Source organism: Diceros bicornis, chromosome 12 (assembly GCF_020826845.1).
Source record: "Diceros bicornis minor isolate mBicDic1 chromosome 12, mDicBic1.mat.cur, whole genome shotgun sequence".
NCBI classification, from domain to species: domain Eukaryota; kingdom Metazoa; phylum Chordata; class Mammalia; order Perissodactyla; family Rhinocerotidae; genus Diceros; species Diceros bicornis.
Genome location: NC_080751.1, coordinates 39,989,867 through 40,061,955, shown reverse-complemented (window position 1 = coordinate 40,061,955; position 72,089 = coordinate 39,989,867).

Below are 72,089 nucleotides of genomic sequence, written 5' to 3'. Positions count from 1 at the left end.
CCATCAAACAGCGTGGAGGAGTGTCAGGATTTGGAGTCATAAGCCCTGGGTGCAAGTCTTGGCTCTGCCACTGCTTGTATTGTCCTGGGCAATTCACTTAACTAAACCTCAGTCCTTACAGGTAAAATGGAAATAATATTTTCTACCTGAGAAGGTTTTCAAGATGACCAAATGCCAACGTAGGCAAAGTGTTTGGTAATCTCTGAGTGTTGCATAGGCGGTAGCTCCAACCTGGGGAGGCAAGGTGTAGATGACATTACTTGTAGCACAATCCCTCTCTTAAAATCCCAAGGGAAACAAGTCTCAGGCCAATAAAACCACCTGCTGGTATTCTTCATCCCCCACCCTTTGACCAACAGTTGTCATAGCTGCTGACCAAGTCCTCTCTTATTGAAGAACCCAGACATTAGACTTCTCCAGACTACAATGCTGGCAGGCTTTAGATTCTTATTGGCCAGGAGTCCCTTCTCCCTTGTAACATCTCCTCCCCTCTCCTCCCTCTTCTGTAGGAGTAATGTATATCCTTTGTTTATTTGATGGTTTTATACATTAACTCATCTTTCTTGAGTGCATTGTAGGTACTCATTGTGTCCTGAGGCAACATATTTCTTTTTTTTAGGTTCTAAGTTTCTAGAATGTTTTGGGGTCTTAAGGAAGAAACAGCTAGGCACAGAAAAGAACTGTAGTTGAGAACTATGTAACTTACTATATCCTAATTCCTATTGGACACAGCTCTATGTATTTAAAGAAATAGTCAAATGATGAAAGAAAGAAAGCAAGCAAGAAAGAAAAATTTCATATGGTTGTACATCTTAACATATACTGTAATTTTCTCACCTATGAAATGAGGAGATTTCACCAAATGTCTCTGGCAGTCACACCCAGTTAATAATATCCTGTAGATCTATAGTTTATGCCATCATTGGCAAATACATTACATAGGGTTCAACACTCATAGCAGACATCATTAATTAATCACAGCACTATTCTTCTGTGCTTCAAACAATCCCTTCCCAAATCATGTTACTATATGACATGAAGCCCATTTGATTCCTGGGTTTACTTATTCAATCATCAAACTACTGTCAAATAACCTTTTTTTTTTTAATTAAAAAATTTTCACACCATCTCTATTCCTTTAGTTCCCTCAGTGACCATTACCATGAAGGAAGAAAAATAAGAATAAGAAGAAAAATACAAAATGCAATGGGTAAAATGATTTTCGGATGAAGCAATGAGGAGCAGCATCATGTAAGAAGTGGCATTTGAAATATTATGAAAATAACGCTAATAATCACTACCATTTAGCAGAGGACCTGCTGTATGACAGGGATTGAGTCTGCCCTTGATCTTACCAGTCCTAACAATGATACTTTGAGATGCAATCATGAGCTGCATAACAATGTGTAGGTCAATGACAGACCACATATATGACAGTGGTCCCATTAGATTAGTACCATATAGCCTAGGTGTGTAGTAGGCTATACCATCTAGGTTTGCATAAGTACACTCTATGATGTTTGCACAATGATGACATCATCTAGAGACACATTTCTCAGAACATATCCCCATTGTTAAGCGACACATGACTGTATTTATTATTTTTCTCATCTTACAGATAAGGAAACTGAGGCTTGGAGGAGTTAAATTACTTACTTAAGGTCACACTGCATACAAGTGGCAGAGCTGGGATTCACCTTGGAAGCCCGTGTGGATAGGATTTTCATAGATAGAAATAGAGGGGAGGAGATAGAAGAGGCCCCTATTATCACCCCAAAAATGAAATATTTAGATATAAATCTAACAAAATTGTATAAGACCTATATAAGGAAAACTACAAAACTCTGATGAAAGATAGCTCCCTCAAATAAATGGAGAGATAGTCTATGTTCATGGATAAGAAGACACAATATTGTCAAGATATCAGTTCTTCTCAACTTCATCTATAGATTCAGTGCAATCCCAATCAAAATCCCAGTAAGTTATTTTGTGGATATTGACAAAATTATTCTAAAGTTTATATGGCGAGGCAAAAGACCCAGAACATCCAACACAATATTGAAGAAGAACAAAGTTGGAGGACTGACACTACCCCATGTCAAGACTTACAATAAAGCTACAGTAACCAAGACAGTGTGGTATTGGCAAAAGAATAGACAAAAAAATCAATGGAACAGAATGGAGAGCCTAGAAATATACCCCCATAAATATAGTCAACTGATCTTTGACAAAGGAGCAAAGGCAATACAATGGAGCAAAGACAGTCTTTTCAACAGATGATGCTGGAACAATTGGACATTTACATGCAAAAAAAGTGAATTTAGACACACCATACACCCTTTATAGGTAGAGGGGAGGGGGCAGAAGAGGCCTCGGGAAAAGGAAATTGGATAACTGTTTAAAATGAATTGCAATTAGTATGCAGATGGTCTGTGCATAATGAGGTCTGTGTAAGAAGAGCACATTGAGAAAAACTGGCCTATTTGAAAGCAGGCCTGTGCATCCCAGAGCAGAGAGAGCCACCTAAGGTCATGAGTGCTCACCTGGGCCAAGAGGAAGAAGCAATGAATCCACCAGGAAACTTCAGCAGACTGGGGAGCCCTGTGCCTCAATTTCTGCAATCTTGCTACAGAAGGGGGCAGGCCTCAATGCTGGGCTTGTGTGCTATCTCCTTGGGAGAGCCTGGAGGACGGGCAATGACTGGATGGACAGGTTCCAGAATGGGAACATAGAAATAAAGTGCTCGTATTATGCAAAATAATTTCCTGAGGCAGCTACAAACATCTGGTGGGGTTGAGGGACAAATGGCAGTGTGGGATTCTGAGTGGGAAATGACTGAGCAGGACTACCTTCTAATCCCCTCTTCCAATAGCCTGAGTAGGTAGGGGAATACCATGAGGAGAGAGCAGAGAAATTGGAGGCCAATTCCAAAGCCAGTGTTAACAGAATTTCAGAGCCTTGTGGGTGATGGGGCAGAGTGAGGGAAAGGCTCATGAATGGCTCACCAGTTTCAGAACAGCTGTTTGAAGTGATGGCAGGTACGCTTTTGGGGAAGGTGAGGGTAAATAGGCTTACTTCCCAGTGAGAGAGACTTGAGAAGCTGCTCAGTGAACGAGGGCTCTCATAGCCAGTGTATCCTTTCAATTGCTTCCCTTCCCTGGGTCTCAGTTTCCTCATTTTTAAATGAGACACTTGGAATAGATGACTCTGCAGTGGGCCTTCCAACTGTAAATTCTGTCCTTCTATGAGAAGACACAGAAAGCCCTTGTCTTCGAGGCACTTAGAGTCTAAATAAGGAGGCTCAGAGAGAGCGCACCGGTGTGGAAATGCGTTGCATAGACAGTGAGTGTGGAGAGAAGGGTGTGAGCTGGGGAGGTCGGCTAATGCTTTGGGAAGCTCAGAGCTGAGGGCTTGGGGCCAGGGCTGAGCTGAACTGAGGCTGGCTGATTGGGACCCAGGTCAGAGACTGGCTGTGGCTCTGAAGCTCTTTCCCAGACCCACAGCTGCTGGGGCCTCTCCCCATCCTCACAGTGGAGTAAGGGGCCTAGGCTGGGAGCTGCAGTCTCAGAGACCCTGCTCTTTGTAAGCTCAGTGGCTCCCCCGCCTCTTTGGGCCACTGACAAGCCAACCTGCCGGCCCTGAGAGGCGGCTCAGCTCACATCTTGAACTCATTTTCCAGCACGAGGGGGTCTGGTTTTATGTCACAGTCCAAGGCACGTGTTTACTCAGCTTCTCTGCTCCCCAGTCCAAGGAAAGATAACTGAACTTGATGGATAACCACTAATTGGATCATTACCTTCATTTCGAAATGATTGCCCCCAGCCACCGGGGGTATTAGTTCCGGGTTGGGGCCCCCCAATCTGGCCCAAGGCAGGCTGTGGAGCAGAAGACGGCTCCATCAGCTCAGACTCCAGCAGGACCGTGACCCCGCAAGGGCTCACAGCTGTGCTCCTGCCAAACTACATCCTCCAACCAGCCCCCTCCCACCCAGTCAGGGTGCACCTTGCTCCCACAGATTCCTCCCTGGTGTGCCCTCTCATCCTTGTTCCCAGTGCTCCCGGAGAACACCAGTTCCCACCAACCCCTCCTCTCTGCCTTTCTGAGCACCACCTCCCTCAGCGTGCCATCTCCCCAGTTCTTATTGCCTGTAGCTTACCTCCCCAGACAGAGAACAGGGTCCTTGAAGGCAGGTCAACCCCTCTTCTCTCAGTCGCCCCTTGTGTTGCTGGCACCGGGCTTGGGCACCCAGCAGTGGCTTATTGGTTGATTGATGTGATGGGGCAGGAGGGAAGGGCCAGAAGGGAGGGCAATTGATTCCAGCTGAGGAAGGAGGGAGGCAGGCGCAGGCCAAGGGCAATGGAGGCTGGGAGGGTGGGGGCAGAAGGGTCAGTAGCTCTGTAGGAGCCCCCACCCTCTGCCCTTGTGGCTCCGACCTGGGAGCCTGCGTTAAAAAAAATAGTTTACAGAAGTAATCCCTCTGAGAGTGATTAAATAAATTACCATAACTCCCGAGATGAAATATGACAGCCACTAAAAATGCTTTGAAGAATGTTTAATGATATAGGAAAATGTTCATACTAAACAAGTGAAAAAAATCCAAGTTATAAAAGATGATGTACGATATGATTCCATTAAAAAATGTTGTTACGACATACGTGTAGGATAATGGTAGCTGACGTGCATTGGGCCCTTACAGCATGCCCGGTATTGTGCTAGGGGCTTCCTGCGTGTCATCTCATGTAATCTTCACGTCAGTCCTAGGAGCCAGCTTCTGTTCTTAGGCCCATTTTACATATGTAGAAACTGAGGCACAGAAATGAAATAACATTCCCAACTTTCTCTCTCGAAGCCTTCAGATCTCTGAATTTCTTATGCTGCTTGGAGGGCCCTCACACAGGGGTATCCGGTCAAAACCGTCTGAAACCACGTTCTAGGGAGAGATGTTGGAGGTCTGTTATGTGGAAGATGGACCAGCTGTGCTTAGCGTGTCCCCAGGCGGGGGCCAGGGAGGCAGACTACGGCTGACTAGGAGGAAGAACAACTTCCCAATCACTGCTGGGCAGGGAGGAAGCCTGCGCCCCTGGAATGATCGAGAATGAGCTGGAGACCAGCTTCCTTGGACGCTGGAGAGAGGATTTCACGCCAGGATGACCTCGGAGGAGTTCTAATCCTCACAGCCTATGAGGAGTGCCCACTTGGCAGTGAAATTTAGGGCTTTCCCTAGCCAAGTACCTGGGCAGAGAATCCAGGGGATCAAAGGCTGCTGTTTCACCGCTGTTATGGACTAAATGTTTCTGTTCTGCCCACATTCTTACGTTGAAACCCTACCTTCCAGTATGATGGTGTTAGGAGATGGGGTCTTTGGGGGGTAATTAGGATTAGATGGGATCATCATGGTAGAGCCCCAGGAATGGGATTAGTGCCCTTAAAAGAAAGGGCCGTGGGAGAGCTTGCTTCTTGTCTTGCCCTCCCTGCCCTGTAAGGACGTGAGACAACAGCCATCTGCATTCCGGAAGAGGGCCCTCACCAGGAACCCCACCGTGCTAGCACTCTGATGATGTTGGACTTCCAGCCCCAGAACATCGAGAAATAAATTTCTGTTGTTTAAGCCTCCCAGTCTCTGGTACTTTGTGATAGCAGCCAGAGTGGACTAAGAGCCCCTCTGGGAGATGAGTGCCTTTTCCTGTCACTTCTCCGGACTTCCTTAAGAGAGTACAGACCCTGGCCACTCCCCCTAGCCCTCTCAAACGCATATGTGCTCCGTGTGCTGAAGGCCCTTGAGCCCAAGATCAAGTTTTTTAACGTTTCCTACGTAGGGGTACCAGAGCAAGCTCGGGCAGTGAAACTGAACATTCTGGAGAAACGTCATGCTAACCCAATAACACTGTTGTCATGCAGAGAAAGGCTTGGGGTAGGGAGGCTGAGTCTCTTCTTGTTCTCTACGGCCTCCTGAGATGTTGTGTAAATCTGGCCAACCCTGGCCGGGGAGGTCTGAGGGGTATGTGTGTGGTGGGGTGGGGGATGGGGACGCATCACCTGACTGCAATCTTCAGAGTCCACCTATAGGTTGCTAGGCAACGTCTTGATCTTTGAAAAAGGACACTGGGCTAAGAAATTCAGGCTGACATCATCCTGTTATCTCACAGTGCCCATTGGTGTTGGTGGTGGTGTTTGGTAATAAAACAATCGACCTCTCTTTATTGCCTGATAATCGTATTTCCAGTCTTGCATGTGTGTGTGCATGAGTGTGTGTGGGGGCACACGAGTCAGCACATGTGTACATGTTTGTGTGTGAGCTTGAGGTATGAAGAGAAGGCCTGGCCCTGCTCTGGGAGTAAGACGGACCCAGGAGGAAACCGTTCACAGGAAACCCAAGCGGCTGGATGCTGCTTTGTTATGAGTCGGAGGGAGACCAGAGTTGCTTGTCTGCTGGGAGGAGTCGAGCACGAAGCAGCGTGTCTGATTCTGCAAAAGCGCCAGGTAGACCTGTGACTTTTTTTGTGTGTGTGTGAGGAGGACTAGCCCTGAGCTAACATCCGATGCCAATCCTCCTCTTTTTGCTGAGGAAGATCGGCCCTAGGCTAACATCCGTGTCCATCCTCCTCTACTTTATATGCGACGCCGCCACAGCATGCTTAGCAAGCAGTGCGTCAGTGCGCGCCCGGGATCCGAACCTGCGAACCCTGGGCCGCCGCAGCGGAGCTCACGCACTTAACCGCTATGCCACCAGGCCAGCCCTGACCTGCGACTTTCACACTTAGTGAAATGCCCTTTTACTCTGTGTTTTAAAAGAGATCATTGAGTGATCTCAGATGTGGAAAGATTTGCTATGAAAACTCTGACGCAAGCTTGAACCCTGGGCAAATTGGCCCACTCCTCCAGCTGAGTCTCTCCTTCTCCAGCCCACCTCTCCTTCTCTCCACTCTTTTCTCCCCACCCCCCTCGATTTAAACTTGTGGGGAAAATACTCCTCTTGTTCTGCCCTGTACACGGCACTGTTTTTCTTTCTGGGGGGGAAGCGGGGGTGGCATTTACTGATACGGAACAGCTGGTATGAGAGGGCCTTGGTGCTAGGCACTGCCTGGGGGGACTTGGTCTTTATCCTCATGGAGCTCATGAGTGACACTACAGAACCACGAGAACAGGAGAAGTCAAGGATGGCACCGAGGCTCCAGGCCTGGGTGGCCATGGGTACTGTGAGAAGAGGTGGGGGTATAAGGGACAGGGGAGGAGGATGAGGGGTGATTTGGGGGAAAGCGGGTCAGTGTTTGCCCAGCCTGACCCTCGAGGGGGAGCAAGCACCACCCAGGCTAGATAGAACAAGGCGGCAATAAACACCACTGTTTGAGCCCGTGGAATGCTTGACCTTCCTCACTGACCCTGTCCCAGTGTAGTCAGGTGGGCGTGCAACCTGACGTCTGACTTATTCTCTGCTCTTCCTTGCCCCTTCCTTCCCAGAAATTTGACCTCTTCCCCTAGACTTCTCTGGTTATTTACTACTAGGCTCCATGGGAAGCATCCAGAATGCCAGTGTACTCAGGGATGTCTACCCAGACTGTGCTGAAAGCAGAGGGAGGTTCCATAGCCAGACCTGGCAGTGGTCCTTTCTTTTCCGGGTGAGAAGTTGCCCCCAGGTGTGAGGAGGACCCATCTGGAATGCCCCCGTCTGACCAGGGCTGATTCTGAAGGCTCCTTTCACCCATGTGATGTGCTCTGGTGCCAAGCAGCACCACTTCCTCGTCTCCCCTGACATGGCCTGTCCTTCTTGGGTCCCAGGTTCTCTCCCCTTGTCCTGACATTTGCCCTCCTTTCTCAGGAGCTTCGGGCCCAATAGGAGTTGTTAACTGCTTGGTGGGTCCCCTGGACTTGGCCAATGCCTCCTTTGAATTCACTGTCCTGTTTTAGCTGCAAGAAACCAGTCAGTTCCAGATTCCACACTCTCCTTCGGGCAGATCAGCCACTCTCTTTGGAATGGTCCCTCTTACGTCACTTTATGGGACTTGTTCTAATTCTTTGCCATGACTCTAATCTCGTGGACCAAGGCGGCAGCTACCATCTTGTGTCTTCCCCACTGCATGAAGTATCTTCAGCTCGTCTCCTCTCCCTACCCCAGCTCTTTCCTGTATGCATCTGGAAAAGGGAGGGAAAAACAATGAGCTGGGTGTTTTACATTTTTTTTTCTCATTTAAGCCTCTCAACATCTCTCCTACATGATGTCATGCTTCTTCACGTAGAGAAGGAATCTGTGACTCAGAGAGTTATCCCAGTTGCCCAAGGTCTTACTGGTGGTGAGGCTGAACTGGGTTAGAAACGTCTCCGTGGCTCCAGGGCCCCTGCTTGGTTTTTGTTAGGGGTTGAATTGTGTCTCTCAGAAAGAAATATTGAAGTCCTAAGCCCTGGTATCTGTTAATGTAACCTTGTTTGGAAATACAGTCTTTGCAGATGTAATCAGGTTAAGGTAGGGTCTGGATCAGGGTGAACCCTAATCCAATTGCTGACGTCCTTATAAGAGGAGAAAATTTAGATAGAGATGGAGACACAGGGAGAATGCCATGTGAAGATGGAGGCGGAGACTGGAGTGATACCTCTACAAGCCAAGGAACGCCAAGGATATTGGGGGAGAGGCATGGGACAGGTTCTCCCTCAGAACACCCACATGGAACCGACTCTGTTGACACCTTGATTCTGGACTTCTAGCTTTCTGAACTGTGAGAGAATACATTTCTGTTGTTTTATACCACCTGGTTGGTTTGTTACAGTAGCCCTAGGAAAATAATACCACTTCTTATACCTCACTGCATGCCAAGAATGCCTCTTTTTCCTGGGCTAAAACCAGTGGACCCTTTCAGAACCCCCTCTCAGAAGACTCCTTTCTGGGTTTGACCCAGATTTGGTTAAGAGGCTGCTGCACAAGTCCGTCTGAGAGCCACCCCAAGAGGCGATAGGAGCCAATGGGTGAGTGAACAGCTCGTTATTGCAGCCACCAGAGAAGGCTTTGTGGAGGCAGGAGCATGGTAGAGAACAGAAATTGGGGGTGCAGGACAAAGAGCTTATTTGAGTGGGAACGGAGAACAGTGCATGACAAGGCATGGTGTTTATTACATTGTAGGTGCTCAATTAATGTCAGTAAAAGAAGATTAAAGAATGCAAGATGTCTTGAAAGCAGTTGAAACCTGCTGTAAATGTGCTGGATACAGGTTTTAGGAAAGAGCATCGTTAACTAAATGGATTTGAATGAATTGTCAAAGGTTTACATCTAGTGCAATGGGAGAAACCCAGCCTCTGGCCTCCAAAGTTGTGGATTCTGGCTTCGACTCTACTGCTTCCTAGTTTTTGTGACCTGGAGCAAGTCATTTCACCTCTCTGAGCCTCAATTCCCTCAGCTGTAAAGTGGAGATAATAAACGTCTGTTACCTGACAGAGTTGTACAGATAGAACAGCAAAGAGTCTAAAAGTGTTTTGTAAACTACAAAGCACAATATGAACATAAAGTGGTATTAATGTTATTATTGACTGGTCAGTATCTTTACTGTCCTGTGAATGCCCCACACCCATTTGAGCCTCTTAGTCTTTGCTCATGGTCTCTTTACCCACTTGGAAGTCCGTCTGTGTTAGGATTAGATTTGGATACAAGTAACAGAAAACCCAAGACAACAGTGGTATGTTTCTCTCTCATGTAATAGTCTAGAGGTACTCTAGGGCTGGTATGGGCAACTTAGGATCCCTCCATATTGTTGCTCTGCTGTGCCTGGTTGCCATTTCCAAGGTCACCTTATGGCCCCAAATAGCTGCTGGAGCTCCAGCCATTACATTGGCATTTCAGCAAGGAGAAATAAAAGAGAGAGGGTATGCTTTCTGTCTTTAAAGACACTCTCTGATAGTTGGATATGCCACCTTTTAAAATATCCCATCCGCCAGAACTTAATCACATGGACACATTTATCTTCTCGAGAAACAGGCAAATGTGGTTTTCGTTCTGGGTGGTCATGTTCCCAGCTAAAACTCAGGGTTCTATCCTCATTGAAGAAGGAGAGAAGAATATTTGGGGAGAACTAGCATCTCTACCATTCTGTTCATTTCTTCTCCACAGATCCGTATTTCATTCTTGAAGATCAAGTCAAGTTTATCTGCAAAATAAGGAGTTTGTATTGTTAGGGAGATACATAGCTAGACCATAGGACATTTTATGCCAGGCAGTGAGCTAAATGCTTTACATGGATGATCCCCTTTAACCTGCACCACAGCCCTGTGGACTAGGCACTATCATTGCCTCAGTGTTATAGATGAGGAGAAGTGGCTCGGAGCTGTGAAATGCCATCGTTTAGGTTTCCTGGGAGACAAACTCTGAGATGGAGATTAGCAATGAGTGGGCAGGACATGTATCAAAGAGTACTTTGGGGGCTTAACGCTGTGGAGAGGGGAGGGAAGGAGGGGACGGAGGCAGGATTGGGCAGAAGGAAAAGCTGATCTGCGATGCAGTTCCAATAAAGGTCTCAGCTGACTCTCCAGGGAACTCGGGTGCTGGGATGGCCCTGCAGAGCTGTTCCAAGTTGGCGCTAGGGGGACAGGCCTTTAGACCCCTATGCTGGTCACGCACTGGACACAGGCTGCCCCGGGAAAGGGGCTGACCTTGGGCAAATCACTGTCTTCAACTGAGGCCATCCTGAGCAGGCTGGCAGCTGAGGGCTCTCTGCCCGCTGCGCTCCCAGTGGATGCGAGTGTAAGTCCTTCCTTCTTGAAGCAGGATCCTGGAGGAATTAGAGTCCCCCATGAAGTCACTTGGCTAAGCTTGCACTAAGTAGTGAGTGACAGAGACAGGACTAGTACTAGGACTCTGACTCCAGCAGCTGGGCTTTTGCGACAGGGCTTGGGGCAGTTAAATGGCTCCTTCACAGTCAGAGCTGGCAGGTAATGCCCACGATGCAGGCACCCTCCGCTATATTCTAAATCAATTTGCTGTACTGCCTTCCTAGCGCCTCTGCAGGGGCTTTCTCCTGGGAACTTGACCTCTGTGGTTTCTACGTACCACGTTCTTTCTTCTCTCCGAACAAACTCTAGCAGTTAATGCTACTTTGGCTGAACTATTTCAAGTCACTCAGTCAAAGCAGTGCTTGTTGATAAAGGCCTCCTAGGGGCTTAGGGCTCCGCCAGGTGGAGTCGGATTCTGAAGACAGAGTCCTGCCCCAGCAGAGCTGCAGGCTGCCTGGAGAGCCAAGGCTACCGGCCGGGAAGATGTTGGCAATTGTGGCAGGACAGAGTGGCACTGAGTGCTGCCTGTGAGTCCTGTCTGTTGTGCTGTGGGGTTCAGAGGAAGGAAAGGTGGACCCGGGCTGGATCAGGAGACCTGTGCTCACGCTTCCTCTACTCCACCTACCCATCACAGGCTCCCGGAGGCTGGGGCCAGACTGTCTCCTCTTTTGGAACCCATCAAGTGCTCAGTAAGTGGGGAGAGACTTTAGAACCAAAGAGCTGGAGGGAGACAGTCACATTCTCATCTCAGAGATGAGAAAACAGAGGCCCAGGAGGCAGCATGACCTGCCCGAGGTGACGCAGCCAGGTGGTGGGAGCATGGGTGGATTGAGAACCTGGGGTCCCAGACCTCTGGTCTCGTCCACCACCCCATCTGCCCCTGCTAAACGAGGGCAGAAGGACTGGATGAAGACTTCAGGCTGGTCCCTGCCTTCTGGCATTCTCAGCAGAGCACTCAGGACCGTCACTGTCACAACGAGGAAAGAAACAAAACTTTGGATTGGGTGGGAATAGCCGGCCCCTGGAAACACCCGCTGAACTCCATAGCTGATTCCAACCAGGCCGGGCTGTCTCCTTGCTAGCCCAAGGCGGTTGCTCCAAGAAAGGGGGTGGGAAGAAGAGAGTACAAAAGTTCTTTCTATTTTGGGCTTAACACCTGGGATTGCAGACAATGCTGAGTCGGCTGAGAAGATTTAGGAGTGATTCCGTAGGAAGCCAGTGTGTGATAAGCTTTAGATCAACTGTTCAATATGCAGAAAGCTTTTGCCTACCACCTGAGAGAGGCTCCTTAATACGCTGTAACCCACGTCTTCCTCCTGAAACATCTTAGCTCCACGAAGCCATAAAGCAGTCTGGCCTAAGTTACCGAACTTCTTTGAAGTCCTGGAGAAGCCCATAAATAAGGCCGGTACTTTGGAGGGGGTGTTCATTTTGAGGGATCCCTATACAACTCTTTCAGAGTCACATTGATTTGTGGCTGCCTCTAAGTCAATTTCCTGGGGCTCATAAATCTTGATTCAAGCAAAACTAAAGTGCCATCAATATTTATTCGATGCATTTCTTACCACTGCATAGGTAAGGAAGAAAAAAAAAAATGTCAGCATTCTCACCCGCCACCCCGGAGCAGGCATGGGACACGGCCGTCCCCGGCTCCTCGCAGACCATTTTGTCGTGAACTGTAAACCCTGGGTAACAAATGTACCGTTTCATGGTCCGCAAGAGTGGTAACTGTCACTGGAGAAATAAAACTGAGTTATTGTTTCCAGTTTCAAAAGAACAGCAACAAGTATAAAAAAAAACTGTATGTGATCCCTGTCCTCTCCCCTCAGACACCTGCAGCCATCTAATGTTTCACCGAATCCTGCCCCATAAATGCATAGCTTCACTCACTAATCCATATGGCTCCAGAGACCACTGTTACATGAGAACTGAAACTGATGGGGCCAGGCAGCCCAGGGCAGCTTAATCTTTTTTAATTCAAATCGACTGAGTCCCATGTGGCCCGGAGATGATACCCTATATGCTGCAATCAGACTGACCTAGACTTCTCGTGCTCTAAATGATTAATGAAACTGCCTCGAGTTTGTTTCTATGGTGATTGGAAACCCGACCCGGACAGAGGAATCTGCCATTCCCGGGGAACGGACGGAAAGGGGGGCACTGGGGACCCTGGCCGCTGGTTGGGAAGAGAAGATGCCCAAATGCTTCGAGTTCCTCTCCCAGGCCTGCCGCTGGGCTCGGAAAGTGGGGTGAGGGGACAGGAAGAAAATGGCCACCATACGGAGGTTTAACTCAACTAAACTGCACAATTATTTTTTTCCCTCAAAGAATCCAAAACCTCTTAAGTATTCCTAAAGCAAATGACCGAAGAATTGAGGGAAGACAGCGTTTAACTCACCTTCGGTTTCCTAAAATAAATATGTGAATAAATAAAATAAAACCATGAACTGTATGATTCCTTCTTTAGAATGAATGGTGTTGCCCATTATGAACATTGTGAAACCAGCTGAGAACCTCACATTACCTGCTTACTCTCTGGTCGTGTGTGGTCTTATTTGTCTTTCCTCCTCATTTGACACAGGTCATATTTGGGCTTCACACAGCAAAACTGTGCTGTCAGAACTGGCAGAGGCAGGCCGCGTGGGACTTAGGGGAATTAGATGCTGCTAGTAGAGAAGCAATGGGTGTGTGTGGTTAGCCAATGGCCACCTACTGTTGTCTTCCTGGCAGGACAGTTGGGTCTTGCCTCAGGATGGAGCCCATCTTAGCTTTCCCGTCAGAGACCCCAGACCCTGCCCAGGTGCCCCAGCTCCACAAAATCCTGACCCTTTAGTGAGGTCACATGGGAACACCAAAGGACATACCTTATTTTAAAATCCAAGGCTTTGTCCAACGTGGCTGTTGACGGAGGGATAATGACTATGAAATTCAGTGGGGGCATCGCTCCCTCTTTTCATTCTTCCCCTACTGCCCACCTACCCCTCTTCATGTGGCCCCTGACCTCCTCCTTAAACACACCGTCCCCTGCCTATGAACCTGTGTTGCCTACAGAAGGAATCCAAAACTTGAGTAAGATGTGCAGGGCCCTCCAAGGTTTCTCCCCACCTCCCATTCCAGGTCTATCTCCCACTCGTCTCCGCAGACTGTTCCCTGAATGTCCTCCATGGTTCTCCCATTCTCTGCCTTTGCTTTGCTGTTGCCTCTGTCTGAATGTCCTCTTCAACTCCATCTGTTGACACAATCCTCTTTGTTCCCCAAGACCCAGCTCAAATGCCATCTCAGCACATGGGCATCTCAGTTCCTCAGTCATAGGTTCTCCTGCCCCCGTCTCGGGCCTTTTATAATAGTGTGTCCCAGGATCTGCCTTGCTCCCAGTCGTAGAGCTTGGCAACATAGTGTGCACTCAACCCATGTTTGTTCAACCGAATTTCTTCTTCCAACTCTACTCCTTGGTCCCTGGCTCCACTGAATGCTAGCCAAGAAGTTCATCTGGCTGCCGTATCTGCTGTCCCACTGATGGTCACTGCTAGCTGTCCTCAAATGGACAAAGGCTTCAGGAACTCGTGGTTCAGCAAATACCCAGGAATGCTTCTGGGAAAGCACTGGGTAACTTCTCCAGCACGGCTCTATGCTGCTCTTCCAACCAAGCTGGAGCTCATCTGGCTCAAGTTTCTCCAAATTGAAACCTTCCCAGTTGAAGGCCTGAGCTGGTCCTAGCCAGAGCTGAGTGCTATTTAGAGGGTCTATCTGAGCCCGGCCTCTCTCCCCAGCCTGCTTATGGTGACTCGGCCATGCTGGGGCACACCTGTCAGGCAGTGCACTCCCTCTGCCCTCGGCAGGTGAAGGAGAACCCGAGTAAGAACGGGCCTCAGCCAGCCTCTCCCCATCCGGTTAAATGTTTTCACAAGCTGCCCTCTCGTGCGCAATCCCTTGGCCTCATCTGACTCTCCCACGGAGGAGGGTATCATGTGTGCCTGTTTTGTTTTCTGAAGACACAGGTGGCAAACTTGGGTGTGGGGCGCTGGCGGGGAGGGAGTGGTGTCCGGACACCTCGGCGCAGATAGTTGGGTGAGCAGAGACAGCCCGCCTCTCCTCGCAAGTGATAAGCCCGAATGAGTTGTGTGCCCAGCATAGTCTCCATTCCACCAAATTACAGACCCCACCCCACGTCTCTCATCCGGAATCCCCCGTGCCATAGCACAGAGCGCGTAGAATCCTCTCCCGCTGGTCCCAGCCTCGGCTTCCTCATTGGTTCAATGGACAAGTACGCAACCCCTGAGTCCGTATCACTTGATAAGAGGTAAAGAATACGTCTCTCCGCCTCCTCTTATCTCCGCTTGCCCATCTCCCTGCCCAACCAAAATGTTTCTTGTCATGGCTGCACGTTTTTAAAAATCACATTTTATTTTGGGGGGTTCGGAAAAGTCCCGTTGCCTCCATTCAGAAGGTTCTTCCCTGGATGCCGTGAACGCTCAGCCAGGGCCTGTCAGTTGGGGGTGGCTGCGAGAACTTGGGGATCAAGTCAGCGTCAGGTGAGGAATGTGAGATGTACAAGAGAGGTAGTGGGAGGGCAGTGAAGCCATGAATATTTAGACGAGGGGGAGAGTGGAATTCAATCTGACACCAATACAGAGGAGGATTGAATTGATAGCAATAATCTAAAATTAGAAGCAGGCTATCATGGGAGTTTGAAGCTCAGGCTCCAGAGACAGGCTGGGTTAAAAGCTGAATTTGCCACTATCAGCTGAGTGACCTTGGGCAAGTTACTTAACCTCTCTGTGCCCGAGCTTCTTCATCTGTAAAGTGGAGATGATAAAGTACTCCCTCTATGGGATTGTTGTGATAATTAAGCAAGTTCATGCAACAGTACTTGGTATGTAGTAAATACTAGCTGCAACTATAATTGAATAAAGGTCAACATCGGTCCTTCCCAGAGGCTGTCAGGGTCTTTCCTTCTCCTGGAGTTCTTTTCACTACTTTCCAAAGTCTGCCCACTCTCCGCCGCTCCCTTTTCTATTTGTTTTGGAGGAAAGGCGGGTCTAGGCCAGCGCTGTCCAATAGAAATATAATGCGAGACATATATGAAATTTAAAAATTTCTAGAAGCCACACTAAAAATAAAAAGAAACAGGTGAAATTAATTTTAATAATATTTCATTTAACTCGATACATCTAAAATATTATCCTTTCAACCTGTAATCAATACAAAAAATTAGGAAAGAGGTATTTTACCTTATTTTTGCATACCAATCTTTGAAATCTAGTGTATGTTTTACACTTGCGGCACACCTCAATTTAGGCGCTAGATTGTCATCTGAAATACTTGGTCGTGTTTAGATTTCATCAAACTGACAGTTACAAAAGTAGCTCCGAGTTGTTCCAGACAACTTGATTCAGCTTGCCAATAACTGAATCCAGTATCAATTCTTAAATTAAAATTAATTACAATGAAATGAATATTCAATTTTCAGAGGCAGTGGTTACATTTCAAGTGCTTAGTAGCCACTTGTGGCTACTGTATCGGACAGTGAAGATCTAGAAGTTGCTGTGGGGAGGAATTAAGCATGAAGAACCTGTGTCTGGCTGTAGGCATCCCAGGCACAAGGAATTTACCGGAACAGAGACTCTGACAACATGCTGGGCTTGCTCCTCGTGATGGTGGGAGGCCGGTAGGGTGGTGTGGGGATAGGGGTGTGCGGGGAATTCTCTGTATTAATTCGAGAACAAATACATACCAATGCCCACCGTCTAACGGGTGCCGCTCTTGGTGCTGGGAGAGCCGCGTGAGTTAGTGCTCTGGGCTGGATTGTGTCCCCCAAATTCATACGCTGAAGCCCTAACCCCCAATGTGATTGAATTTGGAGACAGGGCTTTTAGGAGGTCATTAAGGTCAAATGAGGTCGTCAGGCTGGGGTCCTAATCTGATAGAAGATTAGATAGAATCTTATAAGAAGAGGAAGAGATCTCTCTCTGTGCACACACACCGAGGACAGGTCATGGAAGCAGACAGCGGAGGGCGGCCGACTGCAATCCTGGCGGCTCTCACCAGCACCGACCACGCTGGTACTCTGATCTCCGACCTCCAGCCTCCAGAACTGTGAGAAAATAGATTTCTGTTCTTTAAGCCTCCTGGTCTGTAGGATTGTGTTATGGCAGCCTGAGCTGACAGAGACAGTTAGTAAGGAAGAAAGGATCTACACAAATCCGAGCGTTTACTGGGACTCTCTTCATCAAAATTAGCCCTTTAAGCCTAGCCGCTGAGATAGCAGCTAAAGGACACTATTCTCAGCCATTGGCATTTGTCTATTATGAGAGTCTTCCTGCCCACCGTCTCTGTTGGGTCTTCACAGCAGCTGAGATTTAGGAAGGTCTCAGGGACATTGAGTGACCTGCGCACAGCCACCAGCATGTGCAGGGCAGAGGTTCAAATCCCAAGGAAAAGCCCCCAAACCCAGCCCTGACTAGCTCACTCAGGCCTGTGGTACGCTAGAAGGAGCTAGGAAGTGACCCGAAGGAGAGGCTGAAAAGAAGGGAGAGGAGGAGAAAACCATCCAGGAGACCAGGTGGAGGGAAGCCCCTTTCTCTCAGGGTCCTGCGGGACACTCTGCCTCCTGAGAAAGGTGGGGACCCAGTCACATTTGATTCATAGTAATGGAGCATGTTTCAGGTAGGTGCCCAGAATTTCAGATGCCACCTCATGCTCGCCCCAAATTCAAAGTTACCCCCAGAGAGAAGTGAGTGCACAAGATCTTGAAGGAAGACCCACTCAGTGTGGCCCAACCACCTGTGGAGGGGGGGGAGGGAGCTCCATCCCTTTGTCTGTGAGACCCGAGTCCTGCCCTGGGGACATTCTGGGGTAGGAGGTCCCAGTCCACAGGAAGCAGCAAATACGGTGGGCTGGAGAAAAACGCCTTTGTCTTTTGGGAGTGAAGCATCTAGACTAAGAAGCCAGATTATCCAGGTCTCAATCCTGTTTTGCCACTTCAGTTACTTAACTTTGTTCCTCAGTTTCCCCATCTATAAAATGGGGTAATAATAGTACCGACCTCAAAGGGCTGTTCATGAGAATAAAGTAGGTGAGTCTTGCAGAGCACTTGGAGTAGTGCCTGTCATTTAATATGTCTGTAAAATAAATACAATTTTTAAGGGACTACCTATCATTTGATTTACTTCAGTATCCCCAGCCCCCAGCAGGTGTTCAATCACTATTTGCGGAATGAAGGAAGTGCTCTCAAGGAGAGCTTTGTAAACAGTTGGAAGGAAAAGTTTGATAAACCACAAAAGGCGTGTACTCCAGCCGCAACTGCTAACCCGTCCCCTGGGGGTCCGGGGGGAGGGGGGCGGCGGTCAGCGTGGAGACCACTGCAGAACTTTCGCTTCATGAACGGGGGGGCAAGGCCCGCTGTCTTTCTCTGCTCTTCACCCACTGCTCTCACTGTTTTCTCCAGACGTTTACTGAGTGTTAAAGGGCTACCAGTGTCAAGGGGTGCCCAATAATGGGCCTGCCCAGGACACCCCAAGTCTCTGTCGGACCCTGCCCGCTGCCTCTGTCCATCCCTTGGTGAGTTTTGAAAAGTAGCAAAGACTAGCTGGGCCACATCAGACAAAATTTCCTTCTAGATAGTTAGACTCCAAGGAGAACAATCCAGAAACACAGGCCATTCTACCAAGGACGTGGGAGTTGACACCACACTGAACATCCCCCTCATCCTCCCCACACCATGTTTGGAGAGGTCATGGGCCATGATGGAGGGTGGGGTTGAGTAGAGGGAATGAGGTTAAAGTCTACCTGCCATCTTCCTGTCCTTAGCCGCCTCTGACTTCAGGGGGCAGTGGACTGCATTTTGATAACAGGGCCAGTGAGCACCTGCTGTGAGCCACGTACGGTGCTCTGAGCTGGCATGCAGCTTCCTGGGGCTACCAGTACATTTTGGTCGATTGGACCTTCCAGCTTGCTCTTCCTCTGGCTGTGTTGGGAGCCTGTGGCTTTGCTCTGCCCACTTCGCCTTTGGCTTTCCCCTGTCCCCTACCCAACTCTCCCCCTGCCTTCTGCCACATCCACCTTTCCACTCTCTTCAGTATGAGCCTTGTGAAATATTTTGGCTCTGGGTCTTTGCTAATTTCATTTTCCCTTCCTGGAATGACCTTCCTATTCACATTCCTCAGTGCTACCCAAATCCCACCTGTCTGTCAAGATTCTCTTTCTCCAAGCAGCTTTCCAGCCATGGGATCTCTTTTTCCCTCCATTCACAGCTCTGACTGTCTATACTCCTGGATTGGTGGTTAGCGTGGAGCTGCATGCATGGCAGCCAGCATTATTTCATGTCTCATGTTCATGCCTGTCTCATGGTGGCCCTGAGAGCTGGACTGTCTGTCATTCATGCTTCCATGAGTCCTACATTAACTCCCATTCCACCCTTTTCCCCCGCCTCCCTCCAGCACCTGGACACTCAGGAGACGTTCAGGAAGTATCTGCTGATGGACTGCTGACCTAGCCGGGAGGTCAGCCTGGCTGAGGGAGCCCATTCTGCCCGGGGAATAATGTATCCACCAAGGGTCCGCTGTGTCCCCTGTTATGTCTTACACAACACAGGGCACTGCTGAAACATTTGTGGGAAAATTAATTGCCCTGGGTGCAGCTTTAATTGAGTTCTCTGATACTCGGCTGCTCTTTCTGCTGATCTGATTGGACAAAACAAATGTCTTTACTTTCTCAATTAAGTCTTTATTCACCTCTGGAACCATTTTGCTATCAAGCAAACTAATGATAACAGCAGTAATAGTAGTGTGTATCACTAACATTTATGGATCACTTACCATGTGCGGGACATTGCATGAGGTGCTTCACATGTATCATTTCACTTCATTCCCATGACAACCCACAAGGTAGATACCCCTGGGAAGCCTGGCGTGAGTGGAGGGGTCAAGCGCCTGCGCTGTGGTAACTGGCAGCCTGGCTCACCTCTGGCAACTGTGTGGTTTTTGGTGAGTGTGTTAACCTGGCTGTAAAATGGGGATGACAAATGTACCTGTGTCACAGGATTCTTGTGAGGATGGAGAGATGATATATGAAAGTGCTTAGAAATGCACGTTCCACATCTTCAAAATATTCTAGCTGTTATTATCATTAGTTTCCATTTTATAGACAGAGCAACTGAATTACATACAGAGTAATTAAATAGCTTGCTCCAAGTCACAGAGTTTGTAACTGATCTGTTAAGATTTGAGCCCCGTCTGACCTCATAATCCTTGCTTGTAATCACTACACTACAATGAATACAAATTTATTCATCTTCTTTGCCCCAGGCCCTGTGCTGGGCAGTTGGCAACCAATTATCTCATTTAATCTTCCAAATAATTCTGTGAAATGAATTTATCTCCTGGGCAGGGAGGACCTGGGAGGAGCTGCCAGCTGGGCCACTATGCTATGAGGATGGTCCATCCTGGGTATGAGAGGGCTGCCCCAGTAGATCCACCCATGGAATATTTAGCAGCAGGGGACGCTGCTGCCCTGGGCGGGGAAGGACAGCATCTCAAGGGTTGCATAGGAGGGCCATCAACACTGCTTGAGAGGTCAGGAATGTTTTCCTGAAATGGAAGTTCCACCTAAAACAGCTGTAAACTTGAGGAGAACAGGAATTTTTGTCTGTTTTTTCACCACTGTATGCCGGGTCTCACACCGTATCTGACAATTAGTAGGTGCTTAATAAATATTTATTGAATAAATGGAAAGAGAGCTCTAAATTATGTTCCAGGCAGAAAAAACAGTGCATGCAAAGGTCCAGAGGTGTGAGAAAGGGCAACCACTGGAGGACTAAATTGGTTGAGCTTCTTCTAAACCATGAAAACTGTGCTGCAATACATGTGAGGCTCCTTCTGCGATGGGGCAGGACCTAAAGGTTTACGGGAATCCAGTCCTGCTCAGCAGGGGAGTAATAAAGAGGACTGTCCCTGCTTCCCTGAGGCAGGATAGTGACAGGAGGCAGATGGACAGAGGAGAGCCATGAGTAGGTGGTAAACGAAAAACCCTTGACTTGCCTCCCGTCCATGACCTGAAACCTACCTCACTCCGCAGGGATGCAGGGAAGGAGAAATGCACAGCTGAGACAGCCAAAAAGTCCCAATGACACCCGAGGGTGAATCAGCCCTATGTCTCTGAGCTCACAAAAAGCCTGGAAACCAATTTGGGTAAATAGTACTAAACAATCAATCAATTAATCAAAAGCAACAAACATTCTCCAGCACCTTCTCTGTGCAAAGGCTTTTCACAGAATATTTGAGCTGGGAGGGACCTTAGGGGCAATCTCCAGTTCCTCCATTTTGCAAATAAAGGCAGAGTCCATTTGTGAAGGGGACCAAGAGCAGGGATGGGAAACTCCTATTTGCCGAGCATCTTCTATTTTTCAGGTCATTTCATCCAACCGTGAGGTTGATTTTTTTCATTTTAATTTTTGGATGAGGAAGCTGAGACTCAGAGTTTCAGGAACTTGTCCCAGGTTCCCCCGCTAATCAGTAGTGCCACGAGGACTTGAAAGAAATCAGCCTGCTCCTCTGCCTCTTAGAGATGCAGTCCATACAACAACGACAACCGGCAACAGAAGGAGGTGCTGTTCCAGAGTGCGGGACTCTGACACTAACTTGATGGGTGATCCTAGACAAACTTCCTATAACTCCCCAGGACTCTGTTTCTTTATTTGTGAAATGGAGAAAATGGAGATGGCCCCTAGGGTCCCTGCTAGCCCAAACTTTCTGTGGTGGGGACATAATTAAAGAAGGTATTACCTGTTGATTATCGCATGAGGGCAACATACGATACACTGTATGACCCACCAATGGTGGGACATTAGGATGTGTCTCTGAAGACTGGAAAGCCCACTAGGGCAGATGGCATAAGAGAATTACAGGGAGGCAGATTTTGAGGATGCTTGGGCTATGATAGTCAATCTGGGGTGTTCATTTGTTAGGCTAGTAAACTAATGACATCTAAAAGCATCGAATTCCTACCCCCTGGTTTCCTATCCACTGCCAACACTCTGATTTTCTTTCATATGGACCCCGTGGTCCAGCCCTTCACCATGGTTCCTGCACCAGCCCCGGCCCAGCCTCTGGTGTGCACATGGGCTGCAGTTTGCTCCCCCAGACTGTAGACACTTTTGGTTCCTGTAAGTAGCTTTGACAGAGCTCAGCGGTATTCTCAGGATGAAAGCTGTTTTCTTTTAAAAAACAGATGTTGATGACAATAAAGTCTGAAGAGAAGACTGCGATATAAGTGGATTTTTAAATCACTTCTACTTAGAGGAATTCACAGGACATGTTTTAAAAAATATAGCCCTCTACATGATTCCTATTACTAGTCCCATTGATGAAAAGGTTCAACCACATTTGGTTTAACATCGTTAATACAAAGGGGCACCTCAAAACACATTTCCAGATGAAAAACGGTGTAGATTTTTTTCCTTTTCAATTAGACCTACTTTCTGTCAATGGGGCTCCCCTGTTACCTCATTTTCCTTTTTAAAAATTAAAAAAAAAATGATACAAGTAGTCTCTTTCATTTATGAGACAATAAAAAAAGAGGAGCAAAAAAGTAAATGATGATCTTATTGATATATTTAACTCTTTTTAAAAATAGAAAACACATTAATATGATGAAGCATTTAAAAAGAACAAAAAGATAATTAGCAAAAATCTCCCCTCCCACCCCACTCCAGCCACCCTGTTCCCCTCCCTAAAGACAACCAGCATTATCAGTTTTTTGTGTACCCTTCTAGAGAGGTATGATGCTCGTAAACAAATACACACCTGCCTATTATCTTTTTCTTTTTACGTATTATACTCACACGTTGTTCTGTTTATTGTCTTGTCATTTAGCAATATATCCTGGAGATCATGCCTTTCCATTCTATAAAGACTTTTCTCATTCTTTTTTCAGCTGTATAGTATTTCATCACAATTTATTTAGTAAGCCCCCTACAGATAGATATTTGGATTATTTCCAATCTGTTGCTATTACAAAAAGGCTACAAAGAAATGCCTTAGATAAGCATAATTTCTCACATATGCTCATATATCCATAGGATAAATTCCTAGAAATGGAAGTTCAAGGTCAGAAGATATAGGCATTTGTAACTTTGACGGATTAAACTTTCATTTTAAAATCACCTATAATCCCTCCTCCAGTGTTAGTCACGCTACCATTTTTATGTATAATTTTCCAGAGTTGCTCATTTAACAAGCATTTACTGAGCCCCTAGGGGCTAAATATTTTGTTAGGCACGGACATACAACACTGAATAAAACGGACTTAGAGACCAGAGGGGGAGGCACACGGTGGGCCCACCAGAGCGACTGGTGTGAATTGCTCCATGCCACTTGAGTGTGAAAGAACTATTCCCCTCAAATCGCATCAAATCTGGCTCTCAGCTCCACCCGTGCCAAGGTCTGCACTAAGTTTGACATTAGTTGTTGGGGTCATTTCCTTTCCCATGGATTGCACCAAAATCCTGGGGTTTTTGTGGCCAGAAAATCGGAGGCGGCTCTCGCATGCTCAGCCCACCATCATAGTCCTTGTGGTTACCCTGTTCGGCTTGCTCGCAGCCCTCTGCTGTTCCCATCAGCCCCCATGTGGGTTCTCACCAGCCTGGGTTGCTTCAGAGCTGGAGGCACCGGCTTTTCAACCTCAGAGGAAATCTTCGCCCCCACTGCATTCTGCCCCTGGGAATTTACTCTGTTTCCTGATACAACCCCCTCTGCCTTCTTTTCAAAACACCAGCTACCATTTCTTTCTTCCCTTGCCCAATGCTAGCTGCCTCCTCAGAAACCCACCAATACCTGGGAGATGCGACCCTCCCAAAAGAGCCTAGACATTGGAACACAAAGGTTAGACTGCTTTGAGAATTGGGGGAGAGGAATCACATTTTCCTTCCTGGGGTTTCTGTATTCATGGCAATAAAGAAAAAATTCATGTGTAAATGAATTATCCCACTGCACAAATAAACTGCAAGCCCTCTTTAGTTCACTGCTGTATTCCCTCCAACTGGAATAGTGCCTGACATATAGTAGGTGCTTGGTAAATATTTGTTGACTGAAAGAATGAAGCATTATGAAGAAAAAGAAAGGGGGAAGGCCCGAGAGAGAACGTTGGAATTAGCGGTGATTGCTCTGGCCTAGGTGGTCAGAGCCAGTTTCTCCGAGATGACATTTCTATGGATCTTTGAGGATCAGAAGAAATCAGCCCTGTGAACTGTATGGGGAGGAGCCGTCCAGACAGATGTGAGTTGGGGGGTCCTGGAGTTGGGAGAGAGTTTGCAGTGAAGTGAGCACAGAAAGAAGCCTTCGGCAGAGGCGGCACAAGGAGGTGACAAAGGAGAGCAGAAGCCGGTTGTGGGAGACCTTGTAGGATTGTGTTAAGAATTTATGCAAGCTGTTGGGCCAGCCTGGTGGCACAGTGGTTAAGTGCACATGCTCAGCTTTGGCGGCCTGGGGTTCCCCAGTTCGGATCCCTGGCGTGCACGGATGGCACCGCTTGTCGAGCCATGCTGTGGCGGCGGCCCATATAAAGTAGAGGAAGATGGGCACGGATGTTAGCCCAGGGCCAGTCTTCCTCAGCAAAGAGAGAAGGATTGGCAACAGATGTTAGTTCAGGGCTAACCTTCCTAAAAAAAAAAAAAAAAGAATTTATGCAAGTTGTAATGCAAAAACTTTCAGTGATTTTAAGCAGAGGAATAAAATGATTTTTTAGAATCTCTTTACATTTTGAAAGGATCTCCCTGGCAGGTGGATAAGAGTGGACTGGAGCAGAGAAGTGGGTAAAGAAGAAGATCCATAGAGAGGTTCGGCAATCGTCATTGCAAGAAGAGGTGAGCAGTGTGGGCAGGATAGAAAAGTGTGGGCAGATTTAAAATATAGTTTAGAGGTATACTTATATAAGACTCGATTATGGACCCAATGTGGGAGATAAAAGAAAGAGGAAAATTTGAAAAATGATTCCGAGGTTTTTACCTGGGAATTATGGTGGGCTGGGCATACTTGTGAGCTGAGGGAAGATGTCACGTAAGAGATGGCTGAGGGAGGCTGGATGAGGAGTGGGTGTGTACACATCTCTGCTGCAGTGTCAAGAGGAGAGGTAAGACTCAAACGGCCTGGGTTCCAGGCCTGTCTCTGCCAGGTCAGCTCTGGAGGACTGGGTGTCTCCTACACTCTGTGCCTCCATTTCCTTACCTGGGAGGGAATAATAGTAGTTCCTTCCCAATTTTTGTGAGGATTAATTGACATAATCTATATAATATGCTAAAATAGTGTCTTTCACATAGGAAAATATCCAATAAAATTTAGCTATTTTTGTTATCCACTTCTACATTGGCATTTAAAACAGGTGGACAGTATTCCATTTTATGAGTAAATTATTTATCCAAATCCTTAGCTGGATTGTTTCCAATGCTGCAGCTTAGTGATAATAGCATAGTGGTTAACACACAGACTCAGGAGTTGAACTGCCTGGGTTCAAATCCTGGCCCCAGCTTTTACTAAATACACAACCTTGGTAAGTTACCCAGCTTCTCTGTGCCTCAGTTTCCTCATCTCTAAAATGAGGATGACAACAGCACCTACCTCAGGAGAGATTCTATAAGAATCAAGCGAGTTAATAGGTTTAGGACTCTTAGAACATATTGCATACCATGTCAGCATTTGCTTTTGTCATTATGTGCAAGCTACTCTTTTAAGCACCTGGTGTATTTCCTCGTTTAATATTTATAACACCCCCATGAAGTAGGTACTATTCGTACCCCACAGTTACAGACCAGAAGATTGAGGTACAGACACGATTTGTACCCAGGCTCCAGAGCCCTTGGTTCTAAAAACAACCATCTATGGCACGTCATTTTGTATGTATCTTTGCTCATCCGTACAACTATTTCTTTAGGATAAATTCCCAGAAATGGAATTTCATGATTTAAAAGTCATTTTTAAGGCTTTTGATACATATTAACAAATTATTTTCCAGAGAGTTTATAGCGATTTACAACCATGAAAGTTATAGTAGCTCTGTTTTCTTGGTGGATTACTTGCTTTGTCGTTAAGCATTTCTGTTAATATGGCTAACCCAGTTTTCTTTTGCTTAGTATTAGTATAGTACATATTTTTCCATTCCTTAATTTTCATCTTTCTGTGTCCTTGTTTTAGGTGTGCCTCTTGTAAACAGCAAGTATCTAGATTTTGACTTTTTATCCACTCTAATATTCTCTGTATCATAATACAAAAACTTTATTCATTTACATTTACTATGATTACCAGTATAGAGGGACTTTTCCCCTGACATATTATTTTTCATTTTTTATTTACTATACTTCTGTCTTTTCGGTTTTCCTTCCCCATCTTTTTATTCCTCTACTGCATCCATTGAGTTTTCCTTATTCCTCCCTTGGTTTCCTCAGTTAGTTTGAAGTTATATGTTCCATTTCTTAGCAATTGCTCTTAAGTTTTTAATATGCTTATTTAACTTAACAAATTTTATCTTCCAAGCAAGATTAGGGTCTTAAAATACATTAATTCCAAATTACCTCTTCTCTGTTCATCTATGACAACATTGCTAAAATATTCATTTTTAAAAATATCCATCTCTTCAGTTATTTAAGAAATATTCAGGCAGGACTTCTGGCTATGTCTTAATGCAGAGATTGGCAAACTCTCCTCCCAAAAACCAACTACGAAACCAGACAAAATTGACAAAAATAACCATTTCAGTACTCTGGAATCTGATCAAAGGCATAACAACAATCTGAGAAGCTTCTATGCTTGAAAAACTGCTGGACGTAAGGCGAGGATGGTGGAAATCCGGGCGTTCTAGCGGGAGGCTGCTCCCTTCCTGCAGCTCAGTTGAGGTGAAGTTTATAGGCAGGGTGGGCCAGGAATGCTGGCAGCTTCTCTGCCCCGGTTGAAGGCAATTTACTAGACTTGGAGGAGTGGGCGAAGTCATACCCAGTGACATTGTTGGTGGAAGTGACTCTCTCAGTGGCAGATAAGCTAAGAGAGCCCATGGATCTACTGGCCTGAGGTTGTGGGGTTAAGACAAGCATGTTCCTGGCTGAGGCTGTGCATATATACAGCTGAGACTGAAAAGGCTGCAGGATCACACATTGCATTTATTACCATGTCTCCTTAGTCTTCGCCAATCTGGGACAGCTCCTCTGTCTTTCTATTCATTTTGAAAAGTGCTATCCAGCAATTTGTAGAATGCTCCCCAATTTGTGATCAGACAAGGAATAACTATTATAAATATGTTAAAGAATTTATGAGAAAAGAAGGATATTATGAGTAAAGAATTATATGGGGCATTTCAGAAAAGAGGTGGAAACTCTAATATAGAATGAAAGAAAATTCCAAAACTGAAAAATAAATTATCAGAAACCATTTCACTGGATGGATTAAAAGATGATGGGACACTGGATGTTATAGATTGAAGGAACTATGAGCCTGGAGATGGAGCAATATAAATTAATGAAACTGAAGCAGAGTGAGAAAAAAATATTAAAAAAAATAAACAAATCATCAGTGACGTATGGAATAATATCAAATAGTCTAACAGATATGCAATTGGAGTCATAGAAAAGAGAGAGTATGACAGAAAAATTTTAAAGAAACGGTGGCCAAATATTTCTCAAATTTGATGAAAAACATCAATATACAGATCCAACAAATTTAACAAACCTCGTATTGGGTAAATACAGATACATAGACACGTGATGGTCAAATTGCTCAAAAAGATAAGGAGAAAATATTAAAGAAGGCAAGAGTAAAAAAAGATTACATACGAGATAACATGGATATGAATTATGATTTTTTATTAGAAATAACACAATCCAGAAGACAGTGGGAAAACATCTTTAAAGTGCTGAAAGAAAAAAATCCTTCAACCTTGAAGCCTAGAGCCAGTGAAATGATATATCCTTCAAAAACTAAGGTGAAATAAAGACATTTTCAGATAAGCAAAAGTTGAGAGAATTTATAGCTAGCAGACCCTCACTTCAAGAAGTGTTAAAGGAAGTTCTTCAAACTGAAGGGAAGCAATACCAGAGAGAAACACAAAGGAATAGGAAGAAATAAGAAGTTCCAGAAATGGCAAGCATGTGGGTAATAAAAAAAAGACTTTTTTTCTCTTTCCTTAATTTCTTTAGAGTTCACCTGACAGGTAAAGCAAAATGAATAATAATAATATGTCATGGGATTTATAATACACGTAAAGGTAAAATCTATGACCGTGGTAGTACTAAGTACAGAAGGGCTAGATGGAAGCGTATTGTTGTACAGTTTCTCACTACATGGAAGTAGCATAATGTTAATAAATTGTAGACTGTAAAAAGTTAAAGTTGCATATTGCAATCCCTAGAGTAAGAACTAAAAATAAAACAGAGGTATAACTAAAAATCCAATGAAGGAGATAAAATGGAGTACTGAAAAATAATCCAAGAAAAGTCAGGAAAAGAGGGAGAAATGAACAAAAACGGAGACAAATAGAAAACAAATAGCAAGATAGTAGACGTAACCTAATATGAGATAATTATTTATCAATAATTCCATAAATGCCCATAGGCTAAGCACCTCAGGGAAAACTCAAGTGCCTTGAGCATATACCTGCTTCTAACAACGTTATGGTCCATTTCGTTTCTAACTCCCTTTTACTGCTCTGATTTTAACTTTCTTTTTCCATTTTCTGGTACCTGTGGATTTCCTTTTCTTACTTGAGATAGGTTGGGTGTGAATCATATCTAGCTCAGAAATTCCATGTGTTTGGAAGTAGGGTAGGGAATCCAGGGGATTCGTGCAGCAGTTCAGTTCACCATATTAGCAGCTTTATTTCTTAAATTTAAGTAATTAATCCATCCTGAATTTATTTTGTTTTAAGCTTGCTGGTAAATTTCTAACTTTATTTTACAAATTATTAACCCATTGCTCTTATTTGTTAAATAGTCATAGGCTTCCTCCACTGATTTGAGAAGCTACCTTGATCACAATTTATACATTTATTTTATGCATTTGGGTACATTACTGAATTTCTGTTCTTTTACCAGGGTTGTCTGTTTCTGTACCAGGACTAGAGTCTTAAGATTATTTCAGCTTTACTTTATTTCAGTTTTAGTGTCTGGTAGGTGAAAGCTCCTATCATCACTCTTATTTTAAAACATCTTAGCTATTCTATTTACATGAACTATAGGATAATTTTATCAAGTTTAAACATTTTCTGTTTGGATTTTATTTGGGATAATGTTAAAGATGTAACATAATATGGCGGAAGAATTAGTACTTAAGTGGTATTAGATTTTCTCATCCAGAAACATGACATGTTTTTCCATTTATTCAAAGACATTAATATCTCTCAGTAAAGTTTTGCAAGTTTTTTTGTATGGATTCTGTACATTTTGTCATAAAGGTATTTATCCATCCATATTTAGTAACTTGTTTTGCTATACTGAATGAGATCTTTTTATCACGTATATTTATATACACATATAATTTTCTTGTCTTGACTTTGTGTTTAATGAAATAAAGTATTAAAAGAAAGATTTTTCTTTTAAAAAGCTCCCTAATGTGGTATTATATTCAAATTCTCTTTCTTTCTTTCTTTTTTCAGTTAACTATTTTTGTTGAGGTATAATATACATACAGTAAAGTAAGTTTACTAGCTTGTGTTCATCTTGATGAATTTTCACACATATATACATATACCCAGGTCAAGATATGGAATCTTTCCTTATCCCAAAAGATTCCCTCATGCTCCTTCTCCATCTACACCAACCCCTGAGATAATTACTGTTCATATTTCTATCAACAGGGAATAGTTTAGCCTGCTTATGAATTCAATATAAATCAAATCATGCGGTATGCACTTTAGCATCTGGATACTTCCACTCAACATAATATCTTGAGGTTCATCCACTTTGTTGTACTTATCAATAGTTTGTACTTATTCCTTTGTAGTATTCCATTGTATATGTGTGTGTGCTTATGTGTGTATGCATATATCTGTGTGTGTGTACACATACACACAAGTATTTATGTACACACACCTATATACCACAGTTTATCAATTTATTTATCCATTCTCCTGTTGACAGGTCTTCGTGTTGTTTCTAGTTTTTGGCTCTCATGAGTAAAGCTATTATGAACATTCTTGAATGTGTCTTTTTGTGAGCATATGTACACCTTTATTCTGCGTGTGTACAGCTGGGTGTGGATTTCTTGGGTCTATATAGGGTATGCACATGTTTACTTTAATAGACACTACAAAATAATATTCAAAAGTGGTTATACCATTTTATATTTCCACCATGAATGTTTGAGAGGTCCAGTTGTTTCACATCCTCACTAACATTTGGTATTGTAAGTCTTTTTAATTTTAGTCATTCTGGTGGGTGTGTAGTGGCATCTATTTATGGTTTTAATTTGCATTTACTTGAGAAGTAATAGTGTTCAACACCTTTTCATATGCTTATTGGCCATTTGGATAGTCTCTTTTTTAAAGTCCCAGTTCTATATTTTCACATATATTTAAATTGGGTTGTTTGAATTTTCTTATTGATTTGTAGGAGTTTTCCATCTATTCCAGATATGAGTCCTTTCTTCTATCTGTTCAAAGATATTTTTCTGGGGCCTGCCTTCTTATTCTCTTAATGATTTCTGTTGATGAACAGAAGTCTTCAATTTTAGTGAAGTTCAATTAATCAGTTATTTGTCATTTAGGGCCACTGCCTTCTTGTGTTCTATTTAAGAAAAATTTGCTTACCCCAAGGGCATGAAGTTATTCCCCTATGTTTGCTTCTAGAAACCTTACTGTTTTACTTTCCATATGTAAATCTATGATCCATCTCAAATTAATTTCTGTGCCATGTGTGAGATAGGGCTTCACACTTAATTTTTCCCCCATTATGGATATCCCAAGTTTCAGCACCAGTTGTCGAAAAGATCATCCTTTCCACCACTGAATTGCATTGGTACTTTTCTTACGAATCACGTAAGCATATAAGTGGGTCTATTTCTGTACTTTATTTTGTAACATTGGTTTATTTATCTATCCTGTCACCAATGCCACTCTGTCTTAATTACTATGGCTTTCCATCTTTGTAAGACTTGAAATCCGGTAGTGTAAACTCTCCAATTTTGTTCTTCAAGATCATCCTAGCTACTCTGGTCCTTTGCCTTTCCTTGTAAAATTTAGAATCAACTCATCAATTTCAACAACTATGAACTTTCTGGGATTTTCATGGGGATTTCATTGAACTTATATATCAGTTCAGGAAGAATTAATGCCTTAGCAATATTGAATCATCCAATCTGTGAGCATGCGTGTGTCACTTATTAAATAGCTCCTTTTTAACTTCTCTCAGCAATTTGTTGTTGTTGTTGTGTTAACAAGTCTTGCACATACTTTGTTAAATTTATCACTATTTCATATTTTTAATGTTATTGTAATGCTATAGAGTTTTAAAATTTTCATTTTCCTATTTTTTGTGGCTCTTTTATAGAAATACAATTTTATAGATTGACTTTGTATTAATTCGCTTATTAGTTCAATAGTTTGTTATAGATTCTTTTGGAATTTCCTTGTATACCATTATGGCAGCTGCAAATAGAGAGTTTTACCCCTTCTTTTTCACTTTTTATGGCCTTTTATTTATTTTTCCTTTTGAAAGGACCTCCAAATAATCTCTCTGTAGACTGATGGTCCTAATTCAAGTCATATGTAAAATGAGCCATAAAAAGTGTCGGGACAAGGCAAGCTTCATTGAAAGGAATATTGGATATTTTAATTGAAGCAATGATGTGAATATGATTTCTCACTGAATGCCCCTGTTTATATAAAATATTTACATGTGCAAAAATGTATACAATACACATGCATAATAAATATGCACATCAGCAACCACGTGGTGAATTGCTTTCATAGAAAATGTAAGAAAATCTTGCCTGAAGGAAAATTTTTGTTATATCACCACAAAATCCTCAAGAGCTTGAATGCAGAGTTCTCAAAACAATCTTTGCTTATATCAAACTTTGTCTCTTGATCTTTTGGGACTTTTTGGAAAGCAATTTTCTCTGTATTTATCCACCTAAGCGCATACAAGATAACAGCAGGGTTTCTATCTTCTATTTCTACTCTGTACTTTGCTAATTAGGTGTTTCATGGATGCTCCTTGAATGAGTGAATGCATGAATAAGTGAAAGGAGTGAATGAGTGGAATTATGGATGAGAGAAGTCAGCCCCAATCTTCAATTATCTTTGACAATGTACCCTGTTGAATTTTGAATTTATTTGCAATTTTCTGTTTGATGTTCAAATAATATGGTTTCCCATTCACAACTTGGTTCTGTTAAAGGAATATTCTCATCCATAGTAGACTGTTTTCAAAGATGGCCACAACAATCTCCACCCCTCACCCCCACTTCAATCTCACTTCTTAGGTGTTGCCATTGACAACAGTCAAACAGTAAAGTAGGAGAAGTGGATGTCAAACTGAATTTGACTTTATAAAAGCTGAATTTGGTTGCATCAATCTGTGCGTGTACAACGTACAGCTACGGTCATGGAAGAAATGCCATAGTTATTGTACAGCTTCAATGAGCTTCAACCCACCATCTGTCTGCTCTGGTAGGGAAGTAAAAGTGGCCTCTCTCCTCATTGTCCCTCCATCTATCTTGAGGCAAGTGCTTCCACTCTTTATCCACACTCAACACTCCTGCCAATGTGTACCAGCCCTCCACCTCTTGCACAAATAATTTACTGACTTACCCGTGTACATGTCCATCTCCACAAACAACTTTCCTAGACCCTAGGGGGCTCAGCACAGTGATTTACCAAAAGTAGGCCCTTGGAACAATATTTGCTACATGCACAAAATAAAAGAGGAAATGAGAAGAGAGGAAGACATCAATGATGAGATGCAACTAATACTGAACGTTACAATCTGCAAGGTACAGTACACGTGCATTAAATTACATTGGATTGCTTTCTAGTAATTATGGTTCTGGGCTTAAAATGGTTTTTAGAGAGGCATTAGAAATTCCTACTTTACCTTAATCACAATGTTTAGTTTTTTCTTGGACGACACCTTATTTATTTAATGTCACAATACTAAAATCATTCCATTCTGCGATGTTCAATAAACAGGAAAAAAAAAACCCAACATCTATATTAAATTGTTACTAACAAAGTAAACATTTCTCCCCCTGTTTTTTCCAAGTTGATTAAGCACCAGTATATTTAAAAATGTTTCCTGAGCCTGAGAAAGGCTCCCCTCTGAACATACAACTGTTCATGTAGAATGTTTTTCCTACCGCTTGATTACAATTTGGCAGTAGTTTCTGAATAATTTACAAATTTTAAATTTCTGTGCTCCAAACACACATGTGTTTGCAGCTAAACAGACTTGAAAGAATATGCAAATTGCACTTTTATGTCAAAAATGAGTGAATGCAGCTTCATGCAGAAAAAAGCTAACTGTCACCCTCATGTTTTTGTTTAGACTAATCTGTGTGCTGTCGCCCCCACATCAGACTGCATCAACATTTTCTTTGGGATATTAGACATAAATGTTTATGGCTGCAGATAGCCTAGGAGGGATTGGCACTTATTAAAAACGACCCTGGAGTATTTTCTTTGGTTTCCACATAAATATCCCAGGGAAATATTCAATCAAACAAGGCTGCCAGGTAGAGGGAAATGAGCATTGCAGCAGAGCACTGGGATCCCCTGGGTCCTGTCGAGTGGGAGGCCCCGTCCAAGAATGTTGTAAGAAGGCTTAGCCCAGAGATCCGGGTGGAGCTGGCTTCTTCTCAGTGTGGAAGATAATGCTGCGGCTGACTGGAAATGTTTCTCCCTGAGGCCAAGAATCCATCCCTCTCCACAAAAAAGCTTCACATTTTAGAGAGTCATCAAAAAACTAGATACTATATGTGGATTTCACCCCATCTTCAGCTGTGAGGGCTAGGCCCGAGTGTGTTATCAAGACAGGACAACCTCTCGTAGCACAGTGGGTTTCACTCACGGGTTGAGGCAAGTGCGAGCCCACCATGTCTTCACAAAGGGCAAGAACTGGTTTCTGAAGCTGAGGCCTGGAAATGTCCATTCTTGACTCCAGAAAAAGCTGAGAATCTTATTCTAGGAACTCAGACACTAACACTAAAAACATACCTCTAGCCCTCCCTGCGTCAGCCAAAATGTATGCAAAATCCACTCTATAAAGACCCAGTAAGTTCCCACGATGCTAACCACGTCAATGTAATCACCATCCTCTCGCTTTTACCCTAGACTCCCTGAAATCTAGGGAATGTCATCCCACCCTCAATCATCTTTTGCCTCCTCTCATCCCACTACAACAGCTATCACCAAAGTCACATGCAACCTCCACAAAACCAATCAAAATGAGCAATTTTCAGTTCTCGTCTTATCTTACCTCTCAGCAGTATTGAAGCGCTCGGCCACTCCCTCCTTCTTGAAACCTTCTCTTCTACAGTCTTCAATAACACCACAATCACTTGGTTTCCCTTCTCTGTCTGGCTACTTCTGTCCCCTTTACAGGCTCCTGTCTCTCTACACAGTCTTCTAAAGTTGACAGACCAAAAATCACATGATCACCTCAAGAGACAGAAAAAGCATTTGACAAAATCCAACACCCTTCCATGTTAAAAACGCTCAACAAACTAGGACTAGAAGGGAACTTCCTTAACCTAATAAAATACTAATACTAATAGAAAACTAATACAGACTTTGGTACCTGTGTGTGTGGGGTGCTGCTGTAATAAATACCTGAAAGTGTGGAAGTGGCTTTCGAATCGGGCAACGGGCAGAGGCTGTAAGAATTTTGAGGAGTGTGATACAAAAAGCCTAGATTGCCTTGAACAGATTATTAGTAGAAACATAGATGTTCATAACTCTACTAATGAGGACTCAGAAGGAAATGAGACACACAGTAGAAAAACATAAATTGCCTTAGACAATACCCAAATGATCATGAACAGACTGTTAGTAGAAATATAGGTATTAAAGGTGCTGATATTGAAGGCTCAGAAGGAAATGAGAAACATGTTATTGGAAACTGGAGGAAAGGGGATTCTTGTTATATAGTGAAAGCTTAGCAGAATTTTGCCCTGAAGTTATGTGAAAAGCAGAACTGGTAAATGATGAAATTCAACATTTAGCTGAAATTTCCAAGCAAAGTGTTGAAGATGTGGCCTAGTTTTTTTTTTTTTTTTTTTTTTTTTTTTTTTTTTTTTTGTGAGGAGATCAGCCCTGAGCTAACATCCGCCAATCCTCCTCTTTTTTTGCTGAGGAAGACGGCCCTGAGCTAACATCGGTGCCTATCTTCCTCCACTTTATATGGGACGCCGCCACAGCATGGCTTACCAAGCAGTGCGTCGGTGCGCGCCCGGGATCCGAACCAGCGAACCCCGGGCCGCCGCAGCGGAGCGCGCGCACTTAACCGCTTGCGCCACCGGGCCGGCCCCGTGGCCTAGTTTTTTTTTTGCTGCTTATAGTAAAATGCAAGAGAATAGAGATAAGTTGAGGAAAAAAAAACCCTATTTTTTAAAAAAGGAACCAGGACTTAATGATTTGGGACATTCTCAGTTTATCCAGATGGCAAAAGACTACAATAAGAGATTCACTGTCAGGGAAATGTATTGTAGGAAAAAAAGTTGAGAATGTAACTGCACAGCCTCTTGCGAATACCTCAGAAAAACAGAAAGAGTATTCAGTTACACAAAAGGCTCTTAGAGGTTAAGTGTATGACATATAAATGCCCTCAGCCATCTCAGCAGAAGCCAAACTAGAGATGGGGTTATTTAGGAAGAATCTGTGGAAGGACCTCTTGTCTAATGGAGTGATATAAATGGGAAAATGACAGATTCTTGAGAATTTTATACCCACAGAAACACTGCCAGCTTGGACCAAGAGCGACAAAGAGAGAACAAAATGAAAGAAGGCTGTCAGACCCCCAAAATTCCACAGGCAGCAAACAGGTTGGTCAACTACTCAACTGCAAACACGTTACCCTTCACGAAAAAGGAAGGATGGCTCAGAAGATGGAGCCATAGGCCCAGAGGTTGGACCTGAGGGCCCCAGAAGATTATTTCTAGGCCTTGAAACCTAATGGAGTTTGCCTGGCTGGATTTCTACATTTTGGGGGACCAGTGACTTTTTTTCCTTTCCATTTTCTCCCCTTTTCAACCAGAATGTCTATGCCTGTCTTATATTTGTATTTTGGGAGCATATAACTTGTTTCTTTAGTTTCACTGGTCCTCATGGAGAGGACCTGTGCTCCAGGATAGATTATACTGAGTCTCACCCACACTTATTTAGAAGGTTTAGATGATGGTATTTGGAACTTCTGGACTGATGAGATATAGGTGGGATTTTGGAATTGTTGATGCTGTAATGGGTTGAGTATTTGGGGGATCGTGGAATAGGGTGAAGGTGTTTTGCATATGGGACAGACTTGAATCTTTAGGGGTCAGAGAGTGGAATGTGGTGGGCAGAATAATGCCCCGCCCCCCGCAAAGATATCTACATCCTAATCTCTGTAACCTGTGAATATATTACCTTAAGTGGGAAAAGGGACTTTGCAAATGTGACCAAGGTTAAGGACCTTGAGATGGGACCTATATAATCACTTGAATCCTTAACAGTGGAGAACCTTTCCTGCTGTAGTCAGTCAGAGGAAAATGTGACTATGGAAGAAAAGTGAGAGAGATGCTGTGTTGCTGGCTTTGGAAATAGAGGAAGGGGGCCATGAGCCAAGGAATGTGGGTGGTCTCTAGGAACTAGAAAAGACAAGGAAATGAATCCTCCCCTAGAGTCTCTAGAAAGGAACATAGCCCATCTGACACCTTGGTTTTTATCGCATGGAGCCTATGTGGGACTTCTAAACTATAGATTTGAGAGATAATAAATTTGTGTTGTTTTAAGCCACCAAGTTTGTCATAATTATTTACAGCAGCAGTAGGAAACCAATACAGCTATCTATGAAAAACCCACAGCTAACATCAACTTGATGGTGAAAGACTGAATGCTTTCCCTTTAAGGTCAAGAACAAGAGAAGGATGTTTACTCTTGACACTTCCATTCAACATTGTACTGGAGGTTCTAGCCAGGGCAACTAGGCAGCAAAAGGAAATAAAAGTCATCAATATCAGAACAGGAAAGGTAAATCTAGTTTTATTCACACATGACATGATCTTGTATGTAGAAAATCCCAAGGAATCCATAAAAAAAAAAAAGCTATTAGAACAAATAAATGAGTTCAGCATGGTTGCAGGATATAAGATCAACATGCAAAAATCAATTATATTTCTATAACACTGGCAACGAGCAATCAGAAAATAAGATTAAGAAAACAATTCTATTTATAATAGCATCAAAAAGAATAAAATGCAAAGGAAAAAATTTAACAAAACAAGTGCAAGACACATACACTGAAAACTGCAAAACATCACTGAAAGAAATTAAAGAAGACTTAAATAAATGGAAAGACATCTCATATTCATGGATTGGAAGAGTTAATATTGTTAGGATGTCAATACTAATTGACCAAATTGATTTACAGGGTCAACGCAATCCCTACCAAAATCCCAGCTGGCTCCTTTTCAGATGTTAACGATCTTATCTTAAAATTCATGTGGAAATTCAAGCCAATCTTGGAAAATAACAAACTTGGAGGACTTATACTTTTCTGACTTCAAAACTTATTACAAAGCTACAGTAATCAAGACTGTGTGCTATTGGCATAAAGCTAGACATATAGATCAGTGGAATAGAGCTAAGAATTCAGAAATAAACGTTCATGGTTTTGGTCAATTGATTTTTGACAAGAGTGTCAAGAAAATTCAATGGGGAAATAATAGTCTTTTCAACAAATGGTGCTGAGACAACTGAATATCCACATACAAAAGAATGAATTTGGACCCCTACCTCCAAAACATTCTCAAAAGTTAACTAAAATGATCAAAGATCTAAATGCGAGAGCTAAAACTATAAACTTTTAGAAGAAAATACAGACCTAAATCTTTGTGACCTCAGATTAGGCAATGGTTTCTTAGATATGACACCAAAAACACAAATTATAAAAGAAAAAATAGGTAATTTGAATTTCATCAAAATTAAAAACATTTGTGCTTCCAAAAAAAAAGAAAAATGTTTGTGCTTCCATCAATAAAGTGAAAAGACAACTCACATAGAATTGGAGAAAATTTTTGTAAATCACATATCTGATGAGGGACTTGTTCTCAGAATAAAAAACTTGTACAACCAAACAATCAAAAGACAACCCAATTTAAAAATGGGCAAAAGATTTGAATAGACATTTCTCCAAAGAAGATATACAAATGGTCAATAAGCACACAGAAGAATGTTCAATGTCATTAGAAAAATGCAAATCAACACCACAATGAGATGTCACTTCACACCTACTAGGATAGCTATAATCAAAAAGACAGACAATAACCAGTGTTGACAAGGATGTGGAGAGATTAACTCTCATACATTGCTGGTGGGAGTATAACATGATGCAGCTGTTTTGTAAAAAACAGTTGGGCAGTTCCTCAAAAAGTTATACACAGAATTATCATATGACCCAGTAATTCCACCCCTAGGTACATAAGAGAATTGAAAACATAAGTTCACACAAAGACTTAGTCATAGCAGCCTTATTCTTATTCATAGTAGCCCTAAATGGAAACAACCCACATGTCCATCAATTGATAAATGAATAAACAAAATGTGGTAGATTTATACAATGGAATATTATTCAGCCATAATATGAAATAAAGTACAGACACGTGCTACAACATGGACAAATCTCAAAATCATTATGTTAAGTGAAAGAAGGCAGACACAAAAGGTCACATATTTTGTGACTCCATTTATATGAAATGTTCAGAATAGGGAAAACCATAGAGACACAAAGTAGCTAAGTGGTTGTCAGAGGCTGGGAGTCCGGGTGGAAATGGAGAGTGATTGCTAATGGGTACAGAGTTTCTTTTTGGGGCAACAGAAATATTCTGGAATTAGATAGTAGTGATGGTTGCACAACTCTGCGAATGTATTAAAATACTGAACTGTACACTTTAAAAGGTTGAATTTTAGGTATGTGAATTATATTTCAGTAAAGCTGTTATGCATTAAAAAAAAAAAACAGTTGATGAGCTTCAAGCCTTGGTCCTAAATCCTGTTCTTTTCTACACTCTCTTTAGGCAATCTCTTCAACTGTAGTTGAGGTATCTGTCAACCTCCGGTGTACATCTCTATCACAGATCTCTGAATTTCCTATTTGGGAGTTTCAAAAGCACCTCTAGTTCACCATGACCAACACTAAAGTTTTGCTTTCCCCTCTGTCACCAAAGCCTGGTCTTCCTTCAGCATTACCTATTCAGCAAATGGGACATACACCCACTGAGTTGGAAATAAAAATGGTATTTCCTTTTCCCTAATGCCTTGTTGGTATTGAGGAAGTCCAAAAAATAAGTCTCTTTCCTTGGCTCAAGTTGGTATTCTATGATGTCAGGTTGATATGAATGAAGATCTCAGGGTCAGCTTTATGACTGATAAAGCCAATATTGGAAACTGTGGCTTAGTTGCATAGTGTCAGGTGATTTCCCAACACTGAACCCCAGATGTAGGAAGACTGAACATTCATGCATAAGCAGAACAAATTACTGCAGCCTCCCCATACAGGGCCCTGACTCTGCAAAACTTGGGGCAAAAAGGAGCAGGCAAGGATGTAGTTTCATTGGACAGGAACTCAGAGGAGGGATTTGGGACGGAGATATAAACTTTGGGGTTCATGGGCACCTCAATTGCAGTTCAGCCGTAGGAATAGAAGAGGTTGCCTGGAGAGAGTAGAGAGAAAGAATAGAATTCAGGACTAAGGCTTGAGGCCTGTCAACTTTTACAGGCTGTATAAAGGGAAATGAGCCTGCAAAGGTGACTGAATAGCAACCAGACAGAGGTGAAGTAATCGTGGTGACATGGAAGTCAGTAGAAGAGAGGATTCAAGAGGGAAGGAGATGTCAAGCATCTTCTTGATACAGCGTCTTTGCACATGTTGTTCTGTTCTGTTGGACCTGTTCTTCCCTACTTTTTTATCTGCTTAATTTTGATTCATCTATCCAGTCTCCATCTAAATGACATTCCCTCAGAGAAACCTTCCCCAATCCCTGACCGCTAGGCCTAGGTTAGTCTCTCTCTCCCTTTACATGCTCTCACGGCCCTGAAAGTTTCCTACATAACCCTGCTCACAGCTATGTTGGTTGAAATATGACTAATACAAATGTAATTGTATTAATTGAAATGTAATCAAATACATGGGCAATATTTCATGACCCCACTTCACTCTTACTTCTATGACAGTCTCAATTATTCACATCTCTAATCTTTTGCTCAGAAATATTGATGAATATCTAAACAAATGAAGGAACTATTCTAACAGTTCCATGTGGTAAGGGACAGGTTTCAGGCTCACTGATGTAGGGGTGTTAGTTTTGGAAATAGTGGCTTTCAGTAGAAAATGCATTTGTTCACCATGCATATTTCCTCTTAAAGAATGGTAGGGAATAAAATGTATTAGAGTTGGAGCCTGAACTGGAGTGAGTTTTCCTTCTAAGAAGCACAATGGAGATTATTCTGTCATGACTGTTGAACTTCCTGGAAGAATTTGAAAACCCCCACCTGCAAATGGGAAGGCCCTTCATGCTTTCCGAGTGTTTGGTGAGTGACACTGAGTACTTGACAGTGGGGAGGTCTGTGCTCCCTTCTATAAAGATTTTATGGTGGTGACAACGGGATGAGAGCATTTCTTGCATGTGGCAGAGCAGAGGCTGCCTTGTACAGCTCTCCCACACTTGCAGCAATAAAACTTTTGTTATAGTCCTGCTGTCTTGCACACCACATATACCTTCTTCTGCTAATTTCAGTCTTATTCTGCTCTCCCTAAAGGAGAGCCACAGACAGTGACTGATCTCACAACTATGCATGTGGTCATAAGAGACTTATGAGCCAAAGCCCTCTTGAGGTTTTCAGTTTTTCCCCTCCACTTGTAGAGGCCAGACTTAAATTACACGCTTCTAGTCACTCATTGGGTGTGTGCTAGGGCTCTCCATGGACCACATCTGGGATATCCTCTATGTACTCAATATTGGGTGGAGATGAACATTTGGATGTGGCCATCCTCAACCATCTGTGCTGTAACACACCTCTGCTCATTATTAGGATTTAACCCAGTGGTAGTATAAGCTACTTGGTGTATTTGCCGAAAAGCATAACCTACTGAGCCCCGCAGAGACATTAAAATGTATGCTGCCAGACCCACAGTTTTGTCCTTCTACTCAAGACTTTGCTGGAGAAGCCTTTGATTAGGGGTAGAGAGGGAGAGGTGTAGAAGAATGTATTTTGGAGAAGGATAATTTTCTCTTCTCCTTCTCTGTTGACAAGGATTGCTGGGTGTCTGAGCATTTATATCCTGTGCATCCTTACCTTGACCCTTGCCCTTTCCTCCTCTTTCAGAGTCTTGGTGGTCCCACAGTGGCTAACCACACACTACCTAAGCCCCATACCTTTTATATGGTCCAACTTGCACTGTTGGTGACCAATAAAAACAAGCTTAGCAGGTAAGAGCACAAGCTTAGGGTCAGATAGACTTGGGTTTGAATGCTGTGTGACCTTAGGCAAGTAATTAGCTTTTCTGAATCTCTGTTTCCTCACCTGGAAAACTGGGATAATACCAACTCCCTCATGAGGTGGGTAGAGGAATAAATGAGCTAACATAGGTAAAGCAGAGTGCCCGGAACATGCAGGTAATATAAATATTAGCTACCACCACCACCACCGTCATCATCATCAATATTATCATCATCCTCATCATCATCATGATTGTATTCATCAGTTTTAGTTGCAAATAACAGAAGCCCATCTCAAATGAATTTAAGCAAAGAGGGAAAATATTTTGGTTTAGTTAATTGAAAATTCTAGGTACAGGCTGGATCCAGAGTTTCAACAATGTCATCTGTGCTCCATCTCTCTCTCATCAGGTCTCACTCTACTTTCCTGGATCTTGGTTTTATCCTCTAGCAGGCAGACTAAGGGGCAACTGGAGGACTCTAACTTGCAGAGGTCCACCTCCTTCTCTTCCTACCAAAGGGCCTGTGTATACACAGATGGACACTCCGGCCTATGTGTCAAAGCTCCATGTACAAACCCACCTCCCAGCAAACAGCCTGCCCTCGGCCACCTTTGGCATCTGGAAGACAGACTTGAGGAAAAGCTTTCCATAGGCCCTGGAAATAGATTAGGAGCTGTTTGGGCACAGAATTCCAGAGTCCTGGGTATCAGGAATGTAATTTAGAAGTAGAAGAGAAAGAATGCAGGCTCAAGATGGGTATGTTCATGACCCCATGGGGAAAGGCAGGGCTGGATGAGGGCCCAAGCTGGAATCCAGGTTGCCAGGTCTGAGAGAGGTAATTATTTATTATATAGTATATTTATTCATATATAGTGATTGTTGTGGAACAGTCTAATAGCAATTCAAGAGAGGATACAATTAAGTGTTGTGGAGTTTTAGAGAAGAGAGAGATCACTGCCAGCAGGAAAGTTTCCTCGAGAAGGGGCCTTGGAGGATGGGAAGATCGGGAGAGAACAGGACATAGAAAAGCGCACTCCAAGTGAGGACAGCAACGTGAACAAAGGCCATGAGGTCAGATTGCATCTACTGTGTGTTGGACAATGGGGAGCCCAGGCTGGTGAGACAGAAAGTGTGTGCTGGGAGAAAGAGGCAATGGCCGGTGGGGCCTGGTAGAGGCATTTAGAAGAGCTCTAAGGTAAAGTCCAGGTCCAAATCTGTCACAATAAGAACTGGGGAGTCTTTGAAGGTTTGTGAATAGAGGATGATGGTTGGAAGTGACGCTTGAGAAGCTGCACCCGGCAGCGCCATGTCGGTGGACCAAGGGGCCCACACAGAGCTGAGATCTGGGCTAGTGGATGAGGAACCAGAAAAGGGCTACTGTGAGGATGAAGAATGAGGGGGACGTTGGAGGGGAAGGCAGGGCTGATACACAGTCAATGGAAGAGGCTAAGCTGGCAAAGCGACCAAATCCAGAGCTGATGTCACCAGCAGAACTAAGTGCCTAGGCCTGAATGAGCTGCATGCAAACGAATTCCCAAATTGAGCTGTCGGGTTGGATGGGATGGACACGGGTCCAGTCTTATTGTGGTTAAGATGACCATCTTAACTGCACCAGGTGTTTGCTTTTTGATTTTATTCCCGTCCCTGATGAGCAAATTCAATTCAGTGAATCCATGCGACCTGGCCTTGCCGGATTTACTGCCTCTGGGTGTCCTGTGGGCAGAGCTGGCGCCTCAGGCTCAGGCTGATGCGTTGGTGAAGTTCCTGTGGCTAGAACTGAGGGCTTTTTCCTGGCTGGTTTTGCTGGGCGGTTTGTAGGGCCCTGTCTGTTGGCCAAGGGTGAATGCAAACTGGAATGTATTCATAAAGGGGGCTTCCAGTCCTGGCCAGTGCCCGCTGGCTTCTCATACGGGAAAGGGGAACCGCAGGCGCCTGGCCAGCCACATGACTGGAACTGCACGGGTTCCAGGACTGGAACCAACTGGTCCAGGCGGGTCCCTCCGGAGCCTTGGCTCCTAGAGGATAGGGCCCTCAAAGGGGCCCAAGGATGTTCTTGGGTGAGAAAAATATCACGCAAGACCATGTGATTCCGCCATAGCCTTTAAGCTGAGCATTTTATAATTATGTGGTATCTATCAACCCACAATTATTTATTGATCGCCTGTTATGTATCTGCATTGTGTTGAGGACCACATGAGATACAGAAGAGACACAAATGACTTCTAAAGAGTCTAGGAGTTTAAGTTTGAGGACATTGGTTCAAGGCCCAGCCTTGCCATTTGCTTCTTATGTTGAGACAGAAAGTCTTTTAACTTCTTTTGTCCTCAGTTTCCTTATCTGTAAAATGGGCACAGAGGCAAAATCTATCTAAAAATGTTGATGTGAGAAATAAATGAGATCATCTAAAATGATATATAACAAACTGACAAACATTTATTCTAATCTAATACATTGAAATTAATATAATTTTTAATTTTGCAATTTTTTTTTAACAATAAAATTTGTTCTGAAATTCAATGAGTTCTGTGAAACTTTTTCTTGCTTCTAAGAAACATGTAATCTGATTGGAGAAATAAAACTAACACACATGTATAACAGCAATGAATACAAGACAGAAAGGAAATAGACCACATTTTGTGAAATGGAGGGTAAGAGCCACTTGATATTTTCTCAACTTTGGCCCGAATAAATTTGGTCATTTTCTTCCTTTCTTCTTGCTACCTCTCTGGATGCATTTGGTTTCCCCAGAGGCTCTTGAAGGTGGAAAATGTCTACAGTCAGAAGCCACTGTCCTTTCAGCCCCTGTTTACAGATGGGACAACCAAGGCCCAGGAAGTGAGGAGTCTTGACCACAAAGATTGCACCATCAGGAAGTGGCAGGGCTGGGACTTGACCTCAGGACTTCTGGTTCTTTCCAATCCACTCCGCTGCTCTCTGACCTGGCAGTCATGCACAGTGTATAAGGTGAGGGCCACTGACTGGGACCCCCGGCTCCTGGCCCACTTCATCGCGGCCACACCTTGCTTTCCTCGCCTGGGAAGTCCCTCACACATAACCACAGAGGCAGAATCACTGTCTTTGAAAACATTAATTTTGGAGTAAAATCAACAACAATAAAACAGAGCAATGGGAATTTTCAAATGGGAATAGTGGAGAGACAGGTGGAACATCCCTCAGCGCTCCTCTCCCCAGGCGGGGGCCACTCCAATCTGACTTAGACCTTCCCGGTCCACACAGCCCTCAGCTCAAGGAGAGATCTCCCATGGTTTGGCTGCTCTCTGAGCAACCTCTGACCAGAAGAGAGCAGACAACGAGACCCAGGAGAGAGTTTACAAAAATGCCGGGCTCTGACCGCTGCTGGGAAGGATGAGGAGGGTGGGGCTGTCAGGGCAGCTGCGGCAACAGGGACGTGGGTCCCTTCAGGTGGTCCGGTGGTGGTGGGAGGCCAGGTGGAGGGGAGCAGCCACCAGCCTCCCCCATGCTGAGCGCGGGAGCTGGGAGCAGCCTAGCGCTTTCTCTCCTTGGTTTTGCCATTTCCGTATCTGGCAGGAGTCGCTAATCCTTCATTACTGAAAATAACTTCTTTATCCAGGACCCAATCACCGTGAAACCTCATATCATCGGGATGCTATTTCTTCCAATCCTGTATGGTAACTGATTTTCCTAATGATGTCCCCGAGGCCCTGCAATGCCCTGGAATGCTTTCTGAATCATTGAGGGAGTATGAGGTTGTGTTCAGTCTAGTTTTAATGTGAAGTGACTTTTACTGTGTTTTTCCAAAGCGTGGAATAAAAGGCAACTCTCGTGGGAACTACCCAAATGTTGTGGAGAAACAAAAGCCACCTGTCTATGGAAGGACAGCGTGTCCCGGTCATTTCAGCCACCTCTGGGCATCTGCACATTTCTGTCAATCCATGTGTATCTGCTCAGCTCTGGTTATGTCTATGAGGTTTTGTGTTTGTTGAAGGGGTTTGAGGCCTTGCATTTTTTGTGTATCTTGTTCCCCTCATTTGACTGCAAAGTCCTCAAGGGTGACTAATATTTCTCATCCTTTCTTTGTCTCCCAACCATGTTCTACTGATGACGGTGGTCACTCCAGGAGCCAAATCCTTGGGGCTGCTGAGCTCACTGCAGGGCCAACTCTGGCCAGACAACTGCCTGTTCCCTGCAGACACATGTCATCTGCAGAAATGTGGATTGCCTCCCAAAAGCAATCAATCCCTGGGCCCGAGTTTCCCAATTACTTTGGCCTCTTCCCCCGGAACTCAGTCTGCCAGCAGTTCTCCCAAGGAGAGTTATCCACTCCATAGCTTCTGCCTGCTCTCCTCACATCCTGCCTTAATTACACTATCTGCCTCCAGAGATAGGAGTTGGTGAACGGAAGGAGGGGAAATAGCTGGCAGGGCAGAGGCAACAAGGAAACATCGGCAGTGATGCGATAGAAGGCACAGATGTGCGTTGCTCTCTTTCCATGAAGTGGTTTCTATAACATGAGGGCCTTGAGGGCAAGAATCTTATGTATCCAGTTCACCTTTATATTCTCAGCTCTGAGGAAAGTGTTCTTCTTATATTCAATAAATATTTGCTGAGGGAATGAGACTTGGGCTCCCAAGCCAGCTCAGCCATTCATGAGCTCTGTCGATCTTTCACCTTCCTCGTCTCTAAACTGAGAGGGCTATCGTTGTAGTTCGTTTGCTGAATTGCATTCCATTGGATAAATCTCAGAAGCATAATGTTGAGAGGGGAAGAAAAGTAAGTAGTAGACAATGACATGCAATAGTAATTATCATTTTTCAAAGCTCAAAACCAAGCAAAAGTAAACAGTATGCTATTCAGAAATACATTGTATACCATCAGCCATTGCCACAATGATGCTGCGTAACAAACTAGTCCAAAAGGCAGCAGCTTGTGACAGTCACATTCTTACCCAGCTATCTGTGGACTGGTGGCGGTCAGCTGATCAAGTCTGGACTCGGCTGGGCTTGGTTCCAACTTCAGATGGGGTCCAGGTCTGCTCCACATGCGTCTCATCCTCCTTGGACTAGCAGGTGACCTGGAGCACTTTCTTTTCATGGCAAAGGCAGAAATATAAGAAGCGAAAGTGGAAACATGTCATGCCCCTTAAGGCCTAGGCTCAGAACTGGCCTCTGTCACTGCCTACAACATTCTACTGGCCAAAGCAAATCTAACATCACTGGGCAGGGACATTTATTCCACCCCTAACGGGAGGAACTGCAAAGTCATATATCAAAGGGTGTCTAAAGAACTCAGAGCAACACCGCAACTCCCATACAAACATATTTGGCAAAAAATAAAAATAAAGGAACGATGAACACAAAATTCAGGATAGTGGTTATTTCTGTGGGACAGGAGGAAGAAAAGCATGGGAGGAGCATCCATTGTGAGGGTCTAGTTCTAAGGTGGGGTGGTGGGTTTTATGATTACTGTGCTTCATAATTTTACAGGTACATGTACATGTTACTCTGTACATGTCAAATGTTACTTAATAAAAACAGCAAATTTAAATAAGTAAATAAGGGGTGTGATCCACTGATATGAGAGGTTCCCTCCGGTGTTAACATCGTATGTTCTACAATTCTAAGTAAACAGGAGCCGAGAGCTCCTTTGGAGATGGACAGCATCTGAACATCCAGCAGTAGTCCTGGCCACCCGGCCCCGGGGCTAAGAGTCAGCCCATGCTGGCTCTTTCCAGGCCCAACCCTGCGCTAGGCCCAATGGGGACAATGAGAAGAAATGCTCCCTGCCCTTAGGGCTTCGGGAAGTCTCTAGAAAACAGCTTGGGTTGAAGCTGTAAGACAGCACTGAGGGCCCTGGTTTTGACTCCAGGCTAACTTGGCCTCAAATCCGGGCTGAGACCCTCACCAGCTGTGTGACCTTGGGAAGTTAGTACTGAGCCTCTCTGAGTCTATTTCCTTACCCATAAAGGAGACAACCTTACCCTGGAGGGTTGCCCTGGATCCTTGCCTAAGTGAGTCTCTGCTTTCTGATGTTGAGGGGCCGTGTGGCATAGTGAGTCACAAAGTCTGATACCTGTGTGGGAGTCTAACATGTGTTGCTCATAGGGGTGGGTCCTCAGGCACTGATTTAACTTTTCCAAATCTCCATTGCCTTCTGTAACGTGGTGGTACTAAGATTTTTCTTCAAAAGGTGTGTTGGGTGGTTTAAATTAGGTAATGCGTCTGATGAACCTGACACACACAGGAGGACTCAGTAAATGTTAATCCGTTTTCCCCTCCTGCTTCTAGCCTCTCCACAGCTTCTTCTGGCTGCAGCGCAAGGAGGGTGGGGAAGGAGGTCGAGTTTATGGCCAGGTGTCTTAAGGAGAAGATGGATGTGGATGTTGAATCCCAGCCTCCTGGGCTCAAATGATAGGGGTGTCTCAGGTGTGGGTCCTGGGAGGAGGTGGGGCCCAGGGAGGGATTATGTTTTCCATTACCCAAACATCTCCAATTTCAGCCTCCAATTTTGAGAAGCAAAATAATTTTGGCCCCCCACACAGTATCTGTCTCTGGAACTGATTATCTGCTTTGTTAAGTTCAGAGGCATTCTGATAAGGGTAATTGAATTAGGCTTCTCAGGGCTCCGACAAGCTGGCTTGCTGCCGCAGTAGGGGGTCTCTCTGTCCGGCCCCCTCAGCAGGCACTCTCCTTCAGCACTCCTCTTCTGAGGAGTGGGCCATCCTGGGGGGTTCAGCGCCTCGGGCTTTGCCTTTGAAGATCTTTGCAGAGAAGCCTCTCCACACTCATAAGGCCCTTCCAGCCTCCCTGGGGTCCTCCCCTGAATCTGTTCCCAGCCCACTTTGGAGGCCTCTGGGGGTGAGGGAGGGAGGAGTCTTCCCTTAAGTCAGAGGAATTTCTGGAGGTCGAGGAAATGTCTGCCAGGGGACAAAGAGCAGGAGGTCAAGATTCAAATGATGTTGACCTAAATTTTTCCCACTACCAGAGGGTTTCTCTCTCAGGGGAACTTGCCTCTGCTATCCTCACAATCTTGGTAGGACTCTGCCCACCTGAAATGACAGAAGCCCGGTCAATTGGGGATGTTACTGTGACAGCAGTCACTCAAATTTTCAAAAACCAGCAGGCTGCAAAAAAATTATTTGACCCCCAAGGTGTGTGCAGACTCTGGCCCCATTTCTGGCACGTCATCATGGTCTCTACATCCTCCCCTTCTCCGCCTCTTATTGTGATCAGCACTGTTAAAATCATAGGGTCAGTTTGCTGTGCACCTCTTACGGTTGTTTCTTCTTCCTGCCACCAGACCTGGGTCCTATGAAAACTCAGCACACAAAGGGTGACAAGGCAGAGTGACTATGCAGGGCGCCCCTCAAGGCTCTGTTCAAGTCCTCTCAGTTCCATGATCTGTCGGTCCCACTCCACTTCACCAACTTCTGCCCCACCATGTTGCCCTACCTATCCATCTCCTGAAGAGCCCACTGAGCTCTCGTCATTATCATAAGCAAAAGTGAGGTAGGTTTAGAGACCACTAGAAGAGATCTGGGTTCGAATCCTGACTCCAGAACTTACTACCTGTATGATCTTTGGCAAGTTAGTAACCTGAGAGGACTGGCAATAATGCAGAAGTTCTCGAACTTTCTCAGTTCAAGCTGTCCCTAGTACCACAGTCATTTTTTCACAATGTCTCTAGGCCTTAAGAGACACCTAAGAGTCCCATTTATTAAGAAATCAGGACCAAACAATTTAATAAGTATTTATGTCCTGACAAAGTAATAGATATACATTGAAGAAAAAAATAATCATTTTATTTCATTCTTAAGTAGTAACAATTACTTACTAAAGAAATGTGTGCGTCTCTTGTGCACTGTCTTAAACTGTCTTAAACTGTCCAACTTCTTAAACCTTGGAGTCTCATTGGACCCTGCTGCCCTCATCTCCTGCTCCACATCGATTTTCATTTGGTTCTTGTTTATTTATTGCAGCCGCCACCAAAGACCCAGCTACGCAAGATATGACATCATCAAAAGGAGTGTCGCAGGATCTCATGTTAAAACTGTGAACTATCTTGAGCTAGTAGCTTGCACAGTGTCTAACAGATGCTGAGTATCATTATGTTTCCTTCAAAATTTAAAATAACTCACAGTGCCCCTATGAGTTTGCTGCTCCGCAGAGTGGGAACTGTAACAATAATGTTTGAAAAGCACTTAACATATTAAAGGTGCTTAAAAATGGTAGCTATTATTACTTCTCTTTGAACTTTTAAAATCTCTGTTGGTTGACTTATGACTGAATTGCCATTCCTCTGGACTAGACTACAATCTCACTGAAGGCTGTCTTATCCCTCTAAGTATCCTCTATGACTGACACATAGTAAGTGTTCAAAAAATGTTTCTTGAATTGACGGGTGGATGGATGACCTTTGGACCATCTATCTGTTGGTTCATCCATACTTACATTCATCCACTCATCCATCCATCCATCCATCCAACAAATAGCAGAAAGTTGGCTCTGCTGTCAGTTGGAACTCCCTCCCAACCCCTGCCCCACTCTAGTGAATGGTGTTGGCTCCTCCTCTCCTTCTTGTCTACCTCATGCTGCCTTGAAGAACCATCAGACTTTGGGACCCAGCTCTAGGATTGTTCTTTCATGTATTTAGCTTGTTTTCTCAAAGATCTCTGCAAATTCCACAAGGATACAAACAGGTCTAATTCACCCGTGAATCCCCACAAATTTTCTGATGTGAAATGTTCCCCTCAGGGCTGAACATAAGGTAGGTGCTCAGTAAATACTTGCTAAATGAATTATTTGATTTATGCTATGGGTTTATGCACAAGCCAATGTCAACATTTTGATCAACTTGTCTAGTGATTCATTAATTACAAAATGGGCAGCTAGGGACCAGCCCATATATGGAAGGAAGGAAGAATTGGGACAACTTCAGCAGTCAGTGAGGGCTTCTCTGAGAAGGGGGCCAGAACTGAGTGTTGAGTAGTGGGCAGGATTCAGAGAAGCTGAAGGAAGGAGCCAGGCATTCAGGACTGGGATGGTGGCGCACAGTACAAGAAATGTCCTGAGGGAGGAAATTGGCTTGGTGAGTGAGAGCCCAGTGAAGCAAAAGGCTTAACTGGATAGAGAGGGAATGAGACGGAGTCATGAGGAATAAAGTTGGGGAAGAAACTTCTAAGATCTTGAAAGCTGGAGGAAGCATTTTAAACTGTGAACATTAGTAGTTAAGTGGAAGTTATACCATAGGGTTGGTTGCGTAAAGGTGGTTGTACCATATTGAATCGCTTTACCTGGGGAAGAGGGACAAGGCGTGGAGGGGAAATTAAAGTAATATGCCCTGTTACAGGAGAGGTCCAAATGAAAACATTTTGCTGGGGTCTAAATGGCCATAGGTCTGATGGTTTTTTATCCACCACACAAATAAACAGCTCAAGGGCAGGCTGCCCGCCAGCATAAACCTTTGTATGGAAAATACTGCCAGCGTGGCTGTGGAAAATGTCCTCTTGCTGACCATAATTATACAGAATGTGTGCAAATAAAAGCTGAAAGAAAACACTTTTGCAGAGGTGTATTTTTTCTGTTCTTGTTTTGACAGAATGGAAGAGAAATTCACAGACCATTTTCTCATTCTCACAGTTGGGGCAGAATGAGCTCATGCTGTATGGCTGGGCTGGGGGTTGGGTTTCAAAAAGAGACCCAAAAGTAGTTTCTACACACAGACCTACATTTACGGGTCTTTCAGGCCTGAGATAGCCTTGGGGTGGCAGAGGGGTTGTTGAGGAGAAGTCCAAAGAGGGATTGCCTTGTCTAGCTCTGACTAACCAACAAAGTTTGGTCTTATTCAGCCAAAGGGAGATGGAAGAAGTTGAGATGTTCAAAGTATAATCCCCACCTTTTAAGATAAACTTTAGTAGAAGGTTTAAGATAAACTTCAGTAGAAGGTAATACCTTTCTATCTTCGACTATTTCTTGGGGTTCTCATCAGAGATAGCCTCTAGCTCTGAGGAAACCCAGAGTATAACAAATGCCTCCAAGAGAGCCCACTCTAAGTGGCAAGATGGCAGATTTTGTTCCTTCAAGTTTTACATCTGCCCTTCCAGAAAATTGTCCTTTCTCTTCTTCTCTTTAACATTCTTAGGAATGCTTGAGTGAAAAGTCCTCAGGTGAGGAGCCGGTGTTTGCCAGTCTGGCTGTGATGTATTCAGAGATTACCTGGCCCCATCAGGACTGGGCAAAGTGGAAAGGGGCAAAGGACAGACCGTTGAAGAAGAGGCACTCCCAAGGTCCCTGCCGTTGTAGATTTGCTGCAGGAGCAAGTGCCCTGGAGCTGGAAATGGACCAGAGACTGGAGAGCTAGGAGGAACCACCGCAGCCCTGGAGACCAGTGGTCTCTCCCAACATTTCTTGTTCCATCTGCCTGTCTGTTCTGTTCTCCTCTCTCTTACTCGTAGTGTCTGTTACTTCACCTTGCGTGTGGTCCATCATGACTGCTGGCTCCCCTCGCTTGTGTCAACTCACTATACAACTTTTGGCCTCTGTTCCCAAAGCTAACAGTTGTTCCTCTGTGTCTTAAGAGAAGTATAACTGGCCCAACTGGCCTTGGTCATTTTGGGGGCAGGGCCTAGTGCCCTGGTCAGCCTGTGACTTGGCTGCCCTTGTGCCAGGCACCCACCCAGAGTGCAGTCAGCTGAGGGGTGGGTAACATGCCACTTAGGAGCAGAGGTTATGAGTTGGGGCATGGACAAAGCAGGCAATGATTGCCATCTCTAACACGATAGTCATTCTGAACAGCACCAGGGGGTAAGGCTGTGGCAGGGACTACATACAGGGGTTTTTTTGTTTGTTTGTTTGTTTGTTTTTTGCTAAGGAACATTGGCCGTGAGCTAACATATGTTGCCAATCTTTCTCTTTTTGCTTGAGGAAGATTTGCCCTGAGCTAACATCTGTGCCAGCCTTCCTCTATTTTGTATGTGTGTTGCTATCACAGCATGGCCACCAACAAGTGGTATAGATCCATGCCCGGGAACCAAACCCAGGCTGCCAAAGCAGAGCACGCTGAATGTAACCACTAGGCCATGGGGCCGGCCCCTACCCACAGAGTTTTTATTCAGTTTAGCAAACATTTGTTTTACATGTAAAAAATATTTTTTATGGGAAGAAAAACCTGGCTATGAATACCATGTGACTGCAATATAGTCTAAGACACACAGGTATATTTGTACCCTATAACATCCAAATAACCTTTTAAAGAATAGAAACAGCTCACTTCAACTCTTTAGTACCATGTTGGAAAAAAACCACATTCCATCAAAAATAAGGAAAAACTATTCAACTGACTGATTTTTTTAAAAAACGTTTGTTTTTTTTTAAAAAAATTTCATCTATTCATGGGAGAGAGGAGGAATTATAATGTAGGTTACAATCCTCACTTCTTTTTAAACTTAACTCCATGGGAGGACAACCCTACTTTGTCTGGACCTATCCTCTGGGATCTGTAAATGCAACCATGACCTGCACACAAGTGTTTAGCACACTCTGGACTCTGTGGCAGATGCCCTCAGTTCCAGCAGATGCTGTACTCAAGCATAGCAGAGGGACACAGGAAGGGTTGGGTATGTCATTTAGAATTAGGTTTGGCTACTTGCAACAAACATCTAAAATAGCGGTGGATTAGAACAGAAGTTCATTTCTCTCTCAAGTAAACATTCAAGACAACATAGTGCCTTTGCTCTACAGAACCCTCAGGAACCCAGATTCATGCTGAGTTCTCTCCATTTTTGGAGGTCTCCAATTCACAGATTGGTCCTCCTCCTCCTGTGGTCGAGGATGGAGCACCCCTTGCCACATCTCTGTTACAAGCAGCGGGAATGAGGAAGAGGGAAAGAGATAGCAAAGGGCACGTGCCAGCTATCTTTTAAAGAAGGTCCTCAGACATGAACATCTGCTTACATCCCATGGGTCACATGACCACACCTAGCTACAAGAGAGGCTGGGAAATGTAGTCTTTATTCCAGACGGCCATTTGCCAGCTAAAATTTCTATTACTATATGTATTAGTCAGGGTTCCCCAGAGAAACAGAATCAATAGGATGCATTTATATATATAAAGAGATTTGTTATAATGAATTGGCTCATGCAAGTATGGAGGCTAGCAAGTCCAAAATCTGCAGAGTGGGCTGGCAGGCTAGAGATGCAAAAGACCTAATGCTGCAGTTCCAGTTTGAAGGCCAGCAAGCTGGAGAATTCTTTCCTCCTGCCAAGCTTTTTGTTCAATTCAGACCTTCAAATGATTGGATGAGGCCCATCCACATCATGGAGGGCAACCTGCTTTATTCAAAGTCCACTGATTTAAATGTTAATCTGATCCAAAAACACCCTCACAGAAACACCCAGAATAACGTCTGAACAAATATCTGAGCACCCCATGGCCCAGCCAAGTTGACACATAAATTAACCATCACAGTACAGAAGAAGTGGACATGGCCATTGGGGGACAACAGCAGCCTCTATCACACTGGAGACCCAAAATCCACTCTGAGCAAGAATGTTAAAATCCCTGAGAGAAATGACTGTGTCTGTATTGGTCATCATTGTATTTCAGTGATTTTCATAATACTTTGCACAATAACAATGACCAATGGATATTTGTTGAGTGAATAAGGAACAAAATTAATCTGTAGAGAGGATAAAAATGAGTTAGAATCATAGACGAGAACAGGATCAGCTAACTCTTCTTGTAAAAGGCCAGAGAGGAAATATTTTCAGCTTTGTGGGCCTCATAGTCTCTGGCCCAAATCTTCAGCTCTGCCATTTTAGGTGCAAGCAGCCACAGACAATATGCAAACGAATGGGCGTGGCCAGATTTGACCAGAGGGCAGTAATTTGCCAATCCCTGGACTAGAATATCTGTGCTGGGAAGGACCTAACCTCTCATTTTCTATGAAACTGGAGTTACTCGGCTTGGTCAAGGTTACACATGGGATAGCGGCAGCAGAATCAGGAATAGATCACAGGTCTCCTAAACTCCTTGTTTGGTGCTTAAACCCTACCATTCAAAGATTAATTTTTGAGAGTCAACAATGTAGAAGGGACAGCTCGTCCTCTTCACTCAATGTCACAGACCTTGGAAGAACAGATGTGTGTGTTTATGGTGTGTGTGTGTGTGGTGTGTACGTGTGTATGTATGTGTATATGTGGTGTATGTGGTGTGTGTGTTGTGTGTGCATGGTGTGTGTGGAGGAGGATTGTGTGTGTGTGCGGTGTGTATGTGTGAGGTATGTATGTACGTATGTGTATACGTGGTGTGTGCGTGTGTGGTGTGTGTATGGGGCGTGTGTGATGTCCGGTGTGCGCGCGTGTGTGTGTGTGGTGTGTAGGGGTTGTGTGGTTTGTGTGTGTGTTGACAACCATGAGGAAGGACCATTATCCCTCCGTGGGCCTGAGAGGGCACTGATGTGCCGTGACATCACGCTAGCCTCGTCAGAGGAGATGAGAGAGTGGAATGCCAAATCCACACCGACCACTTCCTGAAGTTATTCATACCTTAATGGGCGAGTCATAGACTGAGGTCTGTCCTCTCTGTAAGCAGTCACGCTGAACAGGATAACAAACAGAAGGAAGATGTCAGGCAGGTGCAGGATGGGGAAGAGAAAGCCTGGCCCACTTCCCAGAACCCGAGACTCTATAAAAAGCCGAGCTTCTGCCGCTGTGGCTGCCATTATTACTCCACGGCTGAGCTATCCAATACAGCAGCGAGGAGCCCTGTGTGGCTGCCGAGCTCTTGAAATGTGGCTAGCGTGACTGAGGAACTGAGTTGCAAGTATATTTAATTTTAGATCATTTAAATTTAAATTAAAAAACTGATGCCTAAGCCGTTAGAAAAGTTTTAAGTCTGTTTGGAGCAACCCTCATATGTGAATCTACTTTTCCAGTTGGATATTTTATGAAATCTAAATACAAATCAAATATTTCTAATGAAAATTTAGGATTTGAATAGAGATTTAAAATATACATGGGTGGTGAGGGTTTTACAGGGTGTATGCATATGTCCAAATTCATCAACTTGTATACGTTAAATATGTGTGGTTTTTTGCATATCAATTATTCCTCAATAAAGCTGTTAAAAAATAAAATAAAAATAAAATACACATGGGATCTTAAAGCTTTAGCGCAAAACAAAAGAATTTAAAATATCCTATCATGGGGCTGGCCCGGTAGCTTAGCGGTTAAGTGCGCACGCTCCTCTACTGGTGGCCCGGGTTCAGATCCCGGGCGCTCACCGACGCACTGCTTCTCCGGCCATGCTGAGGCCGCGTCCCACATACAGCAACTAGAAGGATGTGCAACTATGACATACAACTATCTACTGGGGCTTTGGGGAAAAAAAAGGAGGAGGATTGGCAATAGATGTTAGCTCAGGGCTGATCTTCCTCACCAAAAAAAAAAAAAAATCCCATTAATAATTGTGTATATTGATTACATGTTGATAATATTTTGGATATTGTGTGTTAAATATATTATTAAAATTAATTTCTCTTTACTTTTTGTAGTGTAGCTACTAGAAAATGTACAATGCCGTGTGGCTCACGTTATGTTACTATGAGACAGCGCTGTTGTAAGGACGCCAGCCCCACACTCTCAGAGATGCCCTGATTTACCCTCTCATTTTCCCTCTCAGCTCCCACAGAGACAGCATCTCAGCCTGGTCTCTGATTGTTTCATACAATTGTCTTTCTTTCCTCCCTGGTTGGGTGGAAGTAGAAGGAAGAGAGGTTGGCATCCTCAATAGAGCTCGGCATACAATAGAGACACACTAAGGAGTGAGTGGAATGATTTCTAAGCTGGGAATCTGAAAACTAGGACTCTGCCTTGACCTTACAGTTAACACAGGGGTGACTTTGAGCAAGGCTTCTTGCTGCCCAGGGCTTCAGAAGCCTCATCTATGAAGTGAGAATAATATTCCTTGCCCTCCTCTCAGGGCTGTTTTCAACATAAGAATTAATATGTGAGGAGAGCTGGAAAAGATGCAAATGCTATTCAAACATTACATAATTTGTATGCACAAAGTGGAGGAATTCTGCTCTTTCCAGGACCCCCATTCTCTCCTTCTATCCATTTAGCAAACGCCAAGTGCCAAATGTCTGCTTCAGGCCAGGGGTGTACCAGGCTTACTCGTACGTCACAGATGGTCTTCCTCACCTGGCCCACTTCACCCCTTTTCCTGCCAGAAGAACCCTGGTTGCCTAAGTGCCTCACGCCCTCTCCCCTCCTGTAGTCACCTGTAGTTCACAAACACGCCCCTGGGGCCAACAGTAGTTTACCCCATTTCATCTTTGTCAGGAACCGTACATGAAGCCCTGAGGAAGAAATCAGCTCGCACACTGCGTTTCAGGCCCACCGTTACCCTCACATGATGAAATGTACACAGAGACCCTCAAAATTGGTGTTAAAAGCACATAAACCTCTTGGGTTGTTGAGATTCTAGCCCAAGCAGGGTGTGTGTGTAATATCACTAAAAGCAGGTATGATGGATAAAAATGAATGATGGCCCCTTCCCAACGTAAACCGAGCTGCTCATCCCTCAGGGTTGTTTATAAATAGAGGGGAGTCCATTTGTTCGGGATCCTGGGGACAGGCCGGCACTCCATTTAGATAACGACCACATTTCGTGCCCAGCCATCACTCTCCAGCTTGCAAGGTGGTGATTAATCAAACAGTGTTTTGGTTTCTCCCGATATACATCTAGTCCTTCCGGTTTAGAGTGAGCTGAAGACGGCTTCGACAGTTTACAGAACAGCCCAGGCCAGTTCATTAGATGGCAGCGAGGATGAGGGCCCTCAGAGGGCCTATCAGGCTGGACATTGCAGTTGGAATTCTGAGTTGGGAGCAGCTGCATGGATGGGGATTCCAGAAGTTTAGTCTGGTGGAGGCCCGGCCTTCCGGGGCATCACTGACTTGTTATGTTCAGTCTGAGAGAGTGAATTACACTTTTCATTAAGATAGAGACACCTGGAGTTGAAGGAACACCAAAATAGGACTAATTGGAAGGCATTTTTTTTCTGATAATGTAATCAGATACAGACCAAGGGTAATGCAGCCTCCTCCCAGCCTCCTCACCTCCATCAGCAGGAGTAAAGGGGCTTCAGAGTTCTGTGTGCTCTCGCAAGACACTCCCACCCTCATGGCCACAGTCTGCCCACACACCCATCACGCCCTTTATTCCATCATGCCCTTTATTCCTGTTTATGTCAATCTCTCCGAGAAGCCCAGGACTCCCAGATCATCCTTTACCCTCTACACTCACCTTCAGACAGCTCCATGAAGCTGTTAATCTTAACCTGTCTCCCACATCCCCAATTCTCCAAGCTCTCTGGACCTCCTGGTCCATCCTAAGTAAAATCCTCTCCATCCTTTGTTCTCCCTGAATACTCTCTTCACTCTCTTGCTCTAATTAAATACTGGCTTTCCACTCAGGACATAGCTTCCCCTGCAGCCCTCAAGTGGGGGTTGTTTTCTTTCCTCCATCCCTCGTACCACTGGATCTAGAGCTAGGGTAGGGGGTCCTCTCTGATTCTCAGTGCTGCTTGGGACTCCTGTTCCTCTCTCCTCTCTAAAATGCCTGCTTTGAAGCACGTGCCATCAGCCTATAGATCCCACAACAGTCTCTTGTTGCAGTCAACCACAGAGTCCCAGCTCACTGCTGTTTCCCACACTCTGCCATTATAATTTTTGGTGATTTCAGTATCCACGAGGATGATCCTCCCAATATCCAAACTTCTCGGTTTCTTGACAACCTCCTCTCCAATACCTTGTCCTCCACCCTATCACAGTCGCTCACGCCTCATAACCTTCCCGCTACTCATGACCGCAACCCTCTCACAATCTCAATTTCATCCTCTCACTCTAGGATCACCACCTGCTGTCTTGTAGCACATTCCTCTAGTACTAGGCCCCAACAATCCTTTGACCTGGGGCTGCCATATACAGTTGTGCATTTTGTGTACTGCACAAAAGTCCTTGGCCAAGGGGACAAGTGGGCCCTGAAATCCAGCCCGAGCTCCAGAAATGATGTTGTGTACCCTGGCTCATGGCTTTATCCACTCAGGGAAAGAAGCAGCTTTTTCTTTGCACAACTGTGGGACCGTATCACCTAGAGGGGAAGAGTTTATCTAATTCATTGAAGATACTCTGTGGACTAGCACCAGCTCTGATTTAGCCCCACTGGGGCCTATAACTCATGGCTCTCACTACTTTTCAATTGCCTCTCATGCCCTTTCCTCCTTTCCCATCTTAGAGTCCACATTCTATGATTATAATCCCTCCTCTCAACTCCCTGGCTTCTTTCTCCTGTCAACGTATTCCTGGCAAAATCCCAGTTCTTTTAAAATGGAACCTTCCCTGCCTGCACCCATGCAGGTGAATATGGCTGGAGTAAAACGCCCACGGTTCACATTCACATTCATGAGCACTACCTTAAGTGGACCTCTAGTTCTGCCTGGTACTCCTAGTCCAGTCACCCTGGCTCGAAGCAGACCTTGGGTACCTAGCATTTGCTAAATGGGCAGAAGGAGAGGGAAGAGAGGGCTGGAAAGAGCAGAACTGCATGCATGCTAGGCAAAGAGGTTAAAACGGGAATTATGAGGTTAACAGCTGACAGACCCTGGGATGAATCAAATCCTCCTTCTTGCCTTACCAGTTAAACTTGGAGAATCACTTAATCTCTCTGAATCGGCTTTCTCATTTACAGAAAGGGAATTATTCTTCAGACTTTCAAAAACTCCTATCACAGTGTCTGACACTCAATAGGCATCCGATAAATGATGATTTTTAAAATTAGTTGATTCAAATTGCCCAATATATGGGGTTTTTTTGACATTTTTTCTTTTACCAGTCCTATGCCAACAGGTCCAAACAATCTGTGGAGTTTTAATCTAAAAAATAGAAGAGGAAATTTTGGGAGCAGGAAAGCAGAAAGGTCAATTTCCCCCGGTCTCACTTGAACCACAGCTGCACAGTCTGACTTAGAGTATCTTCTTATCGATATTTGCAGTACAGAAATTCCTTGCAGCAGGCCACGTATTTGATTCTGGGGCCTAATCTGGGAATACTGTCCCAACATATGGACTGGCAAGTGAGGCAGATTTCCAGGTCACATTCCCTTTTGCATCAGCTGGGGTGGACAGAGAGTGGAAAGAAAATAAAATGGAAATAAAATGTTTCCTTTTAATTCAATTTTTAAAGTCTGTACTGTTGAGAGTACAGCGTATAATAGCCAGTTTCTGCCTTCAAGATGCTTACAACATATTTGAAGGGACCAGACTTCAACATATGAATCTGTCAGTTGAAGTCACAGGATATAATTTCCAATGCCAGGATGGAAGGTACAGACACTGGGAGCAGGGGAAGCTGGAGGCGGGGAGGCCTCTCTCATGGCTGTAGTGGTCAGAGGGGCCCATTGCCAAGTTTGACTCTGCTGGGGCAGATGGTGTGTCTACAAAATCACCAACTTCTTTTTCAGCTATTCCTTACAAGACTATAACTTTCTGGAAAGGAAGTGCCAGCCAGACCCTAGAGCCATCGGGCCAGATCCATCAAAGGGCCTGCCCTACATGCTTTGAGGATTAGCGTCAGTCTTATTTAACAATCTAATTAATGTTTTGATAATTTAACGATTTTGTATGCTTTCTGGAGAGCTTTTGAGGGGGGCGACCTTGGCAAATAAAGCCATGTTTTCTTTCATTCTTAGAGAGATGCCTTTTTTGATCCTATTAATGAGAAACATCTTTCCTATCTGGGCTGGGCCAAGTGAGTGAGAGTAGGTTTTCCTGCTATTGGGATGGGGGGGGGGTATCCCCAACAGTGCAGCCAGTGCGGGGTGGGGAGAGTGTGGGGCAGAGGAGCAGCCGTCTTTGCAGCCCCAGTCACCCCAGTTTCAGGGCCAGTCCCTGTTCAGGCTGTAGCTGTAGCCAGCAGACGGTGCAGCACTGCAAAAGTGCCCTAGCAACCTGCTGTGCTTCTTGGACGAGGCTCTTCCTCTCTGGGACTCCATTTCTTGCTATTTCAAATGGACATGAAAACCATTATCTTACCTGCCTCTGTAGGTGAGAAGCCAAGCCATCTGTCAACAGTGTAGGGCGTTGGGGAAGTTTAAATCAGACCTAGATCAAAGATCTGATGTTGCCCAAAGAGAAGGAGTGTGATGAGGCTGCAGAAGCCCTTTGTGTGATGCAGTGCCCTCCAAGGAGAGGCACGACTATCTTCCTTCTTCCAAACCAGGGCCCTGTGGAGTGGTGGTGAGGAGTACAGGCTCCCGAATCCCTGCTCCATCAGTGCCTTGCCACGTGCCCGGGGTTGCAAGTTAGTTGGCCTCCCTAAGCCTCCTTGTCTATAAATGCGTACAGTAATGGCATCACCTTTGCCCTTCATAAAGCTACCGTGAGAATTAAGTGAGATAACATACAGACAGTCCTCACTTTGCAGAGTTCAAATATGCATGAATTTCAGTTATCATGGTTTAGTTCAATAACACCAGTCCCCAACGACATGGTTTGAATTTCAGTTACCACGTGTATTAACTGTGAGTAATCGCATAAAGCACAAACTTCTCTGGTAGCTCTTCAATCCACAAATCTCTACATAAATGACAGAGGCACGTCATGATCAGCGACCAATTGGGTCACTTCTTTCAAAGCCTGGGGGTGACTGGTCACTGTGCCTCTGCTACTCATTTCACGCACAGACAGCAAAGCGTGTGGCTATGCTACTTCCTTGTCTCCCAGTGATGAACCTATGTGATAATCAAAGGAGAGAGTGGGACGAGAAAGACGAAAGTGCAGCAAAGAAACAAAAATGATAATGCTGGAAGTGAAATTCAAATCCAACATAAATGGAGTTACAGAAGAAGTAGCTGCCCACGGGAGCACTGACAATGCCACTCTCCTAGAGACTATAGGTATGCGGTGGGAGAATCTTAGTGAAGGCAAACTCGGTGACATAAATGAGGAGAGTGGTTGTGACAAAAAGGATGAAGATGTCCCACAGGAAGTGAAGCCAGCAAAAAACGTCACATGAAAGGAACTCTCAGAGATACTTCACAACATAGAAAGTGCAAAAAATAAAGCATTGGAAGCTGATCCAAACTTAGAAAGGAGTATGACAATTTGTCAAGGCATAGAAAAGATGCTTACTCTGTATCATACATTTTACAATGGGAAGAAGGCAAGCACTGTTCAAACTTCTCTTGATAGGTTTGTTACAAAGAAACAGAATATGTTGATTCACAATGTTTCTAAAGTTTTAAATTACAAGGTACTAAGTAAATATTAGTTTTACTGATTTTTTTATTTCAACAAACATTTATAACTGACAGTGAGAAAGTTCTTAATGTTTTGAAAAACAGTTTTAAGATCACAGAACAATTATAATCTTCCCCCGTGATTAAGATTGCTTTGCAGAGGTTCAGCTTACGCAGTCATTTTTACAGTCCCACACTACCATGCAAAGTGAGGAGTGTCTGCACATCAAGGCAAATGCTGATAAATGGTGGCTGCCCTTATTATTATCTTCGCCCAGGGAGTCCAGAGGAGCACTGACTCTTCCATCATCCTTTCTACTCACCCATCAGGTAACACTGGTTGAGGAAACTCTAGGACAATAAGAAGTTATAGCAACCAAGAGGAGGAAGAGTCCTGGGCTGGCAAGCCTTACCCAGAGAACTTTGTACATGGAACAAGTAAAGGACTTATTTGCAACCACAGGCAATGTGATCCAGGGAAATTCGCAAATGCTTCCTAGCATCTTTTAAGATACTTCTAAGATGCTCGACATTTGGTAGAATCTTCAAATCCCACACTTAATTTAACTGACATTAGAAGAGATAGAAACTTTCTGGGTGGGTTCAAGAAACTGAAGACAACACCACCTTCAATCAACTGAAAAGAAGAGGTCCACAGAGTGAGGTCAAAGGCCCACAGCATGGACTGGTTCTGAATTTCCAACTGTCTCTCATTTCTTTAGTGAACCAATCAATCTAAAGCATTTATTTTATGCTTAATTCCAGTCAAAATGGAGACAGGTGAGATGGAGAGGGAAAGGTTGTAGATAACTTAGAAGACAAGCTCTGTGCCAAAGTGCCAGGGTGCAAATCTTGGATCTACGACCTTGTATTTGAGGGACTTTGGGCAAGTTACTCTCTCTGCTCCGTAGCGTTCTCCTTTGTAAATTAAAGATAATAGTAGTGTCTTAGTTCAGGCTGCTATACCAAAAATACCATAGAGTGGGTGGCTTAAACAACAAACATTTATTTCTCGCAGATCTGTCGGCTGAGAGTCCAAGATCACGGTGCCAGCAGAGGCAGTGTCTGGTGAGAGCCTGCATCCTGGTTCACAGACAGCTGTTTTCTTGCTGTTGTCCTCATATGGCGGAAAGGAGTGAGAGAGCTCTCTGGAGTCTCTTTTGTAAGGTCACTAATTCCATTGTTGAGGGCTCCACTCTCACAACCTAATCACCTCCCCAAAGCCCCACCTCCTAATACCATCACATGGAGGGATTAGGCTTCAGCATATATAACTGGGGAACACGCTCAGCCTGTAACAAAGAGTATCTACTTATACAGATGTGAGGTCTACAAGTGATCATCTGTATTAAGCCCTTTGCACAATCTCTGGCATATAATGACTGCTCTATAAATGTTTGTTTTATTAGAAAGCAATTGATTAAAAGAAAAAAAAGGATGATTCACATTCATGCAGAAAGTTCCAGAGCATCAAGTTTTTACCATTATCCTAATAAATTAATTCTATCCTAAATTGCATGGTACAGAGAATTTGTGCTGCTGGTATAAAGAAGTGAGCATCAAACTAATTATTGGTAATCTGTGGTCCAATAGAAGTCTCAGAGTATCACCCATCTTATGGGCCATCACTTCCTCCTGACCTGAACTGATTGTTCTCCTCTGAATGAGATGCTATTGAGTTAATTATTTATAAAAAGAAGAAGCTTCCCTTCATCTATCTTCACCAACAGGGTCTATGGTGGCAGTTTTATTTTCTAGAGGTGGGGGCATTCAGATCCTCTCCCAACCCCCCTCACCCCTCCTTCTTATCAGTGGCATGTTTTTGTGAGAGGGCGAGCTAGGGTTAAGTGTTGGTCTGGGGGAAGATATGAAGATAAGGTCAGAGCATGACCTCATCCATGAAGTTCTGACCACCCCAGCCCATGCTGAGCTCTTCCTTCCCTGATCTCTTTATTGCCACTGGTCCTCCTTCGCACTCAGCACATACCATGACTGTCTGCCAACTGTTGTCCACCCAAGTAGATATTATATTCCATGAGGGTAAAGTGCCCTTCTTTCCTGTCTTACCGCTCACACAGGGAGCTCTCAATAGCTGTAAGCAGTAACTACATGCTGATTGATTGAGAGGAGGCAGCTCTCAGGGAAGTGGGATGGAAGATCTTGGGCTGGGAATAGTCTAGAGGGAAGAGTGAGTGTTGTACACCCAGAGCGTGCGTCTGTATCATTTTTATCCTCTCCCCTGGCAGTTAGGACAGAGTTTTCTGCTTCCCACAGGGTTTGCCTGGGAGTGTATCTCGGGTTATTTAATTGTTCTATGAAAATTAAAGTTGGAAATGGGGGAGTTGCCTTTTCTGGAGACAGAGGGAGGAAAGGGCCCAATCCCTTTGAGGACCGTCTGGCAAATAAGGACTGGCTGCATAATTTGCGAGGCCCAGTGCGAAATGAAAACGTGAGGCTCCTTGTTTAAAAATTGTTGAGAATTTTAAGACAGTGACAGCAGAGCATTAAACCAAGTGCAGCCCATGTAAGCATGGGGCCCATCTAAGGGTGGCGCCCTGTACTGCACAGGGTCGTGCCCATGAAGCTGGCCCTGCAGCAAGTCCAGGAGCTCTGCCCAGCTTGGGCGTGATACATTAACTCACCACCTATATTTCAACTCCTCAGTGGGCTTGGGATTTAGGGGTAAGGGAGGAAATGGTGTCCTGCTCTTCCCTTCCTGGCTGAGAGCAGCGATGGGAAAAAAGGAATGTTGGCAAGACTAGCGTGTTGTGCCCTCAGAAGAGGCCCCAGCGGCCCCACAGACGGAAATGTTAAACACAGAGTCTCTGTGTTTATCTCACCCCGTCGTCATGTAGCATGACTAAGGCTTGCCTGCAATTCCACACTGGGCGTGCTCAGGAGGAATCACAGCCCCCAATGACAATGTTTACTTCACTGTTGCCCTGGGAGCTCCAAATTCAGAGAATGGTGGTGGTTTTTTTCTAGATCTCCACCCTTGTGAGCAGCTTCTTTTGTCCACCGAGAATGTTCTGGCTTGAGTCAAGAGTGGGGTGCAAGTCACCTCTTGGGAGAAAAACCAGGGAGACCCAAGACCTTCAAACTCTGACTATGGCCAAGGATGGGGAGGGGAAGAGGATGCCCACAGTTCAATTTGCCCACCACCATTTAGTTCATGAGTGGTTTTTGTCCTCTCTGAGCTCTTTGAGATGAGAACAATGTCCATACCTTCTTTCATCTCTGACCCCTCTGTACTTGAGTCTCTATGTGTAGCTGTATATGGAAAGAGGAAGGGCGGCCAGGAGGTCTCTCTCGTATGCTAAGTGTGTTGCGCATTATGAGTTGGGTTAGAGGGAGTGTGGGACGGAGGGGTGAGGAGGATCTGCTCTTCTGGAGAGCTGTCTCATCCTCAGCTCCTCAAGGCAGACAGAGCAGACTGGAATTCAGGTGTTGACTTTTGTCAAATTCTTTAAGAGCGGTGAACACTTAACAGCTTTGTGAAGTTGCCCACAGAGGTACCAAGGTTTTCCTAAGGATTTAGCCTGTCCTGAGTGTGTAACACCTAAGAAAACTCTGCTTTTGAGAGTGATGTCCCAGAAAAGCCAGATAATACTGGGGAGATGAGCCTCCTGTCTGCAGCAGCCTAGCAAATATAACGTGCTTTTGCTTTACATGGATACTTCCTCTATTCTCTTTAATTGGTGGCAGTACATTTCCTCTGGCGTGATTTCTATATGTCAAACCTATCGACCGACATTACTAGAATGATTGCATAGGTTTTATCTTTTATCTTAGGAACGTAAGCTGATATATCTAAATAACATAAAGGAGAAATAAAAGGAAAGTCATTTGTTATAAATTGAAATATTACTATTTTATTCTGTGTAATATAGATGTATGTGTTATAAATGTTATATGTTATATGTTAATGTTATGTATTGTATATTACATAATATACGTTATACAGACAAACCTCGGAGATACTGCGGGCTCAGTTCCAATCCACCGAAATAAAGTGAATATTGCAGTAAAGCCAGTCACACAAATTTTTTGGTTTCCCAGTGCATATAAAAGTTATGTTTACACTATACTGTAATCTATTAAGTGTGCAATAGCATTATGTCTTAAAAAAAACAATGTATATACCTTAATTAAAAAACACTACTGCTAAAAAGTGCTATCCATCATCTGAGCCTTCAGTGAGTTGTAATCTTTTTGCTGGTGGAGGGTCTTGTAAAAAAAGCAGTATTTGCAAAGCGCAGTAAAGCAAAGTGTAATAAATGAGGTATGCCTGTACTATATACAATATGTATATTGCATATTCTGTTGATTTCAGTTACTTAGATGTAATTTAGGACTCCTTTTTCCAGACTTCCAAGTACCCAGATCCTTCTGTCCTAATTGGTCCAGATACTTGATGTTGTCACATGCATCTACTGAAGAAAGAGGCTAATTCTTTCAGCTGGTGGCTTCATTAGACCACTAGCCACTCTGCCTTTTTATAATGCGACACAATTACATCATACTATATGTCAATAAATTATCATTTGCTCTGTATCTTTGCAAATAACCTACCATTACTTCATGCTTTTATGAAGTTGGGCAGGTAATGGAACACATATGTACAGCAGACAGTATCTCAAGGGTGACCATGATGATAATGGCCTTTTCTAATTGTTTTAACCAACTTATAGAACTGAGCAGTAAACAGAGCTTGCTACAGGGCCAACTTGATACTCTGCTGCTTTCTGTAGTGACTTATAAGTTTTCAGGCCTGGAGGGATTGGGGAATTTTCTTCAAACTGGGCATTTGGCATCCATGATTCCCAGTCTATCCCTGCACCACATAACTTCTGAAACTTGTTTCTTCCCTCTGTTATCACTCATCTCACATTAGAGACATCCTTTACACACAGATAAACTGACAGACTCCTGGTGGCCTCTCCAATATCAACCCTCTAGTGCTTCCTGGTTAACAAGTTCCTGCCACAGAGGTTCAAAATGGCTGCTTAGGCCTGGTCATGTGACCCAGTCCTGACCAATGGGAGCTGAGGGGAAACTGGCCTGAGGCTTCTGGGAAAGATTTTCCTCCTAAAGAGAGGAACAAAGAGAAATGGCTATTCCTGCATGTGTGTGTGGAGTGTGGTGAATAAGAAAATCCATAGGCAAAAGAAGATGGAACAGAAAAATGGACAGAGTCTGGGTCCTACTGGCATGGCTGAGTCTCTGCATTGACCAGTCCTGCTTCTGCCCTCCCTTTCAACTTCTTGCTGTGTGAGCTAGCAAATGCCCATGTTGTTTAAGCTATTTTTAATTTTTGCATTTTGTTATGAGCTGCTGAGAGCATCCCTCCCAACTAACAGCATTCACTCATTGACAATACACATAGTAGATGAAGAACCCTGTATCAGATATTAGTGGGAAATTCAAAAGAAACAGAAAATGTGTTTCCTTCAGTGAAATTATAATCTAGTGATGGAAATAAAATACACCTACAAGTACAAACTGAGAATTTCTGCCCAGCACCTCATGCTCATGTGCAAAGTACTAAAGCATATGCTAAATACAAATTGCAAACATTTCTGTAAGGTTTGCTTAGATTACCACTTTTCAACAAGATGTTTTCACACTGTTAAGAGAGAACCAAAGAAAAATTAAATATAAAATGTGGCTCCCTTTCTTTCATGAATCAGCTTGGAAGTTAACATGGCTCTCTTTGAAAGCCACATAATCTGATGTTGTTTTGGAAAGCACAGGGACATAAAATATTTCTCAGAAGTAAGAACTCACCTGTCGAACCTGCTGAACACACACACTGCTGCTTACGTCTGATTTGGAATATGCAAGCAATTTGCCTCTTTAAGAATTTATTACCATCAGGTTAATAATCTTCACCTGACGTTCAGAGAGTAAATCATAGTCACCTTCATGTTTTTTTAAACTCTATCTGTGGCTGAGCAGTTAGCCAATGTTAGCACAAATGCCAATTTGATGGTCAAAAATAATAACTTTGTGCCTTTCGGTCTTCCTGGAGGTCACTTCCATTAGGCATGTTCTGAAGATGGTAACAGAGTGTACTTGAAGGTTTATGTTACACGGCAGTAATTATGGTAGCCACCCTGACTCAAACTTTCAACGTTTGGTGAAATAAGCCTCATTTGAAAAATGAACTGGTTGGCTGGCCTTCACACGTCTTCCCAGAAACACCATGAAATAAGACCAGGGTCTACATTCCCCTTAAGGAGTTGCAGGGCGTCTGGGAGTGGGAGGCGGCTCTACCCCAAAGGGCGTCAGGCCTTGAGGACCCCTGTCCTGTTGAGGAGGAAGTGAGAGTTACGAGAGGGGGTTTTATGGCTGTTGGTATTTCTGCTATGTTGTGGTAAAAGGACACAACTGTAGAATAAAAGACCTGCATGAACTCCAGAACCTTCCACAGATCCCTTCTGTGCTGCCTGAAGTCCAAGCTCCTCATCTCAGCTTTCCAGCCCCTCTGCCCCACCTTTGGTCCCACTTCTCTCCTGCACTCATTAGTCTCCTCGCTGTCCTCTGAAGTGGGCATGTTCATTTCTGCTTCCCTGCCTTTGCTCCTGGAATGCCCACTGCCTGGAATGCCCTCCCCCCTCCCATTTTCCTTCTACCTCTCTCCTCTCTGCCTATTCTTTGCTGCCTAGTTTAAGTTCCTTTTCTAAAAGGACTATCCCGGCCCTCAGTGAACTCTCTCTTCTTATAATAATAGTAATTATCACGTACTGAGCATGCAGGGTGTGCCAGGTAATTCACACTCATTATTGCTCATCCCTGTAATACCACTTGCAGGTAGGTAATTTGAGGAAATTGAGGTCCCAAGAAGTTTTAAGTGACTTGCAAGAAACTATACAAGTAAAAAATGGCTAAGCCTGGATTTCTGTCAGGTCTATCTGGCTCTAGCTGTTCCCAGTCTTCTCCCCTGCCTGATTACATCAGCTTCAGTGCCTCCTACTCAAATAGCTTTGCCTTTGGAGAGAGAATAAATAGAATTTTAGCCTCCCAGAATGCTAAATGCTTCGAAGTCATACACAAACACTGTACTATGGTAGACAGCATGGGTGTGGAGCTGTGTTCTGGATGTGCAAGTGCACTGTGATGGGCTGAGATTTTTCTACTCTCCATACACTCTTTCCATCCATCCCCACTTGGGACCTGGTACACACCATGAAAGGGCATTTGGTAATGCAACTCAAGGAATTTGATAATTAGAGCTTTTTGCAAAACGATACTTGGATTGTCTTGCAGAAGTTCCACCTCTAGGAGCTAGAGGCACCCCCCCACTCTCAGAATGGAATGAAGTGGAAATGAAAAAAAGGCTGATAACATTTATCAGAGGGTAGGGTGACCCTGTAAGGGTGAGAGGACAAAGGGTTAAAGTGAAGAGGATTCACAGTGATGATTTGGTCTCCTCATGATAGAGAGATGGGTAGCCCATGGGACAACCCCAAGAGCCATGATCAAAGGACCTGCTGACCTTCAATGGATCTTCAATGGTCTAACAAAGAGCCCGGGGACAGGTTGAACAGGCAGAGGAGGTTCTCCTGAATTCCCACCCTGCTACAGACTGGGAGAGAAAGCTCTACTTAAAAAAGAAGGGCTGTTTGTTTTTACTGGGTATGTGTTCTGTGGAGCACTGCGTGTTAGCTAATGGACCCTCTAGGGATTATCCAACTCAAAAGTGGATGCACCTTTGATTGTCTGTTAACTAGGCTAATTGACAACTCTGTAGGGGCAGAAGTTCAGTGGTAGAAAATTTATAGATAAAAATGAGTCTAGGGCCGGCCCCGCGGCTTAGTGGTTAAGTGCGCGCGCTCCACTACCGGCGGCCTGGGTTCGGATCCCGGGCCCACACCGACGCACCGCTTGTCTGGCCACGCTGAGGCCGCGTCCCACATACAGCAACTAGAAGGATGTGCAGCTGTGACATACAACTATCTACTGGGGCTTTGGGGGGAAAATAAATAAATAAAATTATTAAAAAAAAAATGAGTCTAATCTATGGAGATTAAATAATTTTTGTCCAGTAGAGACACAATTATTTCAACTCTTGAAAAAATTATCCCAAACATCATACTTCTTTGTGTTAGAGGGTATTAACTAGTTTTGCAAATAATTAGCACATTCATGTCAGATTTCTGATTTCCTATATACATGTCTGCCTGTGCTTTACATTCTCCTTTAAATTAGTTTCAACATCTTGCTGTTTCTCTCATTTAATGAGTTAAATAAAATCCTTGACATGTGTTCATTTTGTATTTGCATGAAGGTCATGATTTTACCTTTCTGAAAATTCTGTTTTTGCACAGACTTGGTGGGCTTGCCTAGCTAAGGATGTTTAATAAAGGATTCTACTTCCCCTTCTGTCCATGAGCGATGGTACAGTCCTGAGCTTAACAAATGATAGGAAGAGCAGCAAGGATCTTGATTTTTCTCTTTCAGCTGTCATATCTCAATAACTTATGAAAATCATCATTCCTGGAATTCTCATACCTGGAGTTCCTTCTCAATGCATTTTTAGCCCTACTTCCACCTTCTCAAGCTATCTGTAGTAAAGAACACAGTATTTTTATTTCCAATCCACAGCAGGATAATATTTTTGTCAAATATAAAAAAAGTGAATTTCTAGAAAAATAACCACATGCTCAGATGTTGCAGCAACGTCAAATTGCTATGAAAGCTGCTGATCGCTTACCCTGAATTTTTATGCTAGTCTCGTATGGGGGCTGGTGACAGTTTGAGGGCTGGCACTAGTTTGTGGTCCAAACTTTAAGGAGTACTGTTTTATCTAAAGGGCAGAAAAGACTTCTACTTCCCCAGGCCAACTTGTTCTACAAAATCTCATGAGACCAAACAGGCCCAGGTATACCAGTTCTTTTCTGAGGTTGGGCAGCTTTTGGTGAGTAATATCCAGTATGGAAGGGACAAGTATCGACTCTCCAAATGGTTCAACCAGTTCCTTATTCGGAACCAATGACCCTTTCAGGCTTAGGCTTTTGCAAGGAAGGTCCTCCGTGGACATTCTCACTGTCCCAATTTTCCTCTTCCAGATCCAAGTTCTTGTCTTTTATTCCTTTGTTCCCTGTATTAAGTAGAATACAGGTCTGGCTGTTGTAACAAAAACCAAAATAACAGTGGCTTAAACGAGATAGGAGTTTATTTTTCTCCTTCTAACTTTCTGAGCATGAATAGTCCCTGGCTATTATGACAGCTTTCCAGTGTGTGAAACTGACTCCTGTCTTGTTGCTCTGCTCTCCTCAACACACAGCTTCCCTCCTGTGATGTAGGAGCCACTCCAGCTCTCCTGCCATCATGTCTACAGTCTGCCAGTGGGAAGAGGGATCAGGGGAGAAGAGCAGACCATCCTCTTCCCATCCAGGGACATGACTCGGAAGTTGCATACATCGCTTCTGCTCACCCCTATTGACCAAAACCTAGTCGTACGGCTACACAGACGTACCAGGGAGGCCGGGAAATGTGTCTTTAGTCTGAGAACCCATGTGGCCAGTTAAAATTCAAGGATCTGTTACTGAAGCAAGAAGAAGAGATGGATGTTGGGGGCCGACGAGCAATCTCTGCCACCATCTTCTTAAAGTTTCTGAATCAGATGCCTCTATTCTTCATTCAACAGCTCCCCCTCCCAACAGAGGGAGGAGACTCTGCTCCTTAGTACCTTTATCCTTTCAAAACTCGGGCCAGATGCTCATAGAGGCTTTCTTCTGCTCTGTCACACACATTCCAAAGGGGTGGATTGTGCTCTGCTCTTATTAGGGTGAATGTGGATCTTCCAGTTCCAGTCCAACCGCCATACTAGAAAAAGTAAACACACCTAACCAAGGCAACGCTTTAAACATTTAAAGGCACTACAGTGTACTCACGCGGGGGCATGGTGGGAAGACTATTTCTTACATTAGCACGCTTTGGCTCTGCCTGTTTGGGAACAATAGACCTCATTATCACGGTGCTAAGGAGCACCGAGCCCTTTCCCATCCCATCTCAGCCTGCTTGATTTATTCTCCCTTTGCTATCTGGGAGGGATGGCACCAACTCCTAATTCGATATATATATTTTTTAATTCCAAGGAATGAGGGATGATCATGAACAACTAAAACTTATTGAGATTTACCAAATGCCAGCTGCTCCTCTAAAAACCAAAAACCAGCTTTTCCTGGTTTCCTTCATTTAATCCTCACAACAACCCTTTGAGGTTGGCGGTATTATTGTAGTTTTCAATTTACAGATGAGAAAACTGAAACTTAAAAAGGTTAAGTAGCTTGCCCAAAATAATACAGAATCATACAGCTCCCAAGGGGTTTAGGTTCAAGAGAACGTTTGTATTTTTGTTTTATTTTTAAATTAATAGTTATTGGGAATTTTTCTGATT